General features: G+C 36.9%; 2 protein-coding genes and 1 non-coding gene across 3 annotated transcripts; all 3 read left to right on the forward strand.

The window, feature by feature from the left end:
• Positions 1 to 10,354: 10,354 nt before the first annotated feature.
• Positions 10,355 to 10,462, forward strand: LOC130964454 (small nucleolar RNA R71). The gene has a single exon (XR_009080548.1). It is a non-coding gene; the product is annotated as a small nucleolar RNA R71 (small nucleolar RNA).
• Positions 10,463 to 24,959: 14,497 nt separating this feature from the next.
• Positions 24,960 to 28,601, forward strand: LOC130963077 (putative disease resistance protein At3g14460). The gene has a single exon (XM_057889227.1). The coding sequence runs from the start codon at positions 24,960 to 24,962 to the stop codon at positions 28,599 to 28,601; it is 3,642 nt and encodes a 1,213-aa protein (XP_057745210.1).
• Positions 28,602 to 42,522: 13,921 nt separating this feature from the next.
• LOC130963078 (uncharacterized) lies at positions 42,523 to 43,581 on the forward strand. The gene is made up of 2 exons (XM_057889228.1): positions 42,523 to 43,196; positions 43,245 to 43,581. Exons 1-2 carry the CDS (start codon positions 42,523 to 42,525, stop codon positions 43,579 to 43,581), a joined length of 1,011 nt encoding a protein of 336 aa, XP_057745211.1.
• The last annotated feature ends 28,508 nt before the right edge of the window (positions 43,582 to 72,089 follow it).

Raw genomic sequence — 72,089 nt, forward strand, 5'->3', positions numbered from 1 at the left:
TGACATACTGATTTACTCCAAGACTGAAGAAGAGCATACGGAACACTTGAGGACCGTGTTGCAGATTCTAAAGGAGAAGAAACTCTATGCAAAACTGTCTAAGTGTGAGTTTTGGAAGAGTGAGGTGAAGTTTTTGGGCCATGTGGTGAGTAAGAAGGGAATAGCAGTAGATCCAACTAAGGTGGGAGCGGTGATGGATTGGAAACAACCAACCACCATAACAGAGATAAGGAGTTTTCTGGGTCTAGCTGGCTATTACCGAAGGTTTATCAAAGGCTTTTCACAGATAGCTTTGCCAATGACAAAGTTAACCCGCAAAGACACTCCATTTGTTTGGACTCCTGAGTGCGAGGAGAGCTTTCAGACATTGAAGAAAAAGTTGACCACTGCACCTGTGTTAGTGTTACCCGAGCCGAATGAGCCATTTGAGGTGTATTGTGATGCCTCATTGAAGGGTCTAGGATGCGTGCTGATGCAGCATCGTAATGTGGTGGCGTATGCCTCACGACAATTGAGACCTCATGAAGTTAGTTACCCTACGCACGATTTGGAACTCGCTGCGGTCGTGTTTGCCTTGAAGGTGTGGAGGCATTATCTCTATGGGGTTAAGTTCCAAGTTTTCTCCGATCATAAGAGCTTGAAGTATCTCTTTGATCAGAAAGAGCTTAATATGAGGCAGAGAAGGTGGATGGAATTGTTGAAGGACTACGACTTTGAGTTGAATTACCATCCGGGAAAGGCGAACGTAGTGGCGGATGCGTTGAGTCGGAAGTCACTATATGCGGCTTGGATGATGCTTCAAGAGGAGAAATTGCTCAAGGGATTTGAGAGTCTAAAAATCGGTGCTCGAAAAGTATCCGAAACCTTGTGTTTGAGCCGATTAGAGATCTCAAGTGACTTTAAGTCCGAACTCCTAAAGGCTCATCAAAATGATGAAGCATTATGGAAGGTGTTACCGGCTATTGAGCAAGGAAAACAGTGGAGAGTGTCGGAAGAAAAAGATGGGTTATGGAGATTCAAGGGTAGGATCATTGTGCCGGATGTTGGCACTTTGAGGCAAGATATTTTAAAGGAGGCACACAAAAGCGGATTCTCCATTCACCCGGGAAGTACTAAGATGTACCATGATTTAAAGGTGATGTTTTGGTGGCCGGGTATGAAGAACGATGTGGCGGAATATGTTTCAAAGTGCTTAACTTGTCAAAAGGTAAAGATTGAACATCAAAGACCTTCCGGGATGTTGCAACCTTTAGAGATTCCGCAATGGAAGTGGAAAAGTATTGCAATGGACTTTGTGTCGGGATTGCCAAGGACTAGCGCTGGTTTTGATGCTGTTTGGGTGATTGTGGACCGACTAACGAAGTCAGCTCACTTTTTACCCATTCGGATGACTTACACCCTTGAGGAGCTAGCACGGTTATACATAAAGGAGATTGTGAGACTCCATGGTGTACCTGCTACTATAATCTCTGATAGAGATCCTCGTTTCACTTCAAGGTTTTGGGGTGCATTTCAGAAAGCTTTTGGAACCCGATTAAGCTTGAGCACGGCTTACCATCCTCAAACAGATGGTCAATCTGAGAGGACGATCCAAACACTAGAGGATATGTTGAGAGCTTGTGTTTTGGACCAACCGGCGAGTTGGGATCGGTATATGCCATTAGTGGAGTTTGCATACAATAATAGCTATCATGCGAGCATTGGAATGGCTCCGTATGAGGCCTTGTATGGGAGGAAATGTCAATCTCCGCTATGTTGGTATGAAGCTGGAGAGAAAAGCTTGTTGGGGCCGGAGATGATAGCTGAGACTACTGAACAAGTCAAGAAAATCCGTGATAGGATGCTTACGGCGTAGAGTCGTCAAAAGAGTTACGCCGATCAAAGGCGAAAGCCCTTAGAATTTGAGGAAGGAGACCATGTTCTCCTTAAGGTTACTCCGACTACGGGAGTAGGTAGGGCGATTAAGGCAAAGAAGTTGAATCCTCGATACATTGGTCCATTTCAGATCCTAGAGAGGATTGGACCATTGGCGTATCGGATGGCTCTACCACCTCATCTTTCGAACCTGCACGACGTGTTTCACGTGTCGCAGCTTCAGAAGTACACTCCTGATGCTAGCCATGTGTTAGAACCAGAGTCGGTTCAGTTAAGGGAAGATTTGACGCTTCCAGTGGCTCCAGTCAGAATTGATGACACTAGTATCAAACGGTTGCGTGGAAAAGAGGTTTCATTAGTCAAAGTGGCTTGGAGTCGAGGCGGTGTTGAGGAACACACTTGGGAACTTGAGTCAGAAATGCGAACGGATTATCCGCATTTATTCTCAGGTAATTGCATTTGAATTTTGTGGGCAAAATTCCCAATTAGGTGGGTAGAATGTAAAACCCGGTTAATTAACGGCTAATTAACCCATAAATGAGAATTTATTCTAGAAAGCCTAAAATGTGATTTTTATGGCTAAATGCGGTAGAGGAGACTGAGACGAGAATTTTGGTACCAATTTTATAGAATTCGGACCAAGATTGGACCGAACGGGCCAAACCGGGCCAATTGGACCCAAAGTGGGCCCTTGGCCCAACATAACTTAACCAAAACCCTAGTTTTCAGCACTCTCTCTCCTCATTTGTTACACACACAAGCTGAAAATTAGAGAGAAAGGGAGAAGAACACTCTCTCAAGTTCTTTCTCTCACTTGATCTTCAAACCACCATAACTTTTGATCTAGAGCTCCGATTGCCGCCCCGTTTGCGGCCACGCGTTCACCGCGGAGAGCTCTACAAAACCCATACAATTAATCTTGAGGTAAGCCACACCTTGCTGTTCGAAATCTCAGCCCCTATTTTCGAGTTTTATGGGTGAAATGTTGAGATTTTGGGTTCTTTGATGTTATAGGGCCCAACTCTCTTGAAGGAGAAGGTTAATCTTGTCTCCTTGGATCTTGGGTGTGGTAAGATTTTCAACCCTAGTGTATTTTTTTGTTTTATGATGTTTGGGTTTTGAGATGTTGTGTATGGGTATGATGATTGTGGCTTAGGTTGTGTATATGTGAATATTGGAGCTTGATTGGTGACTTTGAAAAGCTTGGAAAGGGTTTGGTGGTGAAAAAATCTGCTCTTGGTGGTGTTGAGGCCTTGAGAGCTTGTGGTTAAGTGGTTTGGAAGTGCTCCGGTGGAGCTTGGGAAATTCGGCTAAGGTATGGTTTCGGTTTCCCGTATCTAATATGTAATGTGGTAGGAAATACTTAGGCTAGAGGCCCTAAGATAGGCATTGAATGGTTGATGTTGTTGAATGATTGAGATTTATGATGTGGTCATATATGTGATGATGATTATTGATGCCTTGGTGGTGTGATGTATGAGAAATATGCATGTTGTGATATATGCTTGATGATTGGTTAGGGATGAATTGTGGGTTGAGCCATGTTGATGGTGAGTATGATGTTGATTATGTACAATGATGATTTATTGGAATTGGCGTTGTTGAGAATTGGCATGAGTAATAGTATATGATATGTCAATATGTTTGAGTTTGAGCCACTTGGGTGAAGTAGGCTAAAATTGATGTGATAGTGATTTTGGTAATTTGGGGTAATGTGTCAATGTGTGAGTTGAGGAGGCTTGATGTTGAATTTGATACATTTGATTGATTTCAAAGAAAAGGGATGAAATTGGCATGTTTTGATTGATTTTGAAAAGAATTGAAAATGGTTTGTTTTGAAAATGGCATATTGTGGTTTTATATGAAAATATGGTTTTTGGGCATACTTTGACGGGACATAACTTGGGCTACGGATCTCCGTTTTGTACCAAATCTGTTTAGAAATGAAATTGGATCCGGGATGTCCATGCCGTTCGAAGAACGGGTGAAAAACGATTTAAAATGAGGAAGTTATGTCCGTTGGAAGATTGGGGTAAAAATCTGTAAATTCTGCAGCTTTTAACTTAGAAAACTTTTAGCAGAATAACCCCTTGCGCGTGGGCGCACCTGGCGCGTACGCGTCGATCTTCCGAGAAGTGCCATCCACGCGTACGCGTGATGTGCGCGGGCGCGCCGATTGGGCTGTGGTGCGCGAAATTGTGAACAATACTTTTTCACAACTCAAATAATCCCCGGTAATGGCTCCAAGAACTTGGTGGCTCAATACCATGGCATTACACAACTTCGCACAACTAACCAGCAAGTGCACTGGGTCGTCCAAGTAATAAACCTTACGTGAGTAAGGGTCGATCCCACGGAGATTGTTAGTATTGAAGCAAGCTATGGTCATCTTGTAAATCTTAGTCAGGCAAACTCAGATGTATATGGTGATGAACGAAAATAACATAAAAGATAAGGATAGAGATACTTATGTAATTCATTGGTGTAAGAGCTTCAGACAAGTGTATGAAGATGCCTTCCCTTCCGTCTCTCTGCTTTCCTAATGCCTTCATCCAGTCCTTTCTTACTCCTTTCCATGGCAAGCTCGTGTAAGGTTTCACTGTTGTCAGCAGCTACCTCCCATCCGCGCAGTGAAAGCTAATGCACACACTCTGTCACAGTGCTGCCAATCACCGGTTTGGTTCCCTCCCCTACCAGAATAGAATAACTCTTTTGCGTCTGTCACTAACGCCCAGTAGGTTACAGGTTTGAAGCACGTCACAGTCATTCAATCATTGAATCCTACTCAGAATACCACAGACAAGGTTAGACCTTCCGGATTCTCTTGAATGCTGCCATCAGTTCTTGCCTATACCACGAAGACTCTGATCTCACGGAATGGCTGGCTCGTTTGTCAGGCGAGCACTCGGTTGTCAGGCGATCAACCATGCATCGTGCAATCAGGAATCCAAGAGATATTCACTAAGCCTCAGATGCTTGTAGAACAAGAATGGTTGTCAGTCACCTTGTTCATGGGTGAGAATGGTGATGGGCGTCAATCATCACCTTCATCATGTTGAAGAACAAGTGATATCTTGGATAAAGAACAAGCGGAATTGAATGGAAGAACAATAGTAATTGCATTAATACTCGAGGTACAGCAGAGCTCCACACCTTAATCTATGGTGTGTAGAAACTCCACCGTTGAAAATACATAAGCATAAGGTCTAGGCATGGCCGAATGGCCAGCCTCCCAATGATCTAAGATAGCATAAAACTCAAAGATAGCTACCAAGATGTGTTTTTTACAATAGTAAAAGGTCCTACTTATAGAAAACTAGTACATAGATGAGTAAATGACATAAAAATCCACTTACGGGCCCACTTGGTGTGTGCTTGGGCTGAGCAATGAAGAAATTTCGTGTAGAGACTCTCCTTGGAGTTAAACGCCAGCTTTAGTGCCAGTTTGGGCGTTTAACTCCCATTTGGGTGCCAGTTCCAGCGTTTAACGCTGGGATTTCTTGAGGTGACTTTGAACGCCGGTTTGGGCCATCAAATCTTGGGCAAAGTATGGACTATCATATATTGCTGGAAAGCCCAGGATGTCTACTTTCCAACGCCGTTGAGAGCGCGCCAATTGGGCTTCTGTAGCTCCAGAAAATCCGCTTCGAGTGCAGGGAGGTCAGAATCCAACAGCATCTGCAGTCCTTTTGAGTCTCTGGATCAGATTTTTGCTCAGGTCCCTCAATTTCAGCCAGAAAATACCTGAAATCACAGAAAAACACACAAACTCATAGTAAAGTCCAGAAAAGTGAATTTTAACTAAAAACTAATAAAAATATACTAAAAACTAACTAGATCATATCAAAAACATACTAAAAACAATGCCAAAAAGCATACAAATTATCCGCTCATCACAACACCAAACTTAAATTGTTGCTTGTCCCCAAGCAACTGAAAATCAAATAAGATAAAAGGAAGAGAATATGCAATGAATTCCAAAAACATCTGTGAAGATCAGTACTAATTAGATGAGCGGGGCTTTTAACTTTTTGCCTCTGAACAGTTTTGGCATCTCAATCTATCCTTTGAAATTCAGAATGGTTGGCTTCTTTAGGAACTTAGAATCCAGATAGTGTTAATGATTCTCCTAGTAAAGTATGATGATTCTTGAACATAGCTATTTATTGAGTCTTGGCTGTGGCCCAAAGCACTCTGTCTTTCCAGTATTACCACTGGATACATACATGCCACAGACACATAATTGGGTGAACCTTTTCAGATTGTGACTTAGCTTTGCTAAAGTCCCCAATTAGAGGTGTCCAGGGTTCTTAAGCACACTCTTATTTGCCTTGGATCACAACTCTTATTATTTTTCTTTTTCTTTTTTTTTTTCGAATTTTTTTTTTTTCGTTTGCTTTTTCTCTCTTTTTTTTTTTTTTTTTTGCTTCAAGAATCATTTTTAATGATTTTTCAGATCCTCAGTAACATGTCTCCTTTTTCATCATTCTTTCAAGAGCCAACATTCATGAACCACAAATTCAAGATACATATGCACTGTTTAAGCATGCATTCAGAGAACAAAAATATTGCCACCACATCAAAATAATTAAACTATTATAAAATTCAAAATTCATGCAATTCTTCCTTTTTCAATTAAGCACATTTTTATTCAAGAAAGGTGATGGATTCATAGGACATTCATAACTTTAAGGCATAGACACTAAGACACTAATGATCACAAGACACAAGCATGGATAACATAAAGCATAAAAATCGAAAAACATGAGAATAAAGAACAAGGAAATCAAGGAATGGGTCCACCTCAGTGATGGCGGCTCTTCCTTGCCTTTGAAGGTCCTATGGAGTGCTTGAGCTCCTCAATGGCTCTTCCTTGCCTTTGTTGCTCCTCTCTCATGATTCTTTGTTCCTCTCTAATTTCATGGAGGAGAATGGAGTGTTCTTGGTGCTCCACCCTTAGTTGTCCCATATTGGAACTCAACTCTCCTAGGGAGGTGTTTAGTTGCCCCCAATAGTCTTGTGGAGGAAAATTCATCCCTTGAGGAATCTCAGGGATCTCATGATGAGTGGGATCTCTTGTGTACTCCATCCTTTTCTTAGTGATGGGCTTGTCCTCATCAATGGTGATGTCTCCCTCTATGTCAACTCCCACTGAATAACAGAGGTGACAAATGAGGTGAGGAAAGGCTAACCTTGCCAAGGTAGAGGTCTTGTCCGCCACCCTATAGAGTTCTTGGGCTATAACCTCATGAACCTCTATTTCTTCTCCAATCATGATGCTATGGATCATGATAGCCCGGTCTATGGTAACTTCGGACCGGTTGCTAGTGGGGATGATTGAGCGTTGTATGAACTCTAACCATCCTCTAGCCACGGGTTTGAGGTCATGCCTTCTCAATTGGACCGGCTTTCCTCTTGAATCTTGCTTCCATTGTGCGCCCTCTTCACATATGACTGTGAGGACTTGGTCCAACCTTTGATCAAAGTTGACCCTTCTAGTGTAAGGATGCTCATCTCCTTGCATCATAGGCAAGTTGAACGCCACCCTCACACTTTCCGGACTAAAATCCAAGTATTTCCCCCGAACCATAGTAAGATAATTCTTTGGATCCGGGTTCACACTTTGGTCATGGTTCTTGGTGATCCATGCATTGGCATAGAACTCTTGAACCATCAAGATTCCGACTTGTTGAATGGGGTTGGTAAGTACTTCCCAACCTCTTCTTCGGGTCTCATGGCGGATCTCCGGATATTCACCCTTTTTGAGTGAAAAGGGGACTTCGGGGATCACCTTCTTCAAGGCCACAACTTCATAGAAGTGGTCTTGATGCACCCTTGAGAGGAATCTATCCATCTCCCATGACTCGGAGGTGGAAGCCTTTGCCTTCCCTTTCCTCTTTCTAGAGGTTTCTCCGGCCTTGGATGCCATAAATGGTTATGAAAAAGCAACGCTTTTACCACACCAAACTTAAAATGTTTGCTCATCCTCGAGCAAAAGAAGAAAGAAGAGAGTGGAAGAAGAAGAAATGAGGAAGAGGGAGATGGTGGTGTATTCGGCCAAGAAGGGTAAGAAAGGGTGTTTAGGTTGTGGAAAATGAAGGGATAAAGAGGGGTTTATATAGGAAAGAGGGGGATGAGGGTTCGGCCATTTGAGGGTGGGTTTGGGAGGGAAAGTGGTTTGAATTTGAAGGGTGAGGTTGGTGGGGATTTTATGAAGGATGGATGTGAGTGGTGAAGAGAAAGATGGGATTTGATAGGTGAGGGGTTTTTGGGGAAGAGGTGTTGAGGTGATTGGTGAATGGGGGAAGAAGAGAGAGAGTGATGGTAGGGTCCTGTGGGGTCCACAGATCCTGTAGTGTCAAGGAAAAGGCATCCTTGCACCAAATGGCATCAAAATCCACGTTTTGAGCCTTTTCTGGCGTTAAACGCTGGGCTGGTGCCCATTCCTGGCGTTTAACGCCAGGTTTTTACCCTTTACTGGCGTGTAACGCCAGTCTGGTGCCCCTTTCTGGCGTTAAACGCCCAGAATGGTGCCAGACTGGGCGTTAAACGCCCAACAGCTAGCATTACTGGCGTTTGAACGCCAGCTTCTTCTTCTCCAGGGTGTGCTGTTTTTCTTCCTGTTTTTCATTTTGTTTTTGCTTTTTTTCATTGTTTTTGTGACTTCTTATGATCATCAACCTACAAAAAAGATAAAATAACAAAAGAAAATAATTAATTATAAAACATTGGGTTGCCTCCCAACAAGCGCTTCTTTACTGTCATTAGCTTGACAGAGGACTCTCATGGAGCCTCAGAGTTGTTCAGAACCGTGTTGGGACCTCCCAACACCAAACTTAGAGTTTGAATGTGGGGGTTCAACACCAAACTTAGAGTTTGGTTGTGGCCTCCCAACACCAAACTTAGAGTTTGACTGTGGGGGCTCTGCTTGGCTCTGTTTTGAGAGAAGCTCTTCATGCTTCTTCTCCATGATGACAGAGGGATATCCTTGGGCCTTAAACACCAAGGATTCTTCATTCACTTGAATGATCAACTCTCCTCTATCAACATCAATCACAGCCTTTGCTGTGGCTAGAAAGGGTCTGCCAAGGATGATGGATTCATCCATGCACTTCCCAGTCTCTAGGACTATGAAATCAGTAGGAATGTAATGGTCTTCAACCTTAACCAGAACATCCTCTATAAGTCCATAGGCTTGTTTTCTTGAATTGTCTGCCATCTCTAGTGAGATTTTTGCAGCTTGCACCTCAAAGATCCCTAATTTCTCCATTACAGAGAGGGGCATGAGGTTTACACTTGACCCCAAGTCACACAAGGCCTTCTTGAAGGTCATGGTGCCTATGGTACAAGGTATAGAAAACTTCCCAGGATCTTGCCTCTTTTGAGGCAGTTTCTGCCTAGACAAGTCATTCAGTTCTTTGGTGAGCAAGGGTGGTTCATCCTCCCAAGTCTCATTTCCAAATAACTTGTCATTCAGTTTCATGATTGCTCCAAGGTATTTAGCAACTTGCTCTTCAGTGACATACTCATCCTCTTCAGAGGAAGAATACTCATCAGAGCTCATGAATGGCAGAAGTAAGTCCAATGGAATCTCTATGGTCTCATTTTGAGCCTCAGATTCCCATTGTTCCTCATTGAGGAACTCAGAGGAGATTGGTACACGCCCACTGAGGTCTTCCTCAGTGGCGTCCTCCTCCTTTCTTTCCTCTCCATATTCGGCCATGTCTATGGCTTTGCACTCTCCTTTTGGATTTTCTTCTGTATTACTTGGGAGAGGGCTAGGAGGGAGTTCAGTAACTTTCTTGCTCAGCTGACCCACTTGTCCTTCCAAATTTCTGATGGAGGACCTTGTTTCATTCATGAAACTTTGAGTGGTCTTTATTAGATCAGAGACCATTGTTGCTAAGTCAGAAGTATTCTGCTTAGAACTCTCTGTCTGTTGCTGAGAAGATGATGGAAAAGGTTTACCATTGTTAAACCTGTTTCTTCCACCATTATTATTGAAACCTTGTTGAGGTCTCTCTTGATTCTTCCATGAGAGATTTGGGTGATTTCTCCATGAAGAATTATAGGTGTTTCCATAGGGTTCTCCTAGGTAATTCACCTCTTCCATGGAAGGGTTCTCAGGATCATAAGCTTCTTCTTCAGATGAAGCATCATTAGTACTGTTTGGTGCATTTTGCATTCCAGACAGACTTTGAGAAATCAAATTGACTTGTTGAGTCAATATCTTGTTCTGAGCCAATATGGCATTCAGAGTGTCAATCTCAAGAACTCCTTTCTTCTGACTAGTCCCATTGTTCACAGGATTCCTTTCAGAAGTGTACATGAATTGGTTATTTGCAACCATTTCAATCAATTCTTGAGCTTCTGCAGGCGTCTTCTTCAGATGAAGAGATCCTCCAGCAGAGCTATCCAAAGACATCTTGGATAGTTCAGAGAGACCATCATAGAAGATACCTATGATGCTCCATTCAGAAAGCATGTCTGAGGGACATCTTCTGATTAATTGTTTGTATCTTTCCCAAGCTTCATAGAGGGATTCTCCATCCTTCTGTCTGAAGGTTTGGACTTCCACTCTAAGCTTACTCCATCTTTGTGGTGGAAAGAACTTTGCCAAGAAGGCATTGACTAGCTTTTCCCAAGAGTCCAGGCTTTCTTTAGGTTGAGAATCCAACCATATTCTAGCTCTGTCTCTTACAGCAAAAGGGAATAGCATCAGTCTGTAGACCTCAGGGTTAACCCCATTAGTCTTGACTGTGTCACAGATTTGCAAGAACTCAGCTAAAAACTGATGAGGATCTTCCATTGGAAGTCCATGAAACTTGCAATTCTGTTGCATTAGAGAAACTAATTGAGGCTTAAGCTCAAAGTTGTTTGCTCCAATGGCAGGGATAGAGATGCTTCTCCCATAGAAATCAGGAGTAGGTGTAGTAAAGTCACCAAGCACCTTCCTTGCATTGTTTGCATTGTTGTTGTTTTCGGCTGCCATGTGTTCTTCTTCCCTGAAGAATTCGGTCAGGTCCTCTAAAGAGAGTTGTGCCTTGGCTTCTCTTAGCTTTCGCTTCAAGGTCCTCTCAGGTTCAGGGTCAGCTTCAACAAGAATGCCTTTGTCTCTGCTCCTGCTCATATGAAAGAGAAGAGAAACAGAAAGTGTGGAATCCTCTATGTCACAGTATAGAGATTCCTTGAAATGTCAGAGGAAAAGAGAAATAGAAAGAAGAAGGAGAAGAAGAATTCGAACTTTACTTAGATAAGGTTCGAATTGTGCATTTAGAAGGAGTGGTACTCCATAAATAGAAGGATGTGGGAAGGAGGGAAGAGAATTTTTGAAAATTCATTAAAATATTTTGAAAACATTTTGAAAAACATTAATTGATTTTCGAAAACTAAGAATAGAAAAAGAATCAAGTGATTTTTGAAAAAGATTTGAAATTAGAAATCAAAAAGATATGATTGAAAACTAATTTGAAAAAGATGTGGTTAAAAAGATTTAATTGAAAAGTTATGGTTTTAAAAAGATGTGATTGAGAAGATATGATTTGAAAACAATTTTAAAAGATATGATTTGAAAACACTTTGAAAAGATATGATTTTAAAAATTAATGACTTGCCTAACAAGAAAAGATATGATTCAAACATAAAACCTTCCTCAACAGAAAAGGCAACAATTTTTGAGATGTTCAATCAAATCATTAATTGTTAGTAAGTATCTTTTAAAAAGGAAAGAAATTGATTTTGAAAACATTTGATTGAAAAGATTTGATTTGAAAAAGATTTGATTTTGAAAAACTAAGAAAATTGATTTGAAAACAAAATCTTCCCCCTAGCACCATCCTGGCGTTAAACGCCCAGAATGGTATACATTCTGGCGTTTAACGCCCAAAATGCTACCTCTTTGGGCGTTAAACGCCCAACCAGGTGCCCTGGCTGGCGTTTAAACGCCAGTCTGCCTTCTTCACTGGGCATTTTTGAATGCTCAGCTTTTTCTGTGTAATTCCTCTGCAGTATGTTCTGAATCTTCAATTCTTTGTATCATTGACTTGAAAAGACACAAATTAAAAAATATTTTTTGGATTTTTAATAATCAAAATGCAAAATGAATCAAATAACAATGCATGCAAGACACCAAACTTAGCAGTTTGTATACTACTGACACTAACAATATGAGAATGCATATGAGACACACAAAATACTTCAAGTCAATAGAATTCAAAGATCAAAACAAAGAAATATATGCATGGATTCGAAAATTATAACAAAAACATGCATTTGACACCAAACTTAGGATGAGACACTAAACTTATGCAAGAAACATCAAATATTTTTGGTCTTTTTGGTTTTGTAAATTTTTTTGTGTTTTTCGAAAATTAAGTAGGAAAAGGTATCAAAATTCTTAATGAGAATTCCAGGAATCAGTGCAATGCTAGTCTAAGACTCCGGTCCAGGAATTAGACATGGCTTCACAGCCAGCCAAGCTTTCAAAGAAAGCTTCGGTCCAAAACACTAGACATGACCAAAGGTCAGCCAAATCTTAGCAGATCACTGCTCCAAGAGCAAAATTGATGAGAATCAACAAGCTCTTGTGGTGATAAGTTGAAACCTCGGTCCAATCAGATTAGACATGGCTTCTCAGCCAGCCAGATTTCAACAAATCATCATGAAACTCTAGAATTCATCTTCAAGAATTTCGAAAAAAAAAAATTAATACCTAATCTAAGCAACAAGATGAACCGTCAGTTGTCCAGCCTAAACAATCCCCGGCAACGGCGCCAAAAACTTGGTGCGCGAAATTGTGAACAATACTTTTTCACAACTCAAATAATCCCCGGTAATGGCTCCAAGAACTTGGTGGCTCAATACCATGGCATTACACAACTTCGCACAACTAACCAGCAAGTGCACTGGGTCGTCCAAGTAATAAACCTTACGTGAGTAAGGGTCGATCCCACGGAGATTGTTAGTATTGAAGCAAGCTATGGTCATCTTGTAAATCTTAGTCAGGCAAACTCAGATGTATATGGTGATGAACGAAAATAACATAAAAGATAAGGATAGAGATACTTATGTAATTCATTGGTGTAAGAGCTTCAGACAAGTGTATGAAGATGCCTTCCCTTCCGTCTCTCTGCTTTCCTAATGCCTTCATCCAGTCCTTTCTTACTCCTTTCCATGGCAAGCTCGTGTAAGGTTTCACTGTTGTCAGCAGCTACCTCCCATCCGCGCAGTGAAAGCTAATGCACACACTCTGTCACAGTGCTGCCAATCACCGGTTTGGTTCCCTCCCCTACCAGAATAGAATAACTCTTTTGCGTCTGTCACTAACGCCCAGTAGGTTACAGGTTTGAAGCACGTCACAGTCATTCAATCATTGAATCCTACTCAGAATACCACAGACAAGGTTAGACCTTCCGGATTCTCTTGAATGCTGCCATCAGTTCTTGCCTATACCACGAAGACTCTGATCTCACGGAATGGCTGGCTCGTTTGTCAGGCGAGCACTCGGTTGTCAGGCGATCAACCATGCATCGTGCAATCAGGAATCCAAGAGATATTCACTAAGCCTCAGATGCTTGTAGAACAAGAATGGTTGTCAGTCACCTTGTTCATGGGTGAGAATGGTGATGGGCGTCAATCATCACCTTCATCATGTTGAAGAACAAGTGATATCTTGGATAAAGAACAAGCGGAATTGAATGGAAGAACAATAGTAATTGCATTAATACTCGAGGTACAGCAGAGCTCCACACCTTAATCTATGGTGTGTAGAAACTCCACCGTTGAAAATACATAAGCATAAGGTCTAGGCATGGCCGAATGGCCAGCCTCCCAATGATCTAAGATAGCATAAAACTCAAAGATAGCTACCAAGATGTGTTTTTTACAATAGTAAAAGGTCCTACTTATAGAAAACTAGTACATAGATGAGTAAATGACATAAAAATCCACTTACGGGCCCACTTGGTGTGTGCTTGGGCTGAGCAATGAAGAAATTTCGTGTAGAGACTCTCCTTGGAGTTAAACGCCAGCTTTAGTGCCAGTTTGGGCGTTTAACTCCCATTTGGGTGCCAGTTCCAGCGTTTAACGCTGGGATTTCTTGAGGTGACTTTGAACGCCGGTTTGGGCCATCAAATCTTGGGCAAAGTATGGACTATCATATATTGCTGGAAAGCCCAGGATGTCTACTTTCCAACGCCGTTGAGAGCGCGCCAATTGGGCTTCTGTAGCTCCAGAAAATCCGCTTCGAGTGCAGGGAGGTCAGAATCCAACAGCATCTGCAGTCCTTTTGAGTCTCTGGATCAGATTTTTGCTCAGGTCCCTCAATTTCAGCCAGAAAATACCTGAAATCACAGAAAAACACACAAACTCATAGTAAAGTCCAGAAAAGTGAATTTTAACTAAAAACTAATAAAAATATACTAAAAACTAACTAGATCATATCAAAAACATACTAAAAACAATGCCAAAAAGCATACAAATTATCCGCTCATCACAACACCAAACTTAAATTGTTGCTTGTCCCCAAGCAACTGAAAATCAAATAAGATAAAAGGAAGAGAATATGCAATGAATTCCAAAAACATCTGTGAAGATCAGTATTAATTAGATGAGCGGGGCTTTTAACTTTTTGCCTCTGAACAGTTTTGGCATCTCAATCTATCCTTTGAAATTCAGAATGGTTGGCTTCTTTAGGAACTTAGAATCCAGATAGTGTTAATGATTCTCCTAGTAAAGTATGATGATTCTTGTATGCTATGAATATTGGCTGGTTCTGGATTGAACCGTGAGCCGGAATGGCTGATATGGATGTTGATCCATGGATGAGAATTCATGCATGTTGATGCTGAATTATTGATAATTGTGAAATTGCACTTCCACTATCTGAGGTACGAGTTTCCTTGGGTAGTAGCAGTGGCTAGCCACCACGTGCTCCAGGTTGAGACTCGAAGCTCTGTTAACCCTATGTCGTAAGTGTGGCCGGGCACTGTGAAAGGCCCGGATGAGCTCGAACCCCCGTAAATATTCACCAGTGAGGGTGATGGATATGGATCATATTTATGATCAAGTTTATAACGAGTATAACTCGAGTTTGGGGATGCACGACAGAGGGACAGTCCAATGGTTAGCGACCAGGACTTGTCGGGTTGGCTCTATAACCGACAAGATGATATCATCGGCCACTAGGGACAGGCATTCATCATATGCATACTATGTGAATTGTTTGAGATTGCCTATTTGACTGCATATTACTTGCTAATTGTCTAAATGCCTTAACTGCTACTATTTGTATATTCTTTGTCTGATATAACTGTGTTTGATATATTATACTCCTGCTGGTGGTTGGGAGGTTTGAAGGAATTGGAAAGGGAAGTATTAGTTAGACTGAAGAATCTTTAGTCAGATGCCCTTATATGGTTTAGCTTGTTTATAAGCTTTGATATTATCTGGAGGAAGTTCTAGGATTGCCTTTGGCTTTCCTCTATTATTATGTATTATATATGTGGAAGCTGTTACCATGCTGGGGACCTCTGGTTCTCACCCATGCGGATTTTGTGGTTTTCAGATGCAGGACGTGAGGTTTCCCGTTGAGACATGCTGGAGACTTCTACCTTTGCGGAGATCCTTTGTTCTCGGGACTATGTTTTTGGTTTATATGCTTTGCTTAGATACTTTTATCTCCATTAAATAATACAAACTGTGATGACTCCTCTTATGGGAGATTTTGGAGAATAGGTTTTATGTATTTGTGTCCATTTTGGGTTTCCTTTGGGGTTTTCCTTACTTTATCATATGTATATATTGTTATGCTCGGACCGGTTATCTTCGCAGCCGGATCTTGAGTCTTGATATTCCTGTTTTTGACACTCCTTGTATATATATAATCTCGCGTTGGTTATCCTTATTCATTACGTTATCGATCGGAGTGATGCGCTTTTGAGTTGCGATTTTTGTTTACCCTTTTTTCTACAAAGGCTCCTAGTTATAATCAATCATTCATACTACTATACGTACTAAATTTTTATTTTAGAGGTCGTAATACCTTGCCATCTCTGAATTATGACTTAAGCATAAGACTCTGTATGGTAGGGTGTTACACACATCGACGCGTAGGCGTGCATGACGCGCACGCGTCGGTAAAAAAAAAAAAAGAATTTTTTTCCTCATCTTCTATTTTCTTTTGTTCACTGCATTCGCATACTTCTACTCTTTCCATTTTCATTTTGTTTCTATAGCATGTTTTCCGTTTTTTTTCTAAGTGTCATTTCAATAATGGTGTTGGATTCTTACACTCAATTGTTGAGAAATTCTTGCATTATTTTGGTGCTTCCTAACTTGTTTGATATTGTTGGGTGATGAAACTTTTAAATCAATGCTTCCTCTTGTATGACTCTTATGTCTTTGTGCATTGATATGACCTCATATTGTCTTTCATGACCCACTTCTTCTTATGTGAACTTGATGTGCCATATGCTCTTCATGCTTCGATTTTACTCTTGCATCAAGTATTAGTTCATATGCCATTAGCTTATATTGTTTTCTCACCTACATGCGTAGCTAACATGTAGTGAGAACCTTACTCTTATTTGGCATTAACCCCCGCCTATGTTCTATTTGCTTTGATACCTTTGTCATAGGCTTAATATTCCTTTCCTTTTCTATCCTTTTAGGTTGGCCACCAAGGAGGGAGAAAAGAAAAGCTTTTAAAGGGGGCAACAAACAAGTCCTCCGCACAACCTTTTGAAGGAGCTCATCAATTGTAGTAACCCATCCACCTTGCTCTTCTTTGAGTGCACCGAGGACGGTGCAAACTTTTAAGTGTGGGGAGGTCGTCCGACCGTTCGGCGATTTTGGGTGACAAACTTCTAATCCCAACACTTTTGCATTTCATTCTAGGATTTTAGGATTTTTACTTGCACTTTCTTGTTTTTGCATACATATACACAATAAGCTTAGTCAAAATAAAAAAAAAATTTCAAGATTTCTATCTATAGGGCACCAATTGATTTGAGTGAAAACTTTTCATAAAACTTGCTTGAATTATATATATCGTGGATCATGTTTTTGAGCTAAGAACACAAGCAAGTGAGATTTGAGCCTAATGGTGTGGTTACATCCTATAACCACCTATTTTCCTTCTTGTGTGCATTATTCTCTTTCTATGAATGTAATCTTTGATTTGTTTGATCCTTTATGTCCATTATTTTGTGTATTCATGCATTTATATGATTGAGGCCATCATTTCATTTAGCTCACTTACCCAAATAGCCTTACCTTTTATATTCCTTTGTTAGCCAATTTGAGCCTACGATTAACCCACTTGGTTCTTTAATTTTGGCACATTACAAGCCTTAAAGCGAAAAACAATAAATGTCCTTATTTGGATCTTTGATTGGCTTAGGCTAGTGTGTGTGAGTATCATTCAAGTGTGGGAACCTTGGGACATTGGGTGAATAAAAGGGTAGTTTTGTATTTTTATTGAAATTATTGGAAATTGGGTACATGCTCGTGTATTGATCAAATGTATAGACCTTATGCATTGATGCTCGTGTATATAAAAAAAATGAGAAAAACAAAAGAAAAAGAAAAAAAAATAATATGGAAAAGAAAAAAATATATAGAAAAAGAAAGAAAAAGAAGAAAAAAAAAGAAAGGAATAAAAATGGGACAAAATGCCCCAAATCAAAGTACAGTCCAATAAAATCAATGCATAGGTGTTGTGAAATTAAAAAGGAATACATGAGTATGTGAAAGAGTGAAAAATGGGTAGTTATGTTGGAATTTAATTGTATAGGATGTCATAGGTTAGGTGGGAAGTTTAAGCTTATCAAAGATTCAAATTTCAAACTCACTTAACCAAATATGCATCCTACCTTGACCCTAGCCCCATTACAACCTAAAGAAAAGACCTCATGATACTTGTATGCATGCATGAAATATATGTCGATTGTTAGAAGAAAAACAAATCTTAGAAAGCATGATTAGGAGAGAATTGAGTGAATCAACCCTAAACACTTGAGCGAATAGAGTGCAAATACATCCGGTGAGGGTTTGATGCTCAATTACATGTTTCCACCAATGATCATCTCCTTTCATGCAAGTTTGTAAAAATATTTAATAGCTCAATTCAATTGTGGTTTGGCATGGTTGTTAATACCTTTTGCCCTTGTGCTTATATATGCTTCTTGGGAATTAATTTATTTTGACCAAGCAATTGCATTCATGTAGATAGTTGCATATAGGTAGATTGCATTTAGTTAGTTTTCATTGAATAAATGTTGATCCCTTTGCTTTCTCTTGGCTTAAGCATGAGGACATGCTTGGTTTAAGTGTGGGGAGGTTGACAAACCCCAATTCGACGGTTTATCTTGTATTGAATTTAGGGGATTTTATCACCTTTTACCCATATTTATTCAATGAAATAGCATGGTTTTGTATATTCTCCTTTAATTGTGCTTAAGAGTGAAAACATGCTTTTTAGGTCTTAAAATAGCTAAATTTAATTCTCCTTGATTCCATTAGATGCCTTGATATGTTTGCTAAGTGATTTCAGATTTAGAAGGCAAAGATTGGATCAAGGGAATGAAGAAAGAAGCATGAAAAGTTGGAGAACTCATGAAGAAATGAAAGAACCGGAAAGCTGTCAAGCCGACCTCTTCGCACTTAAACGACCATAACTTGAGCTACAGAGGTCCAAATGATGCGGTTCCAGTTGGGTTAGAAAGCTAACATCCGGGGCTTCGAAACGATATAAGATTTGCTATAGTTGCTACACGTATGGTAGCGCGCACGCGCAAAGTACGCGCACGCGCCGTTGCTGCCACCTAGTTCACTTAAAGCAACATGTGGCCAGCGATTTTAGAAGCCTTGTGGGCCCAATCCAACTCATTTCTGATGCTATTTAAGCCAAGGATTGAAGGGGAATCAACATACTTTCTCATACTTTAGAAGTTAGTTACCAATTAGTTTAGTTTAGTTTTAGAGTTAGTTTCTAGAGAGAGAATCTCTCACTTCTCTCTAGAATTAGGATTAAGATTAGGTTTAGTTCTTAGATCTAGATTTAAATTCATCTTCTTCTACTTCTATCTTCTCAATTCCTTGTTATTACAATCATTCTTCTTCCATTCTTTTATTGTAATTTCCTTTACGTTGTTCTTATACTTTGTTGTAGATCTACTATTGTTCCTTCCATTTCCTTTCAATTCAATAAGAGGTAATTCATAATAATTGTTCTTCTTTGCTTTTCTATTGTTGATCTCTTGCCTTTGTAGTTAGATCTCTCTTTAATTCTTGCAATTTATGTTGTTTACTTTTATTGCCTTTTATGTGTTTGTTGAAATGCCTCTTCTAGATATAGTATAGATTTTGTTCCTCTTGGCCTAGGTAGAGTAATTAGTGACACTTGAGTTATCTAATTCCTTTGTTGATTGGTAATTGGAGAGATTGCTAATTGGTTTGGAGTGCACTAAATCTAGTCTTTCCTTGGGAGTTGGCTAGGACTTGTGGCTCAAGTCAATTCATCCACTTGACTTTCCTTTATTTAGTAAGGGTTAACTAAGTGGTAGCAATGAACAATTCTCATCACAATTGAGAAGGATAACTAGGATAGGACTTCTAATTTTCATACCTTGCCAAGAGCCTTTTATAGTTGTTAGTTTATTTTCATTGCCATTTACTTTCATGCTTCTTATCCAAAACCCCAAAACACATTTCTAACCAATAACAAGACACTTGATTGTAATTCCTAGGGAGAACGACCCGAGGTTTAAATACTTCGGTTATTAATTTTAGGGGTTTGTTACTTGTGACAAACAATCTTTTGTATGAAAGGATTTTTGATTGGTTTAGAAACTATACTTGCAACGAGACTTCGAAAGTGAAATTCTATACCGTCAAAAATCCATTCGTCAACTGTCCCATAACCTCTTTTCCCATATCTTTCAAAAATCGCACATGATCTGAATATCGAGTAACTTTGTCTGCCAACTCCATGAAAGGGAACTGATCTCCCCATACAGATTGAGCATCTGCACCACTAATAAAGCCTTGAAGCCGCATTAACTTCCTAAACTCTCTCCCACCATTTGAGCCCATCTCTACATCTGTAGCAAAAAGGACTTCGATAGATTTCTCTGAGTCGAGCATTTTTCTCTGTCTTGTGGGGATGAGCACTAGATTGCGCCGCTTCCATCCCAATATCCGTATTTGCACAAATTGTGGAAACCTTCTTTTCACTCTTCTTTTTCTGGTCCAGAAAAGACTTCAACCGCGTAGAAGATAAGCTTGGCACCTTTCCCCCTGAAACACAAACGGTATATACCAAAACCACATTCTCACAGAAATCGAAATTACCTATACTAGTAACTTACCTTTATACTTCCTCAAAGCTCCCTTACCAGTCTCAATCTTTAACATATTAGAAATTAATAGTAACTCTCCTACCGAAAAGTAATCTATCAGAAACTCTAAGATCAAATTTTCTTCACTATTTCTCGTTGGAGCATCTAATATCTGCATTGGCTCAGGACACCAATACAACGGAAACTTCTCACCTAGTTCATTGTCCAAGAAAAAAGGATAATCGGTTTCTACCGAACGCACTTTCACAAACATTTCTTTGAAATTTTTAAAAGATGATTTATCCAAGACAAAGAGGGACCAACCAGGAAAAATTATTAAGGTTTATCCAGAGACCCCTACGAACCCCTTTAGATTGAAACAAAGAGAAAAACATATTCAAAGAAGGAGGAATTTCCAAAAACTCAATCAAACACTCGTAGGCTCAAAGAAAAGCCCACGCGTTTGGATGAAACTGTGGTAGAGCACAATTCAACTGTGTCAACAGCTTACATTCAAAATCTAAAAAAGAAAACCTCACATTCAGCTCTATTAACACACAAATATAGAAATAAAAATAGGCCAATCACCCTCTTTTCACAGACCCTCTCTTCACTGTTACAAGGGAGGAACTCCACACCAACAAAAGCACCGCTCTTAACCCAAGTAACAGGATCAAGTTCAGAAATAGTTTTCGCACTTTGAAAGAGGGAAGCACGGCATCTCACATTCGCATACCCACACGTATAAATTGTCTTTTACCTCCACAACCGTATCTCTCGCCATCAATAGAAGAAGGAAAAACAAACAATAACAGGAAAAAAGCTACTAACCTTTTGAATTCATTTTCTTATTTCTGGATAAAATTGACAAAGTAAAAACACAAAGTCTATTTCCAACCCACGGACAGAAAAGATAGTAAAAGAAGCCCACACCACTATTGCACTATCTTAACCAATCTCCGTTACTAGCAGTTCGATCAAGCAAACTATTCAACTACTATATGCATTAAATGGTCTTGATTTTCTCGAAGTAACTGTACGACAGCAATTATCATATTTCAACTATTCCCAAGTACACTTTCCATATTCCAAATAATAAATAAATGACACCCAAGCTTGCCCATAATAAATGACCACGTGTTGAGCTTGGGGCTAATAGGACAAAATAACCACTGAAGTATAACAACGTGCTGCCAATAAAGCTCAACTTGCTCACAAGAAACTACCATAGCAAGTCAAACTTGAGGGCTGTGAACCGTATCTTAAAAAATTGGACACATGTTGTTATACCTCGGAACCGAATTAAGAAATTTAAACATGATCTCATCAAGTAACCGTTTGGCACCTCAATAGCTCCTATGAGAATCTCGACCGAGGTAAATACATGTCAGTTGTCAGTTAGCAGTTATAAAAAGGAAATGATTAGAGCTATAGGGGGCAGAAAAAAAATCACACAGACTACTGAAGCTTAATAGCATTAATTAAGATATTCCAAGATTTGATATTAACTTCAGCATTGAAGTCCTTTTTTGCAGGTTCTACATGTCGGTTGGATTTCCAAGGAATCCACATCTCCCAGGTGGCTGAACTAGGAAGCACAACTGGTGCGTGAAATTAGAACTTCGCACAACTAAACCGGCAAGTGCATCGGGTCATCCAAATAATACCTCAGGTGAGTGAGTGTTGAATTCCACGAGGATTGTCGGATTGAGCAAGCAGTAGTTATCTTGCAAATCTTAGTCAGGCGAGCAGAAAAGAATGGTTGTTGTAGAAATGTATAAAACAAAATAAGAACGAAAATAATACCAACTTGACGTAGAAACAATGATGAGGAATCAGTTAAGGCCTCGAAGATGCTTGTTCTTCCGGATTAATACTTCTTACTGATTACTTTAACAATGAGTGGTTCATTCAATGGCAAGGCTATAAGTGATCAACGCGACGCCAATGGTCATTAATCTCCTTTGATTCACATCAACTGCCACGCCAACGGTCAATTGATCTGAACGAGGGTAAAGCTCTAACAATTCAATCTCTGATGATCCTACTCCAAACGCCACAAACAAGATCAGATCTTCTGGATCGGAGAATGAAGCTCAATGATTCTAGCCTTAGCGCCACAAAAATCTCAATTACCCATGACTAACAGGATTTTATGTCATATATCCCAGTTAGACTAGATACTTTATTGGAATTTGTGATGCATTCTCAAGTTGCAGCTGAATACTATCCCACCAAGGACTCGCAAGAACTTATGTAGAATAAGGGGTCATACGCCAGTTCCACCTCAATTCATGAGGACGAAGAATGAAAATGCATCATAGAATGAAATCAAATATATATTAAAGTAGAAAAGTAATGATATTAATCCATAGGAATGAGCAGAGCTCCTATCCTTAACTTAGGAGGTTTAGTTGCTCATGCTTTACAAAGAAAATAGAGAAAGTAATGTGTCTGTGCTTCTTCCCTCCTGGGAGGCATAATCCTCAAAGAGAAGGAAGTCCCTTATTTATAGTAAATACTAGACCTAAAAGATATTACTAATAATTAAAAATTACAACAACGAGATAAACTAAGTTAAAGGTGCGAAAACCCACTTCTGGACCCATTTGGTGAGTGTTTAGGTTGAGCTTGGCGTCCAACTTGAAGGAGTGGACGTTGAACGCCCACTAGGGGGTAAATATGTTGCTTCCTTGCTCCCCTTGTGGCGTTCAACTTGGGAGGTTGCTCCCTTTGGGGCGTTGAATGCCAGAAAAGGGGTAAGTTGGGCGTTCAACGCCCATTTTAGGTCATCCAATCCAGAGAAAAGTATAAACCATTATATATTGTTGGAAAGTCCTGGAAGTTAGCTTTCCAACGCCGTTGAGAGCGCGTTAATTGGACTTTTGTAGCTCCAGAAATGCTTGTTTGAATGCATGGAGGTCAGGATTTGACAACATCTACACTCCGTTCTTTGTCTCTAAATCAGATTTTGCCAAAACTTACCAAATTCACCCAAAATTTATCTAAAATTATAAAAAAAACACACAAAAGTTCAAAGTAACATTCAAAAAGTAAATTTTGCAATAAAATCTATTAAAACATAATAAAACTTAATAAAATATACTAAAAATACTAAAAAAATAACATCAAAAAGCGTATAAAATATTTGCTGATCAACAACTCGGTATCATCAAGCTATACCTCAAAGAGCACGATTCCTGACCGGAACAAATAGCTTCAGAGTTAATGAATCTATTAAACCAACTTTTGCTTTAACTTTTTAATTTCGAATGTTGTTGCAAGCAGATACACTTGCAAATCTTAAACATGAAGCCATAAATTTTTCTACCGTGACTTGCTATTCATGAAGATTGCAACTCATGTTATTTTTACCTTTCTTTCGGTGCAAAAATGCAACTTCATCTTCTGTTACATGAAGACAGTTAAAGTGAACAATGGGTATCATTGGAAAAAAAGAAATGGGGGTGCTGGCCGCTGGCATAATAGCATTTTCCTACAAGTAAAATAAGACAGAGTTAAACTATAAAGGAAACTATAGAGCATGCAATGTTATTATGTCCTTGGACTAGAGCAATATGGTTTGGATCAAGTTTACAAAAAATGCCAGGAATTTACAATGTAAGTTCTTTTTGGAATTGGTTGAGGGACAAAATTGAAAAGATCAAGAGAGAGGCAGGAGAGGATAAAACAAAACTGCTGTGCAAAGTGGGGTGTGTTTGTTGGATAATTTGGAAGGAGAGAATCAGCATATATTTCAGCAATCACAAATCAATCCAGCAAAAGCAGTTATGAAATCTGAGATTCTAGCAAAGGAATTCTGTAATCTATGGAAAATAAAGCTACTGAGACCAGATGAAGGAGGAGTGGAGAGAAGAGGAGAATCACTTGGAGGCTTCCACCAAGGGATTGGTTGAAAGTGAACAGAGATGCGACTTTCCAGAAAGAAACGAGCATGGCAGCATCGACATTAGTAGTAGAATCACAAGCTTACAGGGAAGCACTCATTCTAATGAAAAACCTTCAGATAAGGAATTGCATTATTGAGACAGATTGTTTACCTTTGGGACAAGCTATTAAGGCAAAAACAACACTGGCAGAAGCAGATGCAATCATTAGATATATTCCCCAGCGCCGGGGAATGGTCTTCAAAGACAGTGGTTTGTCAATCCTCCTGAACAATCAGAAGCAAGCAAGGAGGACGCAACAACAAATCAATTCGGTTTCAGAGTCAACCTACCAGCATGGATTCGAAGATGTGAACAGCCAATTTTGGGAGGGCTTCAAGAAGAACAGGTTCACCAAGAAGCGAACTCGACGGCGGCAACCATGGGGCATCGGAATACGCAAACGGAGGAATTGGTTGAGGACGCTGGCGAGAGAGAGGGTAGCTGAGTCTGGGCAGCTGAAACGGGTCGGATTTCATGGGTGCGTTCTGGTTGTTCGGGCCGGGTCAGATTAGCTGGCCCAAGGCCAATCCAGAAAAAGAAAAAGTTGTTTTCAACTAAGTGTTCTTTTTTTGTATCATCGTTAGGTAGATAGAGACTTGAGATGAGAACATCAATATCAGGAAGCCATGTCAACGGAGCATCTTCCGTTTTGTGAGGACAAAATTATAAAATAATCAATGTTATCACCAACCTCGAATGAACACTTCCCCTGTAATTGAAGAAAATAAAAAATTTGACTACATTGCAATCAGAGATTTCTTTATTGCGATCTCATTCCCTGAACTTGAAGTCTATCATGGCTGCAAAACTTGAAGGTAGAGCTTTTCTCTCTTCCTTTGTTGATGCTGTTTTGAACAAGCTGTCTTCTAGCAAGTCAACCCCAGCTGAGCAGAAGTTGCTTCGGAGGCTGAGGGCAAGTCTACGTGCCGCTCGACCTGTGCTTGAGGATGCTGAGCAGAAGCAGATCAAAGATCAAGAAGTCAAGAAGTGGCTTGTTGACCTCCAAGATGCTCTATATATGGCTGATGACTTGCTAGATGAGCTCTCCACTAAAGCTTCCTCTCAAAGCAATCCAGGTAACTCTTCTTCCTGGTCTCGATATGTTGATTCAATTTTGGAAGAGGGTGCTGATGATATTCGGGTATCAAATAGCATGCAAGACATTGTTGATACACTAGAGTCTGTTGTTGAAGAGAAAGATGATCTTGGTCTAAAAGAGGAGGTTACCAAAGAGCTAGAGGACATGTCGTGGAGAATTCAATCTTCTCTAATTGAAAGTTCTGATATATATGGCAGGGACAAAGACAAGGAGGCCATAATTGACTTGTTGTTAGACGGTGCTTGTGATAGTAAATTGTCTGTGATTTCTGTAGAAGGCATAGGTGGAATTGGAAAAACTACTTTGGCTCAATTGGCTTACAATGATGCCAAAGTGGAGGAGAAATTTGATATTAGAGTATGGGTGTGTGTTGCTACCAAATTTGATTCTGTTAAAGCCACAAAGGCTACAATAGAGGAAATAACTTCTTGTTCTTGTAACATGGTTAGCTTCAACTCGCTTCAAACTGAATTGAAGGATAGGTTGATCGGAAAGACATTCTTTGTTGTTTTAGATGATATTTGGGACAATCAACAAACTTTGTGGGACAATTTCCTAAAGCCTTTTCTGTTTGGGAATAAAGGAAGTAAAATTCTTTTAACGACTCGCAATGAAAATGTTGATTCTATGGTTTCACCTACTAATCTACATTACAAACTAGATATATTGTCCGACGAAGATTGTTGGTCAATGTTCTTGAAACATTCGTCACTTTCTACTAATTCTAGACAATATGCAACTCTAGAAAAAATTGGTAGGAAAATTGTCAAGAAGTGTAAGGGGTTACCTTTGACTGTGAAGACACTTGGGGGTTTATTACGCAGTAAGTATCATGAAGAGGATTGGAAGAATGTATTGGAAAGTGAAATTTGGGAACTTTCAGAAGATGACAGCAAAATTGTTCCTGCATTAAGAGTTAGTTATCACTATCTCCCGTCACATTTAAAGCGGTGTTTTTTGTATTGTTCATTGTTTCCAGAAGATTATCTTTTTGACAAAGACGAATTAATTTTGCTATGGATGGCTGAAGACCTTTTACAACCAATAGGAAAAAGCACATTAGAAAAAATTGGTTGTGCATATTTTAATGAATTAGTTGCAAGATCATTTTTCCAACCTTCTAATACTAATGGTAGCTTATTTGTAATGCACGATCTCATACATGATCTAGCAACAGCTTTTGCTGGAGAATTCTATTTCTGTGCCAAAAACCATGGCAATGCACCCGAGATCAGCATCAGAACTCGTCACTTGTCATATATTGCAAAACCTTGGCATCCAATCTCAAAACTTCCAGAAGTTGGCAATGGAGCAACACATATGAGATCATTTCTATCTATTTGCTTGTTTGTGGATTATCCATTAACAAGGATAGAATGCGATTCTGGGCATTTTCTGCTACATTTGAGGTTTTTAAGAGTGTTGTCATTTAAATGTTTTACTCTTAAATCATTGTCTGATTCAATAGGTGAATTGATCCATCTGCATTATTTGGATCTCTCTTTTACACTTGTTGTAACTTTGCCGGAATCATTGTGTAAATTATACAATCTACAAACGTTGAAGTTGAGGAATTGTATTAAGCTAAAGATGCTTCCTAGCAGCATGCATGATCTTGTTAACTTGCGCCACCTTGACATTGAAGGAGCTTCTTGTTTGAAAGAGATGCCGAAAGGATTCAGCAAATTAAAAAATCTGAACTTCCTAAATCATTATATTGTTGGCAAGCATGAAGAGAATGGGATCAGAGAGTTGGGAACACTAGACAGCCTTCAAGGGTCGCTTTGCATTGCTAAGTTAGAGAATATCAACAACAGTTCTGAAGCATTGGAGGCAAAGATGGGTAATAAGAAGCACATCAACATTTTAACATTTAAATGGCTTCCAGGGAGTGATATTGTTGATTTTCAAACTTCAAGAGATATACTCGACAAATTACAACCTCATGGAGACTTGAATGAGCTATCAATCGAGGGTTATAGAGGTGAAACATTTCCAGATTGGTTAAGCCTTGGCTGTTTTTCTTATGGAAATATGACTAAACTGAGTCTGAGTCGTTGTAAAAATTGTCGTCAGCTTCCTTCATTGGGACAACTACCCTCTCTGAAGCATCTGGAGATTTCTGAATTAGATGGATTGGAAAGAATTGGTTGTGAGTTTTACAAGAATAACAAATCATTTCATCAAGAGACACCCTTCAAATCTCTTGAAAGTTTGACATTTGAGAGTTTGTCTAGTTGGCGGGAGTGGCTTTTTTCTGATGAGTTTGATGCTTTTCCTCAGCTTAAAAAACTTTCAATAAGGGAGTGTTCTGTGTTAACCGGAGATCTGCCTAATCACCTTCTAGCTCTGGAACCACTTTCCATTGTTGAATGTGAACAGCTTGCATGTTCACTGCCCAGAGTCCCCAGGCTTCATCAATTAGATGTAAAGAGTGTGTATCATATCAGAATGGAGGAGCCGCTGCATTGGGTAGTAATTGAAGGAACCCAGCTAGTGAACTCCATATTGGAGTGGCTTGCCGACAACCAATCAACTCATCTGCAATGCCTAGTCATCAGGAAGTGTTCTTCAGACATATCACTCTCAGGGGATTATTTGTTCACTTCATTACAAGAACTGAAAATCTGGGATTGTCCAAAATTAACATTCTTAGAGCAACTACAACACAAGTCACTAACGGAGATAAATTTATACAAATGTGGTTCAATCACGTCGTTACCACTGGCGGCCATTCCAAATCTGAGGACACTCACAATCGATGCATGTAAAAACATTGAATGTGTTGTGGTGCCAATGGATGTTGAAGATACTCTTCCATGTCTCCGTTATTTAGAAATCAAATACTGTCCCAGTTTTGTATCCTTGTCAACTCTAGTCTTGGCTGCGCCTCACCTAGAGTCTCTGACTATAAGCAATTGCCCTGAAATTGATTCTTTTCCGGAGGGAGGCCTTCCGCCAAGCTTGACAACTCTTTGGATTAAAAACTGCCAGAAGCTAGCAAGGTACATAACATCAAACGGTTTGCAATGTCAGGGCCTTGCTTGTCTTATCCTTTATTCATGGGATGATGTTAAGTCCTTCCCAAGAGAGGGTTGCCTTCCTGCTTCGCTTCGGTCTCTATATCTGGGGGAGTTTCTGACTCTGGAGACGCTAGACTGTGGGGGACTTCAACACCTCACCTCCCTCAAAGAATTAACTATTGAATACTGTTTGAAGCTGGAGAATATCACACAAGAAAAGCTGCCTTCCTCTATAACAGAACTCCACATCAAAGACAGTCCTTTGAGGCGTAAGCTGTACCAGATGAACGATCCACGAATTCAATATGAAAATTGAAAAGAGCTACTTGTTCTGTTGCCAAAGATTTTCAGAGAGATATTTGCGTTTTATTTTCCAATTGTTGCACTTCTAATGTTTGGCAAGAAATTTTCAATGTATGTCCACACAGAAAATTTTTCTCGTCATATCCAACTATAGCTATTCTTTTTGCTTCCCTTGCAAGTTACATTTAATACTATAACTGTATTTTGAATAGTTTCTTCCCTCTTTTTCTTAGCTATTCAACTAAGCTCTACTATCTCAATAGATGCTTAGTGATAGAACTACCATTTATAGTTTTTATTTTTTCCCTGTTGGGGTACCATTTTTCCCTTTTCGTTAGCATATCACATTATGTACTCTGGGCCAATGTGAGTATTGAGGTGAACTGAATTAAGACTAAACATTGTCCAGGTGTTGCAAGCTTGCAATTCTGCCTCTGTATATTGGTATTAATTATATAATCATACCTTGCTTTATTCAGGTGTATAACAGCATATGGAACACCTTGATAAGTCAATGAGTCTCTCTAGCAGTCTAGCTTCAGTAATATGTCAATTAAATGATTTTCTGCTTCTGCAAAAGAAGCAAATAATCAAAAGCAACATAAGAAAAGTGTAATTTTTTGTGTTGATGTTTATTTGAATTTTTTTTTAAAATACATCCTACTTGTTCCTTGTAATTATACTTGTCTCTATTTTAAATGCAAAGTCTAAGATTGCAAGAAAATGCAGGCCTTCGTAGATATGATAATGCAAATATTCAATAATAAACTAATTCTTGCTGTAAAAGGCTTCTTGAATTGGATGTAAATTAATTTTCTAATCTCTCAGCATTGTATTTATTTATTTTTCGGGTATTTTTCAGCAGTGTGAGTTATTATCCCACTTTGTAAAGCATGAAAATTTTGCTTTCCCCTAGAATAGGAAATCGCCTACTTTTGTATCTGGCTCTTCATAAAAAAAAAAAAAAAAAAAAAAAAAAAATCCTCTGCTAGGTGAACACAGCCAAATGAAGGAAAATTTGTTGAATCCTCAGGAAGGAAGAACTTTTCTTCTTCTAGATAAATCTTGAACCATTGAAGTAAGGAAATGTAAAATGTGATGGAATCTACAGGAATAAAAGAAGATGATATCTGGGGGAAGCACTTTCTTCGTCAATGAGGAAGAAAGGATCTCTCTATATGAATAACCCAAAAATTTGGTACAATGTTTCCCATGTATGTAATATTGAGGTTGATAGGAGATGGATTTGATGTTCCAACATCTTTAACAGATAATTCTTTTCCTTTCTTTGAAGGTTAGTGCGCTTGTACAAATATATTCAGTTTCTGTACCAAGATTTTCTTTTGCATGTCAACAGGATTATTATTAGCAATTAATTTGTCTATTAGTTTTGCATGCCTAAAAGCCTTATCCCATTAGGTGGATCGGCTACATGTATCATGTATGTAGTGGGATTGTTCATATAGAGATCTCGCTGGTCACCTCATGCATCTTCTCTAATTTGTAATTTTTAATGCCTGAGTATGTGTCTGAATTATGATAATTCAGACTTTGTAGTTGAAATGTAATATTATTTGTTATCGTTAGTGAAGGTGACATTATACTTATTGCATGAGTTTTGTTGTCATTACAGTACTCCTGGATTTCATCTGACCATCATTATATTAAACCAGATTAACTTGAAGCTCCAAGTTCAGCCCTGGACTTGATCATCATAGTTGAACTCTCATTCTTGACAATGGAGCATCAAAGTGGATTATTACAGATTTTCAGTATGTTCTTACTCTTCATTGCTGTTAGGGTCCTACATGCCTTATATACATGCTAGTTTTCTCATTGTCGTGTTTTCAATGTATTCAAAGATATAGCTTCTGTGAATGTGGCCAAGGTTTTTCTTTTGCTGTGTGCAAAGACATAAAAGTTATCAAATCCACATTGTTTGGCATCTTTGGTGGAGAAGGTCACTGAACTAATAAGTACTTGAGTTTTTCAATTTTCATACTTGTCCTGCTGACACCTTCTACCTTGAATTTGATGATCTACTTGAAATTTAGCCCAAATTTACATTACAGTATTATTTTTGGGATGTTAGCTTTTTATAGACTGATTATTCTTTTGTTTTGATTATTCCCCATGATTTTTAATGTTGCTCTTTCTCATACCAAGGAGGAAATGAAAGCTCGAATAAGGCACATCATATTGAATGCAACTGAAGCATGTTCTTGAGGAGGTTCAAGCTCCATACAAATGCCAAAATGGATTGTTTCTATTTACTACTGTGACTGCAATCAAGGAAGTGATTAAGAAACCTGATGTCAATCAAGGTAATTGAAATTTCCAAGTAATAAAAAAGATATTTGTATTGGCTGATTTTTAATTATTTTTTTCATTTGTTCATTTTTTGTGTTCTTTTTTTTGTTACGTACCAAGTATATCCATAGAAAATAGGACTGACAATATGAATAAACACTTATTATTTTCTAAATTTCTATCAAATATAGCAGCTGAGATCTCAGTTTAACAAGGATTTCATGATGAAAAGAAAAGCTAGAAAAGTTGGTGAAAGATATCGTTCAGGTATTCCTGGTAGAAGAAAGAAATGAGGCAAAATGGATACACAATGGAAAATAAGGCAGTACATGCTAACAAAGGAAACCTATGCCGTAAAATGTAAATAAGAAATGAGATAGCTACATCCAACTTTGTATTGGAAGAAACTCTTGTATCATTCTTTTTGTTAGAGAATGAAAATGAAAGAGATTTGTGTACTAGGAAAATATGTTTGTAAAATATTATTCAATTAGTGAAAACTAGTACAAAAGATCTTGCTTTGGCATTTAAATTAATTTGTTATGTTTTCTGTTTAGTTGTTTTGATACAAATGTAGCAACATGTTTTCAATTGCAGTAAAAATCTGGTCACTTATATTTGAAGGATTATGCTACGTGTACACTAAAATCAGCTATCAAAATCAATCACTAGTATAAAATACATGCTGAAATACAAATATACTATAAAAATAAATTAAACCAAACATTTATTTATACGCAAATACACTAGTGATTAATTTTGGTGAACAAATAGCATTTCTCATGATTTTAATATGTCAATTTGAGGTCCGCATTAGTTTGCATAACCATAAAAAGATGCTGCATCTTCACATAAAAAGGCTACAACAAAATATGGATTGTCATAGATCTATGGAAGAATTAACCTGTAAATATGTGCTTCTATATATAAAATTAATAGGGTGAAAAAAATGTATACAATAAATTTCTCTTTTAATTATGGAAATATTGTAATTATATTACTCTGTCCAGAAACAATTAATTCAGTGTCCAATTTTAAATGTGCACAAAATAAAATATAAAAAATTAATAATTAATGACATTAAAAAGGAGTATTTAACTAGGAATATTACTTTATATATAATCAAATAATACCGGTGTAAATTCATGTAAATGCTATATTGTTGAATAACTTTTTATTAGAATATATTTTAACAAAACTCATTGATATGTGCTTCAAATGTTCGTAATATGAAAAGTTCAAGTGTTATTTAAAAGATATTATTTTATATATTTAGAATGTTTTAATTTAATGTATTTTGATTTTATTTATTTAATTACTAGATTGGGCCTTATGTTTGTGGATTTAGGATTTTCTATATTTTAACCTAATAAGAGGTTATAAATACCTCATAAACTAGGGTAGTGGTAGTATAAAATGATTTAGAGGTTTGAAAACCTCTTTTTGGTCTCGCAATGAAACCATGATATAGACAATTGAAGTTGATGAATCTTTCTCTTGTTGCATCGGGGAATTGAGTAAAAGGTTGAGGAGTCTCTTCGATTCAATTCCCAAACTATGGCGTTGACAAGTTAGGTTGAGGAGTTCTTTCTTGTTGCGTGAAGAAATTGGATAGAAAGTAGAGTGATTCTCAATCTATTTTATTTGTTTCTATTTCAATTTCAATGTATCTTTTTTTTATTCAGTTTAAATCCTTATCTTTTTGTTTATCCTTTTATTTCTATATCATTTGGTATCAGAACTCAAGTATTGAATTAATTCTTATTAACCTATATTCGTTCTTCTTTTATCATAAAAAAAGAGTCCAGTATCTGTAGTGTCTTTCTTTAAGTTCTTGTGTTCTTGTTTTCTGTTTGCATCTTATATTGTTAATTTTATTGTTTAAAAAAAATAAAAAAATAAGCATACAGTACAAAAAAAAAAAGAAAAAAAATATACAAAAAAAATTAAAAAAATTATCTTCCTTATAATTATTATTCTTTTCATATACTATTTTTCTACCTACAAGTTTTGAGGATGAATCTTTTTTGAAGAGCTGGAAATGATACGTGCTTCAAATATTTGTGATATGAAGAGTTCAAGTGTTATTTAAAAGATATTAGTTTACATATTTAGAATGTTTTAATTTAATGTATTATGATTTTTTTATTTAATTACTAGATTGGGCCTTATGTTTGTGGGTTTAGAGTTTTCTATATTTTAACCTAATAAGAGGTTATAAATACCTTATAAACTAGGACAGTGGCAGTATAGAATGATTTAGAGGTTTGAAAACCCGTTTTTGGTTTCGCGATGAAACCATGATATGGACAATTGAAGTTGAGGAGTCATTCTCTTGTTGCATCGAGGAATTGAGTAGAAGGTTGAGGAGTCCCTTCGATTCAATTCCCTAACTATGGCGTTGGCAAGTTAGGTTGAGGAGCCTCTTTCTTGTTGCATCAAGAAATTGGGTAGAAAGTAGAGTGATTTTCTTTGTACTCAATTTCAATCTATCCTATTTGTTTCTATTTCAATTTTAATGTATCTTTTTTTTTATTCAGTTTGAATCCTTATTTTCTTGTTTATCCTTTTATTTCTTTATCATTTAGTATCAAAGTTCAGGTATTGGATTAATTCTTATTAATCTATATCTGTTCTTCTTTTATCACAAAAAAAGTTCAGTATCTGTCGTGTCTTTCTTTAAGTTCTTGTGTTCTTGTTTTCTGTTTGCGTCTCATTATTGTTAATTTTATTGTTTAGTAAAAAATAAAAAAATAAGCATACAGTTCAAAAAAAAAAGAAAAAAAAGAAAAATATACAAAAAAAATTATCTTCCTTGTAATTATTGTTCTTTTTATATATTATTTTTTTACCTACAAGTTTTGAGGACGAATCTTTTTTGAAGAGGAGGAGAATGATATGTGCTTCAAATGTTCGTGATATGAAGAGTTTAAGTGTTATTTAGAAGATATTAGTTTACATATTTAGAATGTTTTAATTTAATGTATTTTGATTTTATTTATTTAATTACTAGCTTGGGCCTTGTGTTTGTGGGTTTAGGGTTTTCATATTTTAACTTAATAAGAGGTTATAAATACCTCATAAACTAGAATAGTGGCAATATAGAATGATTTAAGGTTTGAAAATCCCTTTTTGGTTTCGCAATGAAACCATGATGTGGACAATTGAAGTTGAGGAGTTCTTCTCTTGTTGTATCGGAAAATTTAATAGAAGGTTGAGAAATTCTTTCGATTCAATTTTCAAACTATGGCGTTGACAAATTAAGTTGAGGAGTTCCTTTTTTGTTGCGTCAAGAAATTGAGTAAAAAATAGAGTGATTCTTTTTGTATTCAATATCAATCTATCCTATTTATTTTATTTCAATTTCAATATATTTTTTTTATTCAATTAAATTATCATCTTCTTATTTATCCTTTTATTTCTTTACCATTCATCTAACACTTTTTTCATAAATCGCAATTTCGGATAATATATAAGTTTAAGACACACATGAATAGAAGTTATAAGTTGTTTTAGATAATAGTTATAATAAGTGACCATAATTTGATAGTTGACTCAATAATTTCCTTGCCAATTTCTTTGGTTAATTAATTTTATCGTTATTGACCAATTAGGACAATTTTCTTATTTGTCACATTATATGAGTTTACTCACAAGTCACAACTAGAAATGGAGGTGGGTCGCGCTATTCGACAGGAGTTTATACTTCCGTTCGTTTTAAATTTGGTTTGACTCATTTTATTAAACATGTCAAATTTAGGTTTATGTAAAGTCTATTAATTAGAAAAGTCAGGATATAAATTAAAAAAAATTTATAAAATTCGTTAAGTCGGTTTATTTTTCTATTTTGTAAAAGTAAATTATTTTTAATTTAGACTTTTAACTATTCACTTATATTAAACACAAAAAAAAACTAAAAAAAATCAATTGTTAAAATTAATTATGATTGTAGCATTTTTTTAAAAAAAAAGTTTATAGATTTTAAGTATTATTATAATATGTGACTAACAATTGATATATAAATGAATTATATTTTATAAATAAATTTTAAAATGTATCTAATGTCAATTTAAAAATTTTAAAGTTTATTGTTTTGAGTTATAATTTACTAAACAGACTTTTTAAATAAGCTCATAGGCTTATCAAGGTTTAAACAAGCTAGGCTCGAACTTGGAAAAAAAAACAGTTTATAAGAGGTAATAGGCCAAAATTTGAGTCATCTATTTACAATATGGGCTAGGCTCATCAAAGCTAAAGCTTGGCTCGATTTGGCCCATTTTCACCCTTATTCACAAGAAAGGGTGAGGGATTATCCGACGGAGAATTGTACTTGGCTCGTTTTAGGCTCGGTTCGATTCGACTTATTTTATTAATTAAGCAGGCCAAACTTGGATTTTTTGTAAAGTCTATTAGTTAAAAATGTCAAGTCATAGGTTTTAAAAAAACTTATGAAACTTATTGGATTGACTCGTCAAAATATTTTTTTTCTGTTATAATAAAATATTTTAGTTTAGACTTTCAATTATTTACTTATACTAAACGCAAATCAAAACAAAAAAAAAAATCAATGGTCAAAATTAGTTAAAATTATAGCTTTTATGTTCAAAGAAAAAGTTTATGAATTGTAAATAATTATAATATGTAACGATTAATATATAAATGAATTATATTTTATAAATTATAAATTTTAAAATGTATTTAATGTCAATTTAAAATTTTTAAATTTGTTATTTACAGTTATAAGACTGTTTAAATAAGTTTGTAGAATGTCAAGTTTTAAACAAAATAAGTTCAAACCTAAAAGAAAGTCTATGAAATGTGACAGATTTAAATTTGGTCTATTTATCTACATCATAGACTAAGCTCATTAAAATTAAAGTTCGACTTAACTTATTTTATAGAAAACTTTGAAAATGAACTCCAACAAAGATTTTTTTTATTAATTGAATTTGATCATTTTTAACTACTAATTGTTTGTTATTTTTAGTTTAATTATCATTTTTAATTTCTTTAATTGTTGTTTCACTTTATTAATTGTTTTAAGTTTTGTTGCATATCATGAAAATCCCAATTCCATAGTCAACAATAATCGGCGACACACTTAACAAATTTTAATAGTAAAAACAAAAATATACTAAAATAAATTTTATTAAGTTGGATATCGATATCTATATTATATATACTAAAAGAACTAAAGCTATGTATTAAAAAGCATAATGATCTAAAATAAAGAAAATTTAATTTACAGTAATTTTTCTTTCTTTATTTTCAAAATCAATAAATATTTTTTATTTAATTTTGGTACCTTGTTAGTTTAAAAAAATTTTATGTCTCCATTTTATTATATATTGTCATGTAAAAAAAGTAATTATTGTTTTATATTTATTACATAAATAACTATAAAAAAATAAATGTGATTAAATGATTATATAAAAAAAATTTATATTATCAATACATTAAAATTTAATTTTATGTTTTTAATAATTACTCTACTACTGATCACAATTTTTATGTATTGATTACCACCAACTCAATTAGAATATCCATTCGTTATAATATTTATGGCATAAAAAAAATTTTTTTAGCCAAAATAATTATTATAAGTAAAATCATTTAACAATTAAGATAAAAGAAAATACTATATAACTTTAAATAAAAATATAACTAATATATAGGTATTATTTTTTTATCTCAATTAATTTTTGAAGGGTACAAAACACTAATAATTTCACTTATATTTAGAAAAACAAAGCTTCAAATTGGTAAGTAACTAATTAATTAGTTTTAAAATATACATTATCACTATTTATTATTTTTTATTGAGTTATTGATTTAGTTATTTATTTATAATTTTGATACTATATTAAATTTAATAAATAAATATTATATTACTGTAGGTTAAGTTTAATGAAATAATTTTTTTAACATGAACCTCGAAAAATCATTATAATTTATTATGTGGCCAAAGACAATATAATAATGAGGACATATATAGACATTCATATACCAGGACATATATACATTATTATTATTATTATTATTATTATTATTATTATTATTATTATTATTATTATTATTATTATTTTGTAAAACTCTAAGGCTTTGTTTGGATATAGAAAGGAAAATAGAAAGAAAAATAATAAGAGGAAAGAAAATGAGAGGAAAGAAAATAGAAAGAAAAGTAGAGTTATTTGTATGTTATTTGGATTAAGAGAAAATGGATGAAAAGAAAATAGAGAGAAAATTTTCTTTTGTTTGGACTTTGGATTGAAAGAAAAGTGAGAAGAAAAAAATCATAATATACATTAATACCCTTATTTATATTATATGTAAATTATAATTTATTAATATATTCAAGTTATTTTTTTAATAGAAAAAATCATTCAAATTAAATTTTAAGATTTTAACATATTATTTTTGTTAATAACAACAATTTTTTTTAGATTATTCTCTTCTATTATCTTTTAAATATGGTAAACAAAAAATTATCATTATTTTTTAAATATATACAAATAAATAATTTTATAAAAGACTAATAAAAATTATTCCTAAGTTACACCATTAATTTCTTTAATTATAAGAAAAATATGAAGTTTGATGGGACAATAAAATTAGGAAAAATATAAGAGATGATTTTCAAATTTGAAAGGAAATGAAATAAAAAATTTTGATTTTTTTATTAAAGAGAGAGTAAATCCATAATTATATCATTATTTTCTCTTCTTCTTTAGCTGGTTTTTGGTAGACTCCACTTTACTTTTTTCTTTTCCTCTTTATTTTTTTTGGTAAACCAAATAATGAAAAATTTGATTTTTCACCCATTTTCTTTTCCTATATTTTCTTTCCCTCTATATTCTTTTGAAACAAACACATTGTAATGGGGGCAAGTGCTCCTCACTTACAACTGTGGGTCTATTTGAAAATAGATTCTCTAAAGTTTTATTAATAATTGAGAAAACAACGTATGATTTCTAACTTTTTAATATTTTTTATATATTTTTTGTTTTACTTATAAAATTAATTATGAGAGATCATATTTTATTCTTTCAATTATTAAAAAAATAGAGAAAATTTATTTCCAAATCTATTTTAGATCATAATTAGGGGTAAAAAGCAGACCATGTCAAACTAGGTTTTGCTTTTAACAGGCATGGTCTATCATATAGTTAATTAGCTTGGGTCTAACTTGCAGTCTGTTATAGATTTTTTTTAAAGTACTAAGCCTAGTTTATTATTTAGTCTGGCCTGACCTGTAACCTGTTAAAAGACTTAATAATTTTTTTATAAAAATAAAAATATTATTTAAAAAAATTATTTTTTAATAAAAATATTTATATATAATATGTCTAATTTAATATTTATAAAATTTTTTCAAAATATTTAAAATATTTAAAATATACAAAAGTATTTATAATAAAATATAATAAATTTAAAATATCTATAATTGTGTTAGTAATAAAAAATAATTTATATATTTAATTATGTTTTAACAGGCCAAGCAGGCCTGACAGACCAATAAGACTAATTAATGAGGTTGAGTTTGATCTATTAACATATTAAGGCTTTTATGAAAGCTTAAATTTGTGCCTATTTTATAATAGACCAGGTCAAGCCATGCCAAATACAGACCAGACTGCAAGCTCCTAACAGACCGTCTGGCCTATTTCCATCCCTAACCATAATGAGATTTTTTTGGAGGATGACTCAAAATAAATTCCTAATTTAATTTTAAATCCGTGACAATTGTTTCTAAATTTCAAATTTGATAGGGACTTCAATTTGAAAATTTTACTACAATAATAAAGAGCTTGTTATTTTATTTTCCATGCCGATTTTTTAGACATCAATTTTTTGATGTCATTGCCAAATAAGTGCTAGTAGTTGATTATTGTGCATATTATGAATAAATTTACTTGTTTTGTTATTTCTTGCAATTAAGTAAGACATTTGTTCTTAAATATATTTTATAATCATTGATTTCTTTTCTTGAGTAGGATTTTTTTTAATTTTTGTTTGTTGCATGAATCATATGATTCTCAAGTTGAATGTCACGGTCTTTATTTAATTTAAACTTGGCTCAATTTGATCCAAAAATAGAAAGTCTTTTAAGGAATTACGAGTATTTGATATTTCTACTAGTAATACAGAAGATATTGACATAGCAGCCAACCAAAGAAAAACTTTTAAGAAACTACTTGATGTAGCTTTTCAACCTCTACAAATTTGCTATCCCATTCAATGCAAACTTTGAATTAAAGACGTGGGTCATCAATCTTCTCCCTAAATTTTATAGATTACTAACATAAATATCCGTTGAATCATCTTAAGGAATTCCAAGTAGCTAACATGCTCAAGTGCTTGAAGGCAGATGAAGTTGTAGTCAAAGGTCTTTTCTTTTTCTTTCTCCTTAAAAGGGAAGACAAATGATTGGTCCTGTTCTTGGGTGAGTAACCTGGATATAACTCGGTTTCTTACAGTTGATACCGAACTGTTGTCCTCCACACCGAGCTATAGGCTCGGAGGTCCGAGCTTTTCATCCAAAAGTGTGTCACGTTATAGAGAGAACAAAAAGGGAGAGTGTACCTGCAAAGGTACTCCGATACTTAAGTTAGTATTGTGAATTTTTGTGTGTCTTTTGAAAATACCTTACCTTCTTTATATAGGGAGAGGTGTTTGACGGTTTCATCGGTCATGATTATTTGTATTGAAGAGCAGTTATATTGTATTCGGCCATTATGATACTTGGCCAGGTGTTTTGTTCTGAGCTGTACTGTTTGGATGAATCATGATTTATTAAGCGGAACTATAACGCACGATGCCAAGTTATAACTTCATATCGTAACAGCCATATCACAGGCCCCAAACTTGGCCTGAGGATATTTTTAATGAAGCAGGTTGAGCTTTTGATTTGCTATAACTCGGCGAGTAGGCTAGTTTTTGAAGCCCCCAGTTCAACATACTTTATTAAAAATAGTTTGAAATGATAGTTTGGATAAAGGTGATAGTTTTAAATGAAGAGAGAGAAAGATAATGATGGCATTAAAAGAGGTTTTCATGTCTCAAATCCATTTGTATTGTTGATTTGATTATTGGAACGGTTTGATAGAATACAACCGATTATAATTTTGTTTAATTAACTACGTTGGAATCCAAATGGCTTTTTGCAAATCATAACTTCACTTTGGTTAAGAGACGCTTGAGAAGATTACTAATAAGGAAATGAGTAAAAAAGGTACATATCTGTTTTCTGCTCTCTGTGTGTGTTCTTTCTTCTTCATCTTTCTTTTTCTTGTTTTTGAAAATGGGTTTTGAGAAAGAGAAAAAGGATAAATTGGACTGATCATATGACTGGGTTAGTGAAGATGTCAAAATGCGATTTTTTCTGTTTACTAATGATGAAGAGGTGAAAGAAATAGATGTGAAGAAGATAGTTAAAGTAGGTTTTGGAGTGCGTTTGGAGTTGTTACCATATTCTAGTGAGGACCGTATGTTCCAAAGGGGAGAGGGTTTTGAATTCTTTTACATGCATAGCTGTGTTTTGGAGGAGTTGAAAGTGAAGCTTCCATTTTCAGATTTTCATTGTCAAGTTTTAAAGCAGTTGAACTGTGTCCCTCTCAGCTCCATCCCAATGGATGGAGGAGTTGAGAATAAAGCTTCCATTTTTAGATTTTTATTGTCAAGTTTTAAAGCAGTTGAACTGTGTCCCTCTCAACTCCATCCCAATAGGTGGGCTTCTTTGCGAAGTTTTGAGGTTTTGATGGAGTATTTGGAAGAAAAAACCTCACTAGAGCCGTTCTTCTCTATGTTCCAAGCCAAAGATGTTTGGAAAGATGGTTGGATTAATTTAAATAGTTTCCAAAGTTTGCTATTTTTAAATTATATAAGTCCTTCTTCAAGGACTTTAAGAAAATGTATTAAAAGTTAGAAGTGTTGAAAATGATTTTCTATTTTATTTAAATCAGAATTTAGGAAAAAGGTTTCCCTTGTGGTAGTGTTCGGAGTCTCAGAAGATTCTTAGTTTTGAAATAATTAGTCCTAGAAATGAATGCATTATTTATTATTTAGTGGAGGTTGTTAACCGCAAAGAGTTAATCTTAGTTTTTTATTTACTTCAATGGGATGACAATAGGCAAGCTGTGGTAGATTATTTAGGTAAGGTTTTGAAATATAGCTTTGTAGGCATTATTGTAGTATATTGCTAATTGTTTAATTTGATTTTGTGCCAGGTGGGAAGTATCCTGGTGTATCTGCTGCTACTTTGAGAGCTGGATGAAAAGCAAAAACCTTGAAAAGGAAGAATCAACCTCAACCAAATAAGAGGGCTCCCAAAAAGGAAGAAAGTCATATTGAAGAAAAAAAATTTCATGTTGTGGACCTATCTGAAGACTCTGATGAAAATGAGGGAGAGGTTCCCGTTGAGGAAATCCATACTTTTATGGATTATCAGAAAAAATCTCATGATACTGCCGACCATAGTGATGGGTCACCAGTTTGGGGTAAAGACTTTCCCTTTATGGTCGTGGCTGATGAGCTTTGTCAATCGTCGGCAGATGTATCATTGGCAAATGAGGTTGGAGATATCAAAATTTGACCAGTATATGCAGGTATGATTTTGTGTTTATTTCTTTTGTTTTATAACGTTATTTGATTGTGTTTTTGTTTTTGTAAGGTTGTTGGGTTGTGATTGGCTAGCCTGGGTCGTAGCCAGGAGATTAATCATAAGAAGCTCTTTGGACAAAAGGAGAATTCGAGTTTGTTAAAGGAGTAGTTGGCATTAAAAAAGAGTACTATAACTGATTTGGAGGGTAGGTGTCTGAAAAGGATAAAGAATTGTAGGTGATGAAAGAAAGTTATGCGAAAGAGGTTGAGGATTTGAAAAAGAAGGAGGCCGACCTTTCTAGTATGAGAACTCAAGTGATCGAAATTACTGCGAAATTGAAGGATATGGAGAAGAATAAAGAAGCTGAAATACTAGATTCGTTTGTTGAGGGTTTTGAGCGTGCCTCGTTCCAGGCGAAGTTTTTGGTTCCTGATTTCGACTTCTCCTAAATGGATCTGGGAAAGATTGTTCATGATGGAGCAATGGTTGATGATGACGGAGCAACCGAGGATGTTAAATCTCTTTTCCAAGATAATTGAATACTTGAAAAAAGAATGAAAATATTTCAAGCAAATCAAAGAGAGATGAAGAGAAGAAAAAGAATAAAAATAATTTGATCCATGCAATAGAGCTCTCTTTCCCAATGGAAAGAGTTAGGTTTTTTCCATGTATGACGAATCTTTCCGGGATTTTAAGAACTACTTCTTTAAGGTCCGGGCTATTGAAGGAGCCCGACCTTTTTTTTTTGGATGAAAATAATGAGCCCTGCTTTCCCTTAGAGTGGCAGAGGAATGTAGTGGTATCCCGATATACTTGGGAGATGTTGAGCGAGGTCGAGCAGTCCTTTGTGAGTGTTTTGGAGGATATTTGGGGAGAACCTCCCCATTTGGATACTAAAAAGTCTTTGGGAGATCCGTCCCTTATTCGAACTGCTTTGGGTACTGCCTTGATATATCTTGTTATCTTTGTTTTTCTCCTGTTTTTCTTCCTGGCGTGATGAATTTTCCTTTTTTATTTTGCAGAGATGGCCAAGAATAATGATGCCATGAAGGCCTTCAAGAAGGCGAGGAAAGCTACTGCGGCTCAAAATATCTCGGCCCGGGCTGATGGGGAAGGAGCTTTCCAAGCTCCTTTGAAGCCATCTGTGCCGAGCTCTCCTGGCCCGAGGAGAATGATCCCTACACCTCGGGTCCGTTTAGTGGATCCCCCTCAGTCTTCTACCGCTGCTGTGATTTCTTCTTCAGCCGCCCCTCTTCCAAAAAGACCTCGAACTGTTGAACCCTTCAATCTAGATGCCCCAGATTTTGATCCTATTGGTTTTGTGGACCAGCAGATCGCACCTTATGGTGTTCTTTCAATGGATGATGTATCTCTCCTTTATCACTTGGATTTTATAACTCGGAGTAGTGTCAAGATGGCCCATATGGGAGCTGCTTTGTATCGCACTGCCCAAAATCTACCTCTGCATGCTACCAAAGCTTTTATAGAGGAAGCTAAGCGAGAATTTGATCGGATGAAGGGTCTCAAGGAGGAGTTTGAAGCGGAGGTGACTCAACTGAAAAATGAGCTAGAAGGGGAGAAGGCCAGCTCTCTTGCCCTGGCGGCCTCTGTGCGATTGGCTGAGGATGTGGCTTTGAAGAACAAAGAAAGCTATGTCGCATCCTACCGAGAAGTGATACATCTTCGGGATGAGCTAGAGTCGGTCCGGGTTGATTATTCCGAGCTCTAGGGTCATCTTGGGGGCAGCGTAACTGCTGCCTATGAGAACCTGAAGGAACAAGTTCGGGTTATTGCCCCGGAGGTTGACCTTGCCTTGTTTAGCTTGGATAATGTTGTGAAGGATGGCAAAATCGTTCCCGATGACCCTGATGATGATGATGTTGAGCCTCCTTCTGTTCCTTCTACCAAAGTCTCCGTTGTGCCGCCCTCTTCCTCTCAGGCTGCTGAAGTCGTTCAACCTGAGTTCGATCCTGATGTTCAGATCCTGAACCAAGATGATGGGACGGTAGATACAGTGCCTCTTCAGACTCGTCCTCCTTCACCCCGGGATGCTGCTACTGGGAAACCTTTGGACTCTCTTTGATTATTTCTGATGAATTTGTGTATAGCCCGGCCTGTGGGCTTTGAACTCTTTTGTTTTGTAAATGGTGTTTTGTTGACTGTTGATACTTCTGTTGCTTGTTTAGCAACTTTGCTTTGAAAAACAAAGTGACTTTCAAGCTTCCTGGGCTGGTTTTGGCGGCCTCTGAAGCTTGCTGTTATCATAACTTAGTAGTTTTTGTATCCTGTCTTCTTTGCACTCGTCTTGGCACCTTCGTAGGTTTTTATCTGTCATGATTAACTTGATTCTTTGGCCTGACGCTGCTTTCATCAATCTTAAACTGTTGTTTATCGTAATACTGAGATTGCCGATTTTTCAACTTGGTTTTTGTTCGTTTGTAGCCCTTCCTTACTTAAGGTCTCTTCTAAGGGTAGCTTTATCGTGTCGGTTCCTGTCAAATTACTCGGTACTCCTCTTTCTTGGACTTTGTTTAGGGCTCTTTCAGGGATTACCTTTGTAGCTTTGTATCTTGGACCGACTTCGTCATGTCAGGCTTTGTCGAGTCACTTGATAATCCTCTTTCTTGGACCTTGTGCAGGTCTCTTTCAGGGATTTATCTTTTGTAGCTTTTATCTTTCCGGGCTGACTTTGTCACGTCGGACCCTGTCGAGTTACTTGATAATCCTCTTTCTTGAACTTTGTTCAAGTCTCTTTTAGGGATTTATCTTTTGTAACTTTATCTTTCTGGGCCGACTTTGTCACGTCGGGCCCTGTCGAGTTACTTGATAATCCTCTTTTTTGGACTTTGTTCAAGTCTCTTTCAGGGATTTATCTTTTGTAACTTTATCTTTCCGGGCCGACTTTGTCACGTCGGGCCCTGTCGAGTTACTTGATAATCCTCTTTCTTGGACTTTGTTCAAGTCTCTTTCAGGGATTTATCTTTTGTAACTTTATCTTTCTGGGCCGACTTTGTCACGTCGGGCCCTGTCGAGTTACTTGATTATCCTCTTTTTTGGACTTTGTTCAAGTCTCTTTCAGGGATTTATCTTTTGTAACTTTATCTTTTCGGGCCGTGATGAGCGGATATTTTGTACGCTTTTTGGGGGTAATTTCATGTAGATTTTAGCATGTTTCAGTTAGTTTTTAGTAAAATAATATTAGTTTTTAGGCAAAAGTCATATTTCTGGACTTTACTATGAGTTTGTGTGTTTTTCTGTGATTTCAGGTATTTTCTGGCTGAAATTGAGGGAGCTGAGCAAAAATCTGACTTAGGCTGAAAAAGGACTGCTGATGCTGTTGGATCCTGACCTCCCTGCACTCGAAATGAATTTTCTGGAGCTACAGGAGTCCAATTGGCGCGCTCTCAACGGCGTTGGAAAGTAGACATCCAGGGCTTTCCAGCAATATATAATAGTCCATACTTTGCGCAAGGATAGACGACGTAACTTGGCGTTGAACGCCAAGTACATGCTGCTGTCTGGAGTTAAACGCCAGAAAAACGTCATGATCCGGAGTTGAACGCCCAAAACACGTCAAAACCTGGAGTTTGACGCCAAGAAAGGCCTTTACACTTGGAAAGCTTTAGTCTCAGCCCCAGCACACACCAAGTGGGCCCCAGAAGTGGATTTCTGCACCAATTATCTTAGTTTACTCATATTCTGTAAACCTAGGTTACTAGTTTACTATTTAAACAACTTTTACAGACTTATCTTGTACCTCATGCTATTTTCAGATCTGAATTACATACTTTGTGACGGCATGAGTCTCTAAACTCCATTGTTGGGGGTGAGGAGCTCTGCAGCGTCTCGATGATTTAATACAATTCCTTTGTTTTCCATTCAAACACGCTTGTTCTTATCTAAGATGTTTATTCGCGCTTAACTGTGGAGAAGGTGATGATCCGTGACACTCATCACCTTCCTCAATCCATGAACGTGTGCTTGACAACCACCTCCGTTCTACATCAGATTGAATGAATGTCTCTTAGCTTCCCTAATCAGAATCTTCGTGGTATAAGCTGGATTGATGGCGGCATTCATGAGAATCCGGAAAGTCTAAACCTTGTCTGTGGTATTCCGAGTAGGATTCCGGGATTGAATGACTGTGACGTGCTTCAGACTTTAACCTGCTGGGCGTTAGTGACAGACGCAAAAGAGGGATTCTATTCCAGTAGGAGCGGGAACCAACCGGTGATTGGCCGTACTGTGACAGAGTGCGTGCATAGCTTTCACTGCGAGGATGGGAAGTAGCCACTGACAACGGTGACACCCTACATAGAGCTTGCCATGGAAGGAACCTGCGTGTGAGAAGAGGATTTCAAGGAAGAGTTGAAGTCAAAGGACAAAGCATCTCCAAAACTCCAACATATTCCCCAGTACTGCAATTCAAAGTAACATTGTTCCCTCTTTTATTTTTATAATGAAATCTAGTAATTTCACTTTTAATCCAAATAATCCTTGTTGACATCCTAACTAAGATTAATAAAATAACATTGATTGCTTCAAACCAATAATCTCTGTGGATTCGACCCTTACTCACGTAAGGTATTACTTGGACGACCCAGTACACTTGCTGGTTAGTTGAACGGAATTGTGAAAAGGAAGTAATCAGTCAGTTGAGTTAGTTTAACTTTTTTGGCACATGCCAAGGAGCCACTAATCAAGAATCACAATTTCGTCCACCAAGTTTTTGGCGCCGTTGCCGGGGATTATTGAGTTTGAACAATTGAAGGCTTATTTTATTTCTTAGATTAGGAATATAGTATTGATGTTACAGAGTCATTAAATTTGAGTCTTTTATTCCCTTTTCAAAAAAAAAAAAAAAATTTTTTTCGAAAATATTACTTTTTCCTTATTAATTGTTAATTCTTCGTGAGTCTAGTGTCTTGTTCTAAGTTTGGTGTCAATTGCATTTTTTATATTTTTCTTTAAATTTTCGTGTTAGTGTTCTTTATTTTTCCTTAATCTTTAAGTTGTTCTTGTTTATTTTTCTTGTTTGATCTTGAGTTTTTCTTGTTTTGTGTCTTTTTCTTGTTTTTCTTGTGCTTTTTCAAAACATTAACTTTTAAAAATTATACTTTTATCCATAAAAATAACACATCTTTAAAATAGTTACATTTTTAAATCAGTTGGCTAGAGCGTTGGCTTATGTTCTTGGCAATTGGGCATCTTCTTTTTAAAATCTTTTTCAAAAATAATTTTTCTTGATTTAATTTTGTGCCAAACTTTAAGTTTGGTGTTTTCTTGTTAATTTTAAAATAATTTTCGAAAATTTTATTGAAGTTGTCTAAAAATTTTAAGTTTGGTGTTCTTTCTTGCGTTCTTGGTGTTCTTGTGAATCTTCAAAGTGTTCTTGAGTTTTTCTTGTGTCTTGATCTTAAAATTTTTAAGTTTGGTGTTCCTTGGTGTTTTCCCTCCAAAAATTTTCGAAAAATAAGGAGCATTAGATCTAAAAATTTTAAGTCTTGTGTCTTTTGTGTGTTTTTCTCTTTCATCATAAAATTCAAAATTCAAAAAATTTTATTTTCTAACCAATTTTAAAACTACTTTTTCGAAATTTTTTTTATATAAAATTCAAATTTCAATTTCAAATTTTTTTCGAAAAATTTTTCACAAAATATTTTCAAAATATTTTTTTTATATATTCCATTTTTATTTATTCCACTACTAGAAAATAAATAATATCAACATATAAATTATCTCTTGTATTCCATTATGGAAGTAAGTATGAATGGACAAGACAATATGAATGAACAGTCCAAGAGGACTTTGGGGTCATATGCTAACCCCACTACTGCTTCATATGGGAGTAGTATCTGTATACCCTCCATTGGAGTTAGTAGCTTTGAGCTGAATCCTCAGCTCATTATCATGGTGCAGCAAAACTGCCAGTATTCTGGTCTTCCACAAGAAGAACCTACAGAGTTTCTGGCACAATTTCTGCAAATTACTGATACAGTACATGATAAGGAAGTAGATCAGGATGTCTACAGATTATTACTGTTTCCATTTGCTGTAAAAGATCAAGCTAAGAGGTGGTTAAATAACCAGCCTAAAAACAGCATAAAAACATGGAAACAGCTGTCAGAAAAATTCCTGAATCACTATTTCCCTCCAAAAAGGATGACACAGCTAAGGCTAAGCATCCAAGGCTTCAAACAAGGAGATAATGAATCTCTTTATGATGCCTGGGAGAGATACAGAGAGTTGTTAAGAAAATGCCCCTCTGAAATGTTTTCGGAATGGGTGCAATTAGACATCTTCTACTATGGGCTTACAGAAAAAGCTCAGATTTCTCTAGACCACTCAGCTGGTGGATCTATACATATGAGAAAAACAATTGAAGAGGCTCAAGAGCTTATTGATACAGTTGCCAGAAATCAACATCTGTACTTAAGCAATGAATCTTTCATGAAAGAAGAAGCTAAAACAGTAACTGCAGAACTCAGTCCAGTGGATCAGGCTAATGAATTCAATCAGCAATTGGACTTTCTAACTCAACAGCTAGCCGAATTCAAGGAAATATTACAGGAAACAAGAATGGCTAACAGGAACATGGAAGTACAATTAAAGCAGACAGAAAAACAACTGTCAAGACAAATAACAGAAGAATGTCAAGCAGTTCAATTAAGAAGTGGGAAAATATTAAATACCTCACTTCAAAGAAGCAGGAAACCAAGAAATGAACAAGTGGATACCCAAAATCCTCCTGAAGACAGTCCGAGCCCAGAAAGGGACAAAGCTGGCGTTCAAACGCCAATAACAAGCAAGGAGGTGGCGTTTAACGCCACCCCAGCTTCCACCCCTGGTATTCAAACGCCAGTGGGTGATCAGTCACATACAAGTGCTGATAACAATCCTTCTAAAAAGGCTTCCCAACCCACTTCTGTAGGTAATAAACCTGCAGCAACTAAGGTTGAGGAATACAAAGCCAAAATGCCTTATCCTCAAAAACTCCGTCAAGCGGAACAGGATAAGCAATTTGCCCGCTTTGCAGACTATCTCAGGACTCTTGAAATAAAGATTCCGTTTGCAGAAGCACTTGAGCAAATACCCTCTTATGCTAAGTTCATGAAAGAAATCTTAAGTCATAAGAAGGATTGGAGGGAAACTGAAAAGGTCTACCTCACTGAAGAATGCAGTGCAGTCATTCTGAAAAGCTTACCTGAGAAGCTTAAAGATCCTGGGAGCTTTATGATACCATGCACATTAGGAGGTAATTGCAACAAGCAAGCTTTATGTGACCTTGGGGCAAGTATCAACCTAATACCTGCATCTACTATCAGAAAGCTTGGTTTAACTGAAGAAATCAAACCAACCAGGATATGTCTTCAACTTGCTGATGGCTCCATTAAATACCCATCAGGCGTAATTGAAGACATGATTGTCATGGTTGGGCCGTTTGCCTTTCCTACTGACTTTGTGGTGCTGGAAATGGAGTAGCACAAGAGTGCAACTCTCATTCTAGGAAGACCTTTCCTAGCAACTGGCCGAACCCTCATTGATGTCCAAAAATGGGAAGTAACCTTGAGAGTCAATGAGGAAGAGTTCAAGCTGAATGTTGTAAAAGCCATGCAACATCCAGACACCCCAAATGACTGCATGAGTGTTGATATAATTGACTCTCTGGTAAGAGAGGTCAATATGGCTGAGAGTCTCGAATCAGAGCTAGAGGAAATTAGACTCAATGCTTTCGAAAATGCAAAGATTTGCAAAGAGAAAGCGAAAAGATGGCATGATAAGAAATTGTCATCCAGAGTCTTTGATCCGGGGCAAAAAGTTCCGCTATTCAATTCTAGGCTCAAATTATTCCCTGGGGAATTAAAATCCCGGTGGAGAGGTCCATATGTCATTACAAACGTATCACCATATGGATACATAGAGCTTCAGGATAATGACTCTAACAAAAAGTTCATTGTTAATGGACAAAGAGTCAAACATTATCTTGAAGGTAATTTTGAGCAAGAATGCTCAAAACTGAGACTTGATTAAAACTCAGTCCAGCTAAAAGACATTAAAGAAGCGCTTGCTGGGAGGCAACCCAGCCAATCACAAAATTTAATTTTATTCGTATTGATTTTCTTTACAGGTTTGAGTCCAAGTATCTTCAAAAGGTGAAATAGCAATTGGTTGAAGTCACAGAGTTACAGGGAAATTTGGAAGCTTACTGGCATGAAAAAGCCAGTAAGAAATACTTTGGGCGTTAAACACCCAAAAGAAGCACCCACTGGGCGTTCAACGCCAGTAAGGGTAGCCTTCTGGGCGTTAAACGCCAAGAAGAAGCATCTTCTGGGCGTTAAACGCCAGAAAGATGCACCTTCTGGGCGTTTAACGCCAATCTGCTAGCATTCTGGGCGTTTAGAAAAACGCCCAATAAAGATGGACCTCCTGGCGTTCAACGCCAGGAAGAAGCATCACATGGGCGTTGAACGCCCAGGAGAAGCAACATGTGGGCGTTAAACGCCCAAACCATGCACCATGTGGGCGTTTAACGCCAGGATGGTGGGAGGAGGTACAATTTCGTTTTTCTTTGCAATTTTTCAAAATTTTTATGTTTCAATTCATGATTTCTTGCATAAACATATTTTAAATTATCACTTTCAATTCCAAAAAGTTTATCCTAATTTCTAAAATCCAATGATTGCAAATTTTTTTTGATTTATCTTAACCCAAAAGAACAAATGGCTTTCCAATTCAATCCATCATCTTTTCAAATTTGTTTCCAACACATATTTAACTCCTTTTAAAAATCCTTTTCAAAATTAAAATTCAATTCTATCTTTTAAATTTTGATTCATATCTTTTCTTTTCTTTTTTTTTTAAATTATATCTTTTTCTAATCCAATTCTTTTTCAAATATTTTTAATTTCTTCTCATATCTTTTAACTCATCTTATCTTTATGTGAAAATGCCTTTCCTTCTTCTCCTCTCCTTTCCTTTCTTTTGCTTGAGGACAAGCAACCCTCTAAGTTTGGTGTGATTTGCCATGATCACTGAGCTAAAACTCATTAAGATCATGGCACCTAAGAGAACAGGAAGAGCAAGGATGTGAACTTAAGGGAGCTAAAGCGCCAAAGGATTAATCCATGAAAAAGCACCACATATTTTAAAAGGAGCACCTACTCCTCAAAACAACAGGTTGCTAAGTTCCAATTTTCTTTCCCTTTAATTTTCCTGCTTTAACTTAGTGATAGCATTTTTTTAAATTCACCTTAGGAGATATTTAGTAGTAATTAGTTTATCTATTTTGATTTTATTTCCAATTAAGCTATAGTTTATTTTTCTCATCATCATCAGGCATGAATAAAGTAGTAGATTTTATTTTAGAATAAAGAAGTAATCTATATTTTTCGAGTTCCTAATAATAAAATTTATAATTAATTATATGTGGTGGCAATACTTTTTGTTCTCTGAATGAATGCTTGAACAGTGCATAAATTGTATTTTGAATTTGATGAATATTGGCTCCTGAAAGGATGAGGAACACGAAAAATATTATTGATGATCTGAAAAATCATGAAATTGATTCTTGAAGCAAGAAAAAGCAGTCAAAAAAAAAAAATAATTACAATCAAAAGGAATAAAAGCCAAGCAGCCCTTAAAACCAAAAGGCAAGGGTAAAAATGATCCAAGGCTTTGAGCATCTATGGATAGGAGGGCCCAAGGAAATAAAATCCAGGCCTAAGCGGCTAAATCAAGCTGTCCCTAACCATGTGCTTGTGTCATGAAGGTCCAAGTGAAAAGCTTGAGACTGAGTGGTTAAAGTCGTGATCCAAATCAAAAGAGTGTGCTTAAGAGCTCTGGACACCACTGACTGGGGACTCTAGCAAAGCTGAGTCGCAATCTGAAAAGGTTCACCCAGTTATGTGTCTGTGGCATTTATGTATCCGGTGGTAATACTGGAAAACAAAGTGCTTAGGGCCACAGCCAAGACTCATAAAATAACTGTGTTCAAGAATCAACATACTACACTAGGAGAGTCAATAATACTATCTGAATTCTGAGTTCCTAAGGATGCCAATTATTCTGAAAATTTAAAGATACAGGGGGATGCCAAAACTGTTCAGAGACAAAAAGCTACAAGCCCCGCTCATCTAATAAATTTGAACTTCATCTAAAACTCTGAAATATATACTACTTCTTAATTTCTGCTAGAACCTATTTTATTCATCTAGTTGCTTGAGGATAAGCAACAGTTTAAGTTTGGTGTTGTGATGAGCGGATATTTTGTACGCTTTTTGGGGGTAATTTCATGTAGATTTTAGCATGTTTCAGTTAGTTTTTAGTAAAATAATATTAGTTTTTAGGCAAAAGTCATATTTCTGGACTTTACTATGAGTTTGTGTGTTTTTCTGTGATTTCAGGTATTTTCTGGCTGAAATTGAGGGAGCTGAGCAAAAATCTGACTTAGGCTGAAAAAGGACTGCTGATGCTGTTGGATCCTGACCTCCCTGCACTCGAAATGAATTTTCTGGAGATACAGGAGTCCAATTGGCGCGCTCTCAACGGCGTTGGAAAGTAGACATCCAGGGCTTTCCAGCAATATATAATAGTCCATACTTTGCGCAAGGATAGACGACGTAACTTGGCGTTGAACGCCAAGTACATGCTGCTGTCTGGAGTTAAACGCCAGAAAAACGTCATGATCCGGAGTTGAACGCCCAAAACACGTCAAAACCTGGAGTTTGACGCCAAGAAAGGCCTTTACACTTGGAAAGCTTTAGTCTCAGCCCCAGCACACACCAAGTGGGCCCCAGAAGTGGATTTCTGCACCAATTATCTTAGTTTACTCATATTCTGTAAACCTAGGTTACTAGTTTACTATTTAAACAACTTTTACAGACTTATCTTGTACCTCATGCTATTTTCAGATCTGAATTACATACTTTGTGACGGCATGAGTCTCTAAACTCCATTGTTGGGGGTGAGGAGCTCTGCAGCGTCTCGATGATTTAATACAATTCCTTTGTTTTCCATTCAAACACGCTTGTTCTTATCTAAGATGTTTATTCGCGCTTAACTGTGGAGAAGGTGATGATCCGTGACACTCATCACCTTCCTCAATCCATGAACGTGTGCTTGACAACCACCTCCGTTCTACATCAGATTGAATGAATGTCTCTTAGCTTCCCTAATCAGAATCTTCGTGGTATAAGCTGGATTGATGGCGGCATTCATGAGAATCCGGAAAGTCTAAACCTTGTCTGTGGTATTCCGAGTAGGATTCCGGGATTGAATGACTGTGACGTGCTTCAGACTTTAACCTGCTGGGCGTTAGTGACAGACGCAAAAGAGGGATTCTATTCCAGTAGGAGCGGGAACCAACCGGTGATTGGCCGTACTGTGACAGAGTGCGTGCATAGCTTTCACTGCGAGGATGGGAAGTAGCCACTGACAACGGTGACACCCTACATAGAGCTTGCCATGGAAGGAACCTGCGTGTGAGAAGAGGATTTCAAGGAAGAGTTGAAGTCAAAGGACAAAGCATCTCCAAAACTCCAACATATTCCCCAGTACTGCAATTCAAAGTAACATTGTTCCCTCTTTTATTTTTATAATGAAATCTAGTAATTTCACTTTTAATCCAAATAATCCTTGTTGACATCCTAACTAAGATTAATAAAATAACATTGATTGCTTCAAACCAATAATCTCTGTGGATTCGACCCTTACTCACGTAAGGTATTACTTGGACGACCCAGTACACTTGCTGGTTAGTTGAACGGAATTGTGAAAAGGAAGTAATCAGTCAGTTGAGTTAGTTTAACTTTTTTGGCACATGCCAAGGAGCCACTAATCAAGAATCACAATTTCGTCCACCAGGCCGACTTTGTCACGTCGGGCCCTGTCGAGTTACTTGATAATCCTATTTTTTGGACTTTGTTCAAGTCTCTTTCAGGGATTTATCTTTTGTAACTTTATCTTTTCGGGCTGACTTTGTCACGTCGGGCCCTGTCGAGTTACTTGATAATCCTCTTTCTTGGACCTTGTTCTGGTCTCTTTTAGGAATTATTTTTTGTAACTTTTGTAGGAGTCCGACTTCTTCATGTCGGGCTCTTCGAAGTTATAGTAATCCTCTTTTATAGGGTTGGCCAGACCTCTTTCCAGGGCTTTACTTATAACTTGGGTTTTTGTGGCTGGTCTGACTTTTTGTGCCGGCCAATCTTTAAGTTATTTTATAGCAATCCATTTTATTAGGTCCTCGTCAGGTCCTTTCTATGGATCACTTTCTATAACTTCTTGCATTATTGTGTTTTCATCTTTGCCGATTTTGTAGAATTTGGGTTTTTAGCCCTCGTTTTTATCGTGATCGCGCAGTGAATTCGATTTTCACTTTTTGTCGATCTGTAGCTTTATAATCGGGCGATGAATGTTTTCAGAATAATACGACTTGAGCGTTTATAGAGAATCTGAACAAATTTTATTAAAAGAAAATGCAAATATACACGAGGAGTTAATTTCCTAAGTCGGGTGATTTGTAGGTCTTGGTGGGGCGCCTCGTTAAAAAACCTTTTTCAGAAAAAAGAGTGCTCCTTGTCCAAGATCTTTTATCTCCCCTAACTATAGTACCTTCTTAGGTTGCTGGCATGCCATGATCTAGGAAGCTCTCGTCCGTCGAGTTCGGAAAGTTTGTAGTAGCCCTTTCCCAATACTTCTATGACTCGGAAGGGTCCTTTCCAGTTTGCTGCCAGCTTTCCTTTTCCAGGTCGAGTTGTTCCTATATCGTTTCGGATTAGGATAAGGTCGTTTTCAATGAAGGCCCGCTGTATTACTTTTTGGTTGTATCTGGAGGCCATTCGTCTTTTCAGCACCTCTTCCCTTATCCTAGCTTTCTCTCGGATTTCTGAAAGTAAGTCGAGCTCTTCCGTTTGAAGTTGGGAATTGAATTTTTCGCTAAAATGGATTACTCTGGGTGATCCTTCTTCGACCTCCACTGGAATCATTGCCTCCATTCCGTAAGCTAATCGGAAGGGTGACTCCTTTGTCGTGGAATGTGGAGTCGTTCGGTACACCCATAGGACTTGTGGGAGTTCCTCGGCCCAGGCTCCCTTTGCATTCTGTAATCTCCGTTTTATCCCTGCTAATATAACTTTGTTAGCAGCTTCGGCTTGACCATTGGTTTGGGGGTGCTCAACAGAGGTGAATTGTTGTTTTATATTCAGGTCGGCCGCTAGTTTTCTGAAGCCTGCGTCTGTGAACTGGGTACCATTGTCTGTAGTGATGGAGTATGGGACTCTGAACCTTGTGACGATGTTTCTATATAGGAATTTTCGACTTCTTTGAGCTGTGGCATTGGCTAGGGGTTCTGCCTCGATCCATTTTGTGAAGTAGTCTATTCCTACTCTGAGGAATTTGACTTGTCCTGACCCTTGAGGGAAAGGTCCGAGGAGATCGAGTCCCCATTTTGCAAATGGCCAAGGTGAGGTTACGCTGATGAGCTCCTCTGGCGGAGCAGTGTGGAAGTTGGCATGCTTTTGACATGGTGTACATGTCCTTACAAATTCTGTGACTTCTTTTTATAGGGTTGGCCAATAGAATCCTGCCCGTAGTACTTTTTTGGCGAGTGCTTGCGCTCTGAGGTGATTGCCACAAATGCCACTGTGTACTTCTTCTAAGATATCCTTAGTGTTGGAAGTCGGTACGCATTTTAGCAATGGTGTTGAAATCCCTCTTTTGTATAAAGTATTATTTATGATGGTATAGTATTGTGCTTCCTGTTTTAACCTCTTTGCCTCTTTCTCATCTGTAGGGAGGGCCTCTGTTGTGAGGTAATTAATTATGGGGGTCATCCATCCCTGATCGCGACCTGTTATGGCTAGGACCTTTTCTTCTTCTGAGATTGATGGCTTCTGTAGAATTTCTTGGATAAGGCTTCTATTGTTGCCTCCTGATTTGGTGCTGGCTAGTTTTGAGAGTGCATCGGCCCGGGCATTCTGTTCTCGGGGTATGTGTCAAATCTCATACTCTCCGAGTTGTCCGAGCTGTTCTCTGATTTTGTCCAGATACTTTTTCATAGTGGGATCTTTGGCTTGGTAGCTGCCTGTTATTTGTGAAGTGACTACCTGTGAGCCACTAAAGATGATAAGTTTTTGAGCTCCAACATCTCTAGCCAGCTTCAAACCAGCTAGTAGTGCCTCATATTCCGCTTGATTGTTTGAGGCAGGGGACCCAAATTTGACGGAGAGTTCGATCTGGGTCCCCTGGTCGCTTTCAATTATTATGCTTGCGCCACTTCCCGTTTTATTTGAGGAGCCGTCCACGTACAGATTCCATTTTGTGGGGATTTCCAGTGTGTCCGTAAATTTCGCAATGAAGTCGGCCAGATATTGAGATTTGATGGCCGTCCGAGCTTTGTATTGAAGGTCGAATTCGGACAACTCGACTGCCCATTGCAAGATTCTGCCTGCCAAGACTGTTTTTTGTAAAATTCCTTTTATGGGCTGGTTGGTCCGAATTTTAATGGTGTGAGACTGGAAATATGGGCGAAGTCGTCGAGATGTTATTATGAGAGCGTAAGCGAACTTTTCTATTTTCTGGTAGTTCTGCTCGGACCCTTGTAACACTTTGCTGATAAAGTATATGGGTTGTTGCCCACTGTTGTCTTCTCGGACTAGTGCTGAGGCTATTGCCTGATTTTCCACTGCGAGGTACAAGATGAGTGGTTCCCCTTCTCGTGGCCGACTTAATATAGGTGGCCGTCCCAGAAATTTTTTGAAGTCTTGGAAGGCTTGCTCGCATTCAACTGTCCATTCAAACTCCTTTCCCGTCCTTAGAGTGGCGTAGAAGGGGAGAGATCTTATTGCGAATCCCGCCAGGAATCTGGACAAGGCTGCCAACCGTCCGTTGAGTTGTTGTACCTTTTTGATACAAGTCGGGCTTTTCATGTCGAGTACGGCCCTGCACTTGTCCGAGTTTGCCTCGATTCCTCTCTGTGTGATCATAAAACCCAAGAATTTACCAGCTTCTACTGCAAAGGTACATTTTGTGGGATTGAGTCGCATGTCGTGTTGTCTTATGGTGTTGAATACTTGTGTCAGGTCGGATAATAACATCTCTTCGTTTTGCGTCTTCATTAGCATGTCGTCTACGTAGACCTCCATGATCTTTCCGATGTGATCCGAAAAAACTTTGTTCATTAATCTTTGGTAAGTGGCTCCCGCATTTTTGAGACCAAAGGTCATAACAATGTAACATTAATTTGCCTTTGGGGTTAAGAAAGAGGTTTTTTTCTTGGTCGGGTGGGTACATTGGGATTTGGTTATATCCCGAGTATGCGTCCATAAAGGAGAGGTATTTGTATCCGGAGGAGGCAACTACTAGTGCGTCGATGTTTGGAGTGGATAAGGATCTTTTGGGCAAGCTTTGTTGAGATCGGTATAGTCAGTGCACATTCTCTACTTCCCATTTGACTTTTTTACCAAAACGACATTAGCAAGCCATAGCGGGTATTTGACTTCTCTTATGAAGCCTGCCTCCAGTAGAGCTCGTACCTGTTTTTCTACTGCTTGAGAGCGTTCTGGTCCTAGCTTTCTGCGCCTTTGTTGTACTGGTCGAGATCCTCGGTAGACTGCTAGCTTGTGGCACATTAGTTTGGGATATATGCCTGGCATGTCTGCGGCTTTCCACGCAAAGAGGTCGACGTTGTCGCGTAGGAATTGTATGAGTGATTCTTTTATGTCCCCTTTTAGGAGTGTGCCGATGTTAGTTGTTTGGTCCAGGGTGTTCCCGATATGGATTTTCTCTATTTCTCCTTTAGGTTGTGGGCGGAGCTCCTCCCGCCTACGAACTCCACCGAGCTCGATTGTGTGGAATTCTTCTCCTCTGCCTCTGAGGTTTAGACTTTCTTTGTAACAGCGGCGCGCCATCTTCTGATCTTCCTTTACTGTGGCTATTCCTTCTGCGGTTGGAAACTTCATGCATAGATGTAGAGTCGATACTATTGTGCCGAGTTGATTTAACGTTGTCCATCCTATTAGGGCATTGTAGGCTGAGCTTACGTCAACGACAATGTAATCTATTTTAAGTGTTCTTGACTGACTTCCCTTTCCAAAAGTTGTGTGGAGCGGAATGTATTCCATTGGTTGAACCGGGGTATCTCCTAACCCGAACAGGCTTTCCGGATATTCTCTGAGTTCTTTTTCTTCCAAGCCGAGTTTGTCGAAGGCGGTTTTGAATAAGATATCGGCAGAGCTCCCCTGGTCTATCAATGTGCGGTGAAGATTTGCGTTTGCCAGTATAATAGTGATGACCATGGGATCGTCATGCCCTGACGTGGGTTCCTTGGTAAAAGTGATCGCCGGGATGTCAGGTTTTTTCTCCTTTTTGGCGACGTGATATACGTCTTTCAGATGTCTTTTACGAGATGATTTGGAGACTCCTTCCTCGGCAAACCCGCCGTGTATCATGTGAACATGTCTTTCTGGCGTTCGAGATATCCGCGCGGTTGGTCCGACATCTTCTGCTCTTCTTCTTTTTCTTTGATCATCATCATAGGTGGCCAGATATCGATCTAGCTTTCCTTCTCGTACAAGTTTTTCTATGACATTTTTAGGTCGAAACACTCATTGGTGGAGTGTCCACGGATCCGATGGTATTCACAATATTCAGCCCGGTTTCCTCCTCCCTTTTTGCCTTTGAGTGGTCGAGCTGGTGGTATTTTTTTCGTGTTGCAGACTTCTCTGTAGACATCCACAAGAGACACCCGAAGAGGGGGTGTAATTGTGGTATTTTTTATTTTCTCTCCATGTCGATCTTCCTTTTTTCTGGAATCTTTGTCTTTATCCCGAGGGGTGAACCCTGCTTTTGAGGTCTCTCCTAATCGGGAGTTTTCCTCCATGTTGATGTACTTTTTCGCTCGCTCCTGCACCTCGTTCAGAGATGTGTGGTACTTCTTTGATATGGATTGACTAAAAGACCCTTCTCGCAGGCCATTAATGAGACCCATGATGGCAGCTTCTGTTGGAAGGTTTTGTATATCCATGCATGTTTTGTTGAATCTCTCCATGTAGTTACGCAGGATTTCCCGCTCTCCTTGTCTGATTCCTAGTAAGCTCGAAACATGTTTAGCTTTATCCTTCTGGATGAAGAATCTGGCCAGGAATTTTTTAGCCATGTCATCGAAACTCGAGATGGACCTAGGAGGGAGATTGTCGAACCATTTAATTGCTGTTTTTGTTAAAGTAGTTGGAAAGGCTTTGCAATGAACTACATCTGAGGCATCGGTGAGGTACATTCTGCTTCTGAAGTTGCTGAGATGATGGCTTGGATCTGTGGTGCCGTCGTACAAGGTCATCTCTGGGAGTTTAAAGTCCTTTGGGATTTTTGTCTTCATGATTTCTTTGGTGAATGGGTCTTGCTCCTTTCGTACGTTATCTTCGGGAATGGATCGGATGGCTTTCGTCTTGACATTGGCTTCAATTTTTAGGAGTTTGGTTTCCAGTTCCCGGCGTCACCTTATTTCTCTTTGTAGATCCTTCTCAGCCTCTCGTTGACGTAAAGCGTCTTCCTCAAGTTGTTTTAACCGATCTTGAAATGCCTCCAGGGCTCCCTCGTTTGGGGAGTTCTTATTGTTGATTTGGGGAGTATCTTTTGGTGTTGTGTCCGTATTTTTATGCGGCGTTCTTTCTTCTAGATCTGAGGTGTGATTGCTGTCAAGGTCATCCGCCATGGTAATGGGATGACTTCCAGGTTTCCCGGTAACGGCGCCAATGTTCCGAGGGTTACCTGAAACTAGAGGTCGATCGCTTTGCCTGTAGAACATCCTGGGTCGGCCAGCTCGACCCAGGGTATGAACAGGTACTATAGGAGCTTATGCTATGTGGATAGTTGTGGGATCCTACTCTTTGTTGGCCGTGATGTCACGCCATAGGTGCTCTGCTTTTGCTTCCGTGAGTCCTCAAACCTGATTTGGTTCAGACTGGAGGAGATATGCGGTTGTCCTCATCCTAACTGCAAGTGTGCTCGCCTACATGGAAGTTATATGTAAATTCCATGTAATAGATTATGAGTAAAAGGCATAGCATAAGCAACAATTGGCATAGCCAAGATTACCAGAGGACTAAAAATCTTTGTGGAGAATCCTCCTTCCTACTGCAGCCAATAAAAGCACCAAACAACAGTTTCCTCACTACAATCATGATTAGGGTCATTAAAATAAAGGTGATTAATTTCAAGAATGACTGAATAGCTTCTATTGTTCTAAAACTAAATTATGCACAATAAACCCATGATTTAGAAAAAAAAAATTCCTGTTAACCTTCCAAGCTTGTTGGGGATGTCCTTGGGATAGTTAAAATTTCCCAATGTAGAGGGATCGCAAGAACCATGCTTGAAGTTCACAACATTCCTCTCCGTCATGAACAATTTGCCTAAAGTGCGGCATTGCAACACAAGGACGAATTACATAGGTTAGTGGTTAAAGGTCGAAATGTTTAGTAAAAAAGAATAACTTAATGGATTTGCAAGTTACAATCCGTGCCATGTAGGTCTCACGCCGGACTATGCTCTCATCGTCACGGCAAACGTCCAGCACATACACCTTTAAAGCCTTAATGTCTAAAAGCATTAGATACCAGCCATCAGTAGGCTCTAGCACTGGGACAAAGACCTGAGAATGGGTTTTTTACATACATCAGATGCTCCAGATGAACCTTTCTTTCAAAATTATGGATGAGATGCAAGAGCAAGTTTTCCTGTGGTATCGGTTATATTGTGGACTTCTTACATGTTCAAGCTGGCTGGTCTCAGGCATCCACCTGTACTCGTATTTATTTTGCAGTTGCTTTATGGCCACCTTGCGCAAGACATCAGCTGCAAAATGAGATGAAAAGAACCACACACGTGATGCTATGCTTTTGGAGAACCTCATGGATGCAAGCATACACGAAGCATTGATAATCTACATTTAAGCGTTCACGTAACATAGTCAGGGACCACAAATAAACCTCACTCTCACCACATACAGGAAATGCAAATTGGTAAAATAGTCATCATTGGTTTATAGTTGTGGCTTTGATAATTTACATCAGTGTGTGGAGTCCATGGCGGGATGAGAGAGAAGAACATTCTCCGCAGAATTTCAAATTCAGCAAAGTGGAAGAGTACCTCACTGCACTTGAATAAGATCGGGTTAGATTTTCCAAAGCCTTGGGTTGTACATATCTAGCAACATGAATTGAAACATAACTAAAAGGACGAAATTAACCTGTATTTTGCATCGTCGGTAACCTTCGCAAAGACATATGCAGCAAGCTTGCACTGCTCAACAGAGAGTCCCATGTCCAAAGTTGGCCTGAATTGCATGTCATGGCTCTGCATCAATAAAGGGAGATTATGGTAATAGTCCCGGAGTTAATAAGTCTTCACATGTTCATGAACAATGGGCCCAAAAATTGGAAAAAAACTACCATGGGGACAGCCGGTACAACAAACTGCTAGGAGCTGCCATGGGGCCATGGTGGCAAGGACCGGTCTGTCGCACGAGAGGCTGTGTACTCCCCGACCTTTTCGGCTTCCCACTTCGGGTTAGATTCGGTCCTGTCAGTGGAGACCCCACCATGGTGGTCAGCATAGTCTACTCTGTTTTGGCTAACTTATTTGGTTTTCCATCTAATGGTCCTGAGGCATACAGGCCCACGAGGCCAGTCGTCGACTCGACCTGGTTCCACAAAGGCCGGTCGATCATGTCTTGTATAACACGAAATGCATATAAGTCATCTACTCAGGACAAAACAGACATGCAATTTTTGAATAGGCTAGAAACACTCAAATTGGCGTACCTTATTCGACGGAGTGGTGGGAGTCTTCATTGACAATATATTGCTAAACAACTTCGGTATTCCAACCGATCAATATCCCACATCCGCTGGGGGTGGAGCCATCACAGGGAAAGCAGTGCACTGGCGCGGTGTCAACCGAGCCTCATCGATGACCACGTCAGGATCATCTGTAGGGGAGTCGGGCATAAAAACTTTAAACATGGAGTGCTCCTTCGATGGACTCTTACGGAGACCCTTAGGGTTGTTTTCAAGACCCTTACCCTTCTCTATTGATGACCTCAGCTGGGTTAGTGTTGTCAGTGTCTGGCATGGATGACTATGACTAAAAGTTCGGCTTCCAAACTCATATGGGCCTCCACCTGGTTTGGGTATCACTATGGAATGGTGGTATTCCTTGTCACGTTGGGTGTTCTGAAAAATCTGGAGAAGAACACCTTCCGCAAAGGTTGCCTTATTCTCCATCTCCTGCATGCGACCATCTAGCTTGCGCAACTTCTCCTCTGTTGACTACCCCGTACAACGCAGTACACATGTTAGGTATAAAAGGGATAAATCCTAATAAATACATGAATAAATAATACAAGGGATTAGAAATAAGTAGGGACACATTTCAATTTATTTTCCACATCTCAAACCTCTAAGGCATACTTCATGGCTTCATTAAGCATTGCGGCATACCATAGTGCACCCACACTACCATGCATACTTCAACAGGTCATTCAAATAAGAAAAAGGTGCTTACTTGAATCAACTCCCTTAGTCGGTGCTCCATTGCGGTTTCAACATCTTCGGTTGACGACTTGGTTGGAGGATCTGCCACCAGGTCAACCAGTTTCTGTCCCTAAGGAATATCCAAAAAAAAAATCGTAAATTAACTTTTCGTCACTATTAATGTTCCCTGCTAAAGAAACAAAAGATTTATTATTTTCTTCCTACTTCACAAATGATATAATGGAGAAGGGACTCAAGACGTTGATTGTGAGCTCCAGGTTCATTTCTGATCCTCCACATTCATGTGCGCCGGTCGGTGACGTAGCGGTTATGCTCAGCAATGGATCGTTCCTACAACATAAAACATGGTATCATCCCATAAGCAAGCCACAGGTGACCACTGTTTCACAATATACTGATCACAAAACAAACTAAAGTAGTATCCATACCCTCCCGCTGGAAGATACTCCTGCAAGTCGGGTGAAAAGCATTCCAATCCTTCCATGATTCGTTGTTAGAAGGTTACTGGACAAGTTGTCTAAGTGAACAAGAAACTAAGCTGACGGTAAGAAAATCATTACAAAACTAACTTTATTTGTATTAGGGCTATGGAAAAGGTGGGATGAGAGTACGTAGTATGTATTCAAAAGGTAGTTTGGGGACAGTAGGTGCCCCTACTTGTCCAGTAAGAAGTTTCTAAACCTGCAAATCGCAGGTTCAAGTGATGTTAGTACCCCTATATATTATCAACATGTGCCATCTGATGTTATAACTCACATCGTCTTTCAATTGCCCTCTAAGTGGGGGAAGTGTTACTCAGTCCTTGTAGTAACTTAAAGCAAGTCAAATAAACTTGTTTTATTTTTAGTTTGTCTTGCATGGACCATTCCTTTTATCATTTTAGGTTTCGTCTTTTTCTTTTAGCGGAGAAAAATACTACCATATCAAAGCCCAAAATTCATGTGTGTGGTATATAAAACCTAGCATGTCTTTCCTTCTTAATAATAATAATAATAATAATAATAATAATAAAATAATAATAATAATAACAAAAGCATCCAGTGTTAGTAAAAATTATGATAATTATAATAGTAATAATAATACTAATAAAATTTAGTATTTAACTATTAAATTCTGATTTTACCAAAATCTTCGTTAACAATTATAGTTATATTTTTCAATTAATTTTCTAATATCAGTATATATTATTTTAATATTAAATAAAAAATTATTGATAAAATTATTTTTTGATATAAATATATAAAAATTATACTACACAGTAGTTAGAATTTTTGAGTTATTGTTAAAAAAATACATATTGACATCAAAAAATTAATAGTTAAACAAAAACATATTTGTCAAAGAAAATCAATGTAACGATTAGAAAATATTGAAAGGTTTCTTAAAAAAATAATGATTAAATTTGTTTCAACAAGACTTTGTCAAGAAGACAATGCAATTAATAAAAGAATAATTTATTAGAAGATATTTAGATAAGCAACATTTCATGACAAGAAAATAACATTCTTTTTAACGGTTTTTTATTATAAAAAATTATTTTTATTTTAAATATAGATAAAGTTAACAAAAGCTAAAACAAAATTTTTTGCAGTTTTTTTTTCACGCCATAGGGATACTCGAACCTGCGACTTCTAAGTGAGTATGAAACAACTATGCCTTTTGCGCTATAGCTCATCGGTACATTATTGTTTTAGGAAACAATTATCCATTTAAGGTTTAGGTATTGTGATTTAGGATACAAGATTTAGTGTTCAGGATTTACGATTCACGCTCTTGCATCTAGGGTTTATGATTTAGTATTTCGGATTTATGGTGTTGGATTTGGGGTTTATGGATTAATAATTTATAATTAAGTAAGTCGTTATTATTTTTTATTTGGATAAATGAGATTAAAACTATAGATACTATTTTTATTTTACTTTTAGGGTTTAATCAATGTGACACTCAAATATAAGACTTCAGGATTTTGATCTCAAAGACATCAAACTCGCTTCTGTAGCTCTTTTCCCACAGTGGAATTGTGATTTAGCCATGTCAAAGGATACAAAAATTTTTGGTTAACGACGATCAAAGAACCACAGTAGCCAGGCTCTCTGATCTCAATCACGCTCTTGAATGAATGGATGCTTCCGCGCTCTCCGTTATATTTCCTAACGATTTAACATGGATGAGTTTGAGGTTGAGAAATTCAAAAATTTTTAGATAAAATAGAAATTTTATTCAATCAAATAATGATAAATAAATTTATTGGATTAAATTATATTAATGTAATAATTGCATGATAAAGAATGCTAGAAAGATAAATAAATAATACTTTAAGATTACAGAAATATTAAATTGTCATTTCAATTTATTTTTTTATGAACAACAATAAATATCTTGAATTAATTAAATTTTTACAAAAAATTACATACCTACAAACTACCTAATTTCTTCAAAAATCTTTTGAACATACAAAAATTCAATGAGAGGTTGACTATTGAGAATTGAATATAATATTTTTACATTCGTATTTAAGTACTTAGTTCAATCCATCTTAAATAATTCTATTCTCACTATAACTTATCCATCTAAATAATTCTAAAATTTATAGAATATTATTTTTAGATACAAAAAACTTAAAATACATTTACTCTATTTCAAAAATCAATATTCGTATTTAACTTAGGATTTCAACAAATATGGCATTAAGTATTAAATTTTTTACTTAAAACAAGTAAAATATCTATAAAAGAATTTCTCCTAAAACAAATTTCTCACATTTGTTTTTTAACAGTTTTTTTACGAGTTCGTGCAAGTTCGCGCACTATATCAGCAAACTTGCAGCTTTTATTAAACTTTGCCCACTTCATCAACAAACATCACGGAAACTAACAAGTTCATCCTCTGGTGCGGCGAACGTGCTCATATTTTCGTACATTTCGGGTCGTATTGGTATATTTTTATTCAGTATTTAACTCACATAATATGAAAATTTAACTTATCATTTATTTAACTTAAAAATTCTACACATGTTATCTAAATTAATGATTTCCTTTAATTTCATAAAAATAAACGTAGTCATAATTTTGTTCTCAAATGATTAATTATATTTATTCGATTTAAAAAAAATTAACTAATTAAAATTAGTAACTTTAGAATGAAATATTAATGTCCTCGTATTATTTCTAAATTAAAAATTATAATTTTTTTACACTATTTATTAAGCTGGTAACTATTAAAAAATTATAAATTAAACCTCTCTTATTATTTTAATCTTCTTAAAGTTGAGACAACCTGAATATATTTATCTAAAATTTAAATCAACCGAATACATTAATTTAAATCAGTTAATGGAGTAAGCGAACTTCAACAAAATTTGCAACCCTCTCGACACAATACGTAAACTTACCCATATAAAAAAAAGAATAACAGTTTCAAAAAATCAAGATATAAAATTTGGTTTTAGAAAATACTAATTTTTTTAATTTTTTTTTTGGAAACTTTTCCTCCTCAATTACTGTTGATACTTTAGGCTAAATAATTTAGACAACTCATATGTATTTCAAGTATTAGCTGTATATTCTCTTTTTTCCAAGTTAATTATCATTTTCACTTCCTTCTATTGCACTTGCAAACTGTGAATGAGTGTGAAGGACTCCAAAATTACATTCCCGCATCAAGTCCTAAAGGCATGGTGAGAAACACCTTTTCTCGCAAACTGATTCCTGCAGTAATACCTTTACCGAAACTAGGAGTAGACCCCAAATCATCATTTCAATAGTCTGACTGACACGTGACTTGAAAGAACGATTGCAGGGACCATTCTCTGCACAGTCGACATGAAATGACATATTTGGCAACATATCACGAGGATATCCTCAACCGTTGATTCTGAATTTTATTTTTTCTGATCCGTATTAATCTCATCTAATCCATATGATTATCTTCCCTTGCATTGGCTATTTCTATGATGAGACTCATCACTCCCTCCAATGTCCATGACGGACAATATTGCCATGTTACCAACAAATTGGAAAAATTACCTATGTTCCTTACGTAATTGATTTGAAGATCATAACCATTCATACCACTTTGCTCCTGACAGTCCGATCATAAATTGGTGCTAGGTAACAATGTCGGCATCGCCTCCATGGGTTAACCCAAATGCAACCATTCTTTTTTATAGCTCTAATTATCTGACTATCCGAAACTACCGCAAGAAATTCGCATAGGATTCTCCTCCCACTTACTCCACACCTTCATAGTCTCACATCCTCTCCAACTAAAATAAAAAGAATATATTTAAATCCCAATCCTCCCATTTTTGCCCAAAATAGTGCAACCCTTACCATTTACTACTTAACCATACTATACCAACGGCTTTTTCCAAAACATTTTATCCATCAACCCCTTCAATGGACTCTAGATTATCCCCATACTATCATTGTGTCTTCGAGGGATGGATGCCTAGCATATATACCACTATTGAAGACATCCATGTCCAGATTGAAGACTACGAGAACAGTGTTTGAAGGACTTACGATACAATGGACGAAGCAGATGAGGCATGGCAGGTATACTTTGGTAGAGGCGACCGTGAGCATGGAAAGTGGCGGATGGATAACGATCTTGCACCTGAACCCGTGGCTATGGACGACTACCGTGTTCCCCAAATGGTTGCATTGAGAGCTTTGCATAAACGTTACGTACAAGCTCAAGGGACACCAGCTGCTACCAGTACAACTCCGTCGTAGGTACCCTAACCCATTGTGTTTCTCTTTTCACATAACAACTCCCGTGCACCTACTTACCTTTACTTGCCAATCCATATTCTTTCCCTTCAGCCAACGAGATGGTCCCTAAAAAGCCAGATCGCGAGCCTTTGTTGGCGGTAAGCATGAGGGACTGGGTGAGAAAGGCTTGTGACTCATTAGATATTCCTCCTCCAATATACAGAATCATTAGGCAGACAACATCACATGACCGGAGATGTTATCGACACCTCGCCTCCGTTGTCCCCTCCAAAGCAACAGATGCCTTGGTGGTGTATGGCAGATACGCCTACGACATCGACACAAGCCATGAGGACGCAGCTAGGCTATTCCTTTGTGCCCTATCCGAGGTTCTTGACACATTCGTCGACGACTACAACTATGACCTCTTGGAGACATGGAAGACAAAGTACATTAACTTGGCCCAAGAGCTTTGCTCCCTGCAATCTAGGCTTAACGATGTCCCTGACACCAAGGATGCACTCCACGAATGTATATTCGACCTCGACCAGCTCCGACATCATCGCGACAACGATGCCAGTTCTAGTAACCCATGATGGATGGTCTAGGTGCCAGACCTGCACCCAGAGACCGCCGCTCGTGACGTTTCCAAGTGCCGATTCCAGTAAACCTATCCGCCATTGCAAATGCCTTAGCAATCCTTTCCATATCGCATTGTACTCTTGTTAATGAACTAATGTTACTTACCTTTTCATGCAGTTAATTTACTTTTTAATCATGTATTCTACCTTAGTTGTTATATCATTAAAATAAATTTCACTACCCACACCATGCAGTCTTGGAATGGCTTCCCACTAACCATACTTTCACTTATATTACTTTTCTTCTCAATGAAGACAACAACGAAAGATAACTATTTATTCTAAAAAACCAATATCATGCCCAATAATTGTCTAATCTAAAAAATTAAACATAATGAATTAATACCTTTCTATAAATAACATCGATCCATGTAGAAAAGCGTAATTGATCCGCGACAATACGAATAACAATATACTACTTCACAAGTAAAATTGTGTATTTTTCACCTAATCAACACTTTTCTTCTATAAAATCAACAAAATAGGATTTTTTTTTAATTTACGCGTATCAAAAACAGACAATTACTTTGCATTAAAGAAATAATAACACTTAATTTAATACTATCATTTCATATATAAAATATTATTCATTTATTAAAAATTCATTTTATTTAACAAAAATATTTTTATATCCATCATTTTTTTAGCACAAAATATAAAATACATAACTAATATAAAATTATTACGTTATCCAATACAGGCAACTACTTCCATTCTCTACTGTTGCATTCATCCTCAATATTTTACCTCTCCACATTATTCATTTTCCATGATAGAAACGGGCTTAATCACAACAAAAGAAAAAACTAGAATAAAAACCAAACACAAGTTACATATTTTAAAAATCGAATTACATAACATTATTCTACAATTGGTCCAACATCAGGCCTGTATGTGTACCAAAAAAAATTTTCAGCTGAGTCCCACAACAAGCCAGACGGCTCCAGCCGACATTACATCCAGCTTTGAAATCCGACTACTTCACGTGAATGCCACAACGAATTACCATGCCAATCAGTTTATCTCGCACTATGGATCCTACGCACTATATTCTACATTATTAACCAATGCTTCCATTTGAACCATCAACATATTTTAATTTATATCTGTACGGTCCACATGTTTGCCATACCAAATTCCGTCTCCGAGCATTTTCATACGGGAATACTTTCCATATAATATATATTGATAAGTGGTATATATTATATGAAAAATTCTCTGGTGCTGAGACATAGATTTCTCCGCACATGCTGGTGAAAACGTGTCAAGCTAGAGTGTGTTGTTGATGCGTGAGCAACTTCTCCGTAGCTACAGCATGTACTTTAAGGGTTTAGATATAGGTCCTACACTTCAGAAGAGATGTAACGTAGATTTCAGTAAAACATTACATTAAACAATGCTAATCAATTTATGTTAACAAAGTAATTATAATATTTATTTATTTACAATATGAACCTAGACACCAACATATCAAGTGTCAACAGTAAAGATTAATTAGACCATGAAAAAGAGGTTGGGCTATGTCAACATTTTTGGTTAATTTTGTATGAAGAAAAGATATGAATAAAAAATTAAAAAGAACTATTAAACTATTTCATTTTTTAGAAAATTATTCGTTATACATAATTTACAAAAAATATATTTGTTTTTAATTTTTAAAACCTAAACTATTCATTATACATTTTAATTAAAATATAAATAACCTGTCATGCTAAAAATTTTTATTTTTATTTAATTTTATATACATTTAATAATAAAAGAGTGAATTCTCTTAAAATATTTGTGCCGGTTGATATGCTAGTATTTATAACGTGAAACTAGAATTGTATATAAATAAAAAATATATATATATAAAAAAATATATTTATATGAAAAATAATAAAAACTTATATTACAATTATTTTTTTGTTTTCATTTTAAAATAACTAATTTTTATATATTTTTTAATTCAATTTTGAGACACTGTTAAGATAAAAATTTTATACATCTATTTAATTATATATTGTAATAAAAAATCTTATACATTCATCACAGAAATAATTATCTAAACGAATAAATATAATTAAATTATTATGTAAAAAAATATACATATATATTTTAAAATATCATAATAAACTACCATGCTTTTAAACAATTATTCTGATACTCATTATAATTTACAATTATTAATTACCTTCAAGGCCAAATAAATTGTTTAACTATTATTGTTTTCAAAAATTGGATTACATACCTATCATTTTTGGACATTAAAATAAATTTTTTTTATGTTTTTGAGACAAAAAGAATCCAACTCTGATTGATTTGTCCATAATAATCCATGATCCATACAATATTTTTACATTCATCCCGTCCAAACATCAAAACAAAAAAATTTCGTTACTATTATATTATACTTATTTTTCTAAACCAAATTCATTACTTTTTTTAATCTCGTTGTTAATAAGAGAATCTGACACAAATCTTCTGAACTGTGAAATTCTCTCTTGAACTGTCTATTTTTAACTGTAGCGCCTTCAACCATGATGAACACTTCAACGAGACACATATAGTCACCATAATGTAACATGCACTCTTTGCAGCTGCTGAAAGATCTTTCTTTCAGCACCATAGCATCTTCCATACTATATATACAATTTAAACTTCAAAAAATTAATATGAATATTAGATAGAAATTGGCTTCTCCAAAAATAAAAATTAGCAATGATACTATATATGACTTAAAGCCTCTCACATATTTGCTCTTTTTCAAAGAGACTAATTTCTTTAGATATTTAAAAATATTAAAGAAATAATAATAATATTATTTATTTTTTGTTTTTTATTATTTTGTTGTAAATATAAATTAAACAACTAAAAAATATTAAATTTTTATTTTTATAAAAAATCAACCTTTGTGTGAAATATATGTTAAAAAATTTATTTTTAATAATATTTATATAAATTTAATTTTGATACAATAAAAATGTAAAAACTTTTATATGATCGTCCAATTATCATATCAGGTCTTTTAAATGATTATTACTATTGATAATATAAAATATAGTTATTTTTATTAACATGATACTACATAATTAGATGTACATATATATAATTTACATAGATAATACATCAAAATTAAATTCTATTTATATAATTTTATATTACGTAATAATATTTTTAACAAATGTAGTAATATAAGAAACTTTTAATTTTAATACAAAATAATCTATCATATATTTAGTAATATAAAATAAAACTTAATTATCTTAAATTTTATCTGTGGCAATAAAATACATTTTAGCATGAATTTATTTTTAATATAATAAAAAATTTTATTCATACTTATTAATTAATTTTATTAAATGAAAAGATTTATAATTTTTATGTATTAATATTTTTATTTTAAAATATATTATATAAAATAGAAATTTATTTATTTATTTATTTATATTTTAATATATTTTATATTTATTAAGATCTATCCATACTCTTCTTTTATAATATTCTTTAATTTTTATTTAATAAGACTCAATAATTTATCAAAAAATTGTGCATCCAATACACAAAATTTGTTTGAGTTCATTTTTGACACAATCAAAAAACTAGCGCTTTGTTGTGATAAGAATGGGACGTGGATGCCCATTTCTATGTCGAGATCACTTTTTTAAGAAGGAATAATCTTAAATGAACGTTGAAATTAAACCCTTCTATACATGTATAAATAGAGGCCTTTGCCTCTAAGAAAAACACAGCAATAAAATCTTCTCTCCCTCTTTATACAATTCTCTCTCTTATTTTATTTTACAAGCATTTTTAATACTCTTCTCTCTCACTCTTTATATATAATATTAGTAAGGGGTAAGTACGATTTTGGTCCCTAAGGTTTAGTGCCAGAATCAAAATCGTCCCTCTTGTATTTTTGGTATTAAAATCGTCCTTATCGTTTTTTTTCGTATTAAAATCGTCCTTTTTTTAAAAATTTTTAATTTAATTCCTAAACTACCCCTATTCCAAATTTAATAATAAAAGTTATAAAATAAAAAAAAAAACAAAACGCGTTGCTGAAGGGAAGGGGAGGGGCAGGGGCAGGGGCAGGGCAGGGGAAGGGAAGGGGGGAGGGGGATGGCGTCAGGGAGGGAGCAGCTCACTGCTGCTCGCGTTGCTGCCGTCAGACCCTGTCGCCGCCGTTCGTGCTTCAGTCGCTGCCACCATCGCCGACCCCACCGCCGCACCGCCGCACCGTTTCTTCTTCTTCTTCCCTTCTTCTTCTTCTTATTATTATTGTTGCTGATTTGTTGCTGTTTTGTGGAATATTATTGTTGCTTTCTGTTTCTGATTTGTTGACTTGGGGAAGGGGGAGACGGGGAGGTGGAGGGGGAAAGGGGGAAGGGGTGGGGGTGACCGCGGGGTGGGGGTGGAGTGCTGGGAAGGGAAGACAAGGAGGGGGTGACGCGGGGTGGGGGTGCTGGGAAGGGAAGACGGAGAGGGGGAGGGGGAAAGGGAGGAGGGGGTGGGGGTGACGCGGGGTGGTGATGTGGGTGCTGGAAAGGGAAGACGGGGAGGGGGAGGGGAAAGGGAGGAGGGGGTGGGGGTGACGCAGTGTGGTGGTGGGGGTGCTGGGAAGGGAAGACGGGGAGGGGGTGACGCGGGGTGGGAGTGCGGGGAAGGGAAAACGAGGAGGGGGAGGGGGACGGCGGCAGCGTTGGT

The sequence above is a fragment of the Arachis stenosperma genome, chromosome 2 (assembly GCF_014773155.1).
Source record: "Arachis stenosperma cultivar V10309 chromosome 2, arast.V10309.gnm1.PFL2, whole genome shotgun sequence".
Lineage (NCBI taxonomy): Eukaryota > Viridiplantae > Streptophyta > Magnoliopsida > Fabales > Fabaceae > Arachis > Arachis stenosperma.

Coding starts and splice junctions, on each gene's coding strand:
- LOC130963077 (XM_057889227.1), top strand. CDS start 24,960: ATGGCTGCAAAACTTGAAGGTAGAGCTTTTCTCTCTTCCTTTGTTGAT.
- LOC130963078 (XM_057889228.1), top strand. CDS start 42,523: ATGGCCAAGAATAATGATGCCATGAAGGCCTTCAAGAAGGCGAGGAAA. Junction 43,197..43,244: donor CATCTTCGGGATGAGCTAGA/GTCGGTCCGGGT, acceptor TCTTGGGGGCAG/CGTAACTGCTGCCTATGAGA.